The 72,089-nt window shown below is 43.8% G+C and overlaps 1 long non-coding RNA gene across 1 annotated transcript; it reads right to left on the bottom strand.

Moving 5' to 3' along the window:
* Positions 1 to 18,140: 18,140 nt before the first annotated feature.
* On the bottom strand, positions 18,141 to 34,983 carry LOC116442263. The gene is made up of 3 exons (XR_004239464.1): positions 34,971 to 34,983; positions 23,859 to 23,863; positions 18,141 to 18,221 (listed from the first exon to the last, which is right to left on the bottom strand). It is a non-coding gene; the product is annotated as an uncharacterized LOC116442263 (long non-coding RNA).
* Between the last annotated feature and the right edge of the window lie 37,106 nt (positions 34,984 to 72,089).

Consider the following 72,089-nt stretch of genomic DNA (forward strand, 5'->3'; position numbering starts at 1 on the left):
AGGGACTTCAACCCATGTCTTGACTTTTGGGGTAGTTTTTTGAGCATCTCTTTGGTGGGGTAAGCAAACAATCAGGAACCCTGTCCAGTTCAGTCACAGGCCTGTGGGATATGGTGGGGCACATGTGGCAGCATCAGAAAGTTCCATTGCTACCCTCTGGCTGGTGCAAAGCCAAGCATAATAACAGTGCCCAGAGAAGTACAATAACTGTGCTCAAAGTACAACATTCCCTGGAGCAGGTCCTAGAGGAAGGAGCAGCCTGAGAGTTCTGCTTTTCCTCAGATGTGGCACAGGGGGCTCAGCAGGATGACAGCTTCAAGGCTGGTGTAGTTTCTCTGGTGGAGACTCGAGGCCCATGGGGCTTTGCCAGCACTAATGTGAATGTTCATAGCCCTCAGCCACAGGAATTTGAAGGATCCCTGTAAAATACCATGTTGGAAGTAGCACTCACGTCCTTTTGTAGCTTGAGCTCAGAAGCCTGATTCTGTGATCTGTCTGCACCCCTGACTGCTGGATTGCTTTACTGAAGATGTGGATATTCATACAAATCCAGTTGTGCTGAGGAGGTGAGCTGGAGTCAGCCAGTTGTGTAGTGTGTGTGTGTTTAAATATTTCCTCAGAAGTTTGTTTTGGAACGCCAAAAAAGAACAGCTCAATGTTAATAAATAATCCTATCAAATGTTTATGATGCCAAAGCCATAATATAAATCAATATGTTTAGATTTGAGTATGATAAATATACCTTAAAACAAATGAGTTGGAAATAATTTCCTTATTTCCTTACCTGCCAGTTTTTCTGTAGAAAGGCCTTTGTTTCTCCAGCTACTCCTGATAACATCAGAGGCACCTGAAACAGCTGTTGGAGCAGACCTCAGAAGCAATCCAGACCTCATGAATCACATAGACATGTGCGCACAGTGAGAATGGGCCGTGCCAAAATGCTCACTAGTAACAATCATTATTGTTTGTATCTGGTTAAGGAACATGGACATGTGTGGAGTCCACTGGTTGGGTGACAAGCCCAAAATCTTGGCAACCAGCAGTGCATGGGCTTGTTTATTCTGCTTGATCCCCTGCAATGGGATGAGGATAAAATGAGAAAAAAAAAAAAAAGAGAATGGAAAAAGCAAGTGTTTTCCAGTGATTGGTAAAACAATTAAAGGTAAAACAATTAAATCAAAACTAAATGGTGCCTTGCCTCAACATTAGGGGCTAGGCATGGGGCTTGGTGTCTGCTTTGCCACTTTTTGCAGTTTGCTTTTGTTTCTGAATACAGACCCACGGCTACATAGCATCCCCAGCCAAAACTGCCCCAAGGCCACAGTGGCATCTACCAGGGCAGCAGTGGGGATACAGAAGACACCTGAAGACCTCTGTTTCCTAAGGAAACCTTCTATAATTGTATTTTTGGTGTCCACACCCCAATTCTGTCACATAATGCCAATAGCGGGGTTTCTTCCAGTCATTCGTGTCCTCTGGTCATTGATTGCTTGGACTAGAGAGCTGTTCCTTCCTGTCTGAAAGCATTGCTAGACTAGAATGACTCCTGCTTTTCCAGCATGAGAAGCAGATGAAGTTCATGTCCTAAAGCTATGATGGCTTTTCCTTGTTTTAAAAACATCCAAAGGGCAGATATTTTGCTCCCTGTGTATTTTAGCTACTGGCAAATGTCTCTAGCCATGCTTGAGAGTTGATCATATCCCTCTCAAGCTTCCAATTTGGATGAAAAAAGTCTTAGTAACAGTTGCTAGCAAAACATTCTGGAATGGATTTGTTGATAGAAGACAACTGCTGTGCTTTCAGAAGGAAAATTAAACTGAAGAACGAGTATATTTAAGCATAATTGCTTTAAAAACAGAACACATGCTGTATTGTAATCTGTACTTCACTGGAAAATGGAATAATCCAGAAGGCTGAATTCAGTATGGTGCACTGGAAATGTTAATTTGCAACGAGTCCTGCTTGCTGGTTTTTATCAGAATATGTACATAAAATGCCTCAGCACCACTGGAGAACAATCTGCTTGGACTCTTATAGCCCAGTGCAATAAGATTTAGATGCAACTTTCAAGAACATCATTTTGCAGGTCAAGTTAATCTTACCAAAACCTGTTTTTTTTTAAACAGGATCCAATTCCTTTTGGTGTCTGGATAACTTACAAGTGACCTGTGTGCTCCAGACTCACTACTAATGACTTTGCATGGTGTAGCCTGTCCTCATTGGGCTCTCTTAGCCACAACACACTATTCAAGTTGTAATAAATGCTAATAACAAATCTTCCCTGGGGAAGTTTTCATTTTCCGTCTGATACAAGATCATCTTTGAGTCACTACCAATTTTCTTCAATTCTGATAGTCAAAAGAAGAGTTTTCATTTTGGAAAACTGGAGCTTCCCCAGTTTGTACATGAAATACAGGCAGACTCGGACAAATCCATATGCCCAGCAGGTCTGAGCCCTGAAGGTCTCGATAAATGGTTCAGACATCCTTGAGCCTAAATATTATTTCAAACCTCCAAATGCTCACTGATTGCATAACTCAGAAATTATTTACTTTAGCAAACAAATAAATAAACCATGTTAAACAACAGGTTTTTGCTTGCCTTTTCTAGTTACTTTTTTTCCCCTTTCCTCTTACTCCTTTTTCTTCATCATATGGCTCTTGTGGAAAATAAGGCCACCTCACAGGAATGGACATTATAACAACTCTCAGCGCTGTTGTAGGTCAAAATTAGCACTTTCTAAACAGCAAAACCAGATGTAAGGCACGACAGCAACAGCAAACTCCAATGTGGACCCAAGTGCTGGAGACGCCAGCAGGTAAATGGGCCTGTGTTGGTCAGACTTCACCACACTGCAGCCTCACTGTGCTAAAAGTAAGCTTTTGCAGTGAAATGTCGAAAGATACCAAATCATGAGCAACTCCAGCCTTCTCGTAGCTCTGAAGGAAGGAAATAATCCATCTCAAGATGCATTGAGCCTTTTTTGTGTATAATAATCTATGTCAAGTCTCTTTGGAGCTTGTAAACCAGGGAAGAATAATAAACAAGTGGAGGCTGAACGGGATTAGAAGGAACCTGGTGTATATAACAGGAATTCAGCTTTGCTGCCACCAGGGTTTCAGCAGGCCTCTCACGACAACCTTACACTTACAGCTCATTTCTTCTCAGTCCAGTGAGTTTTGAACAATTTTCCAAAATTCTCAAGGATGTAATTTTTGAAAGGTGTTTTAACAGAACACATCATGCTATTTGTTCCCACAAAGAACTGCAAATGTTCAGGGCCAGGTTGGAGGGGGCTCTGAGCAACCTGGTCTGGTTGAAAATGTCCCTGTTCCTTTGCAGGGGGGTCGGACTAGCTGTCGCTTAGAGATCCATTCCAAATCATTCTATGATTCTAACTGCATAATTCTTTTTACCAACCACAGAAATATCCTGAGAAAATCACGATACTCAGGGAAATCAGTGCACCAGCTATCTCAGGCAGGTCTGTCAGTGAAACTGGGACTGCTCCCTGGGGAGTGGGATGCCCAGTCTCTGCTTAGGGACAGTGGGCTGGCATTAGATGAGAGACCACAGTGGCCTGGGACAGTGCTGAGCCATACCCTGGGGACGTTTGATTCACAGCTTTCCCCAGTGTTAGGTTTAGATGGCAGCCATGTCTTCTGTGATGCATCAAAAGAAGCAAGGCCAGCAGGTCAAGGAGAGGATTCTCGCTATTACATTCTCACGAGAATGTGCTTGGAACGCCGAATCCAGCTCTGGGATCCCCTGAATGTGAAGGACATGGATCTGTTGAAGTGAGTCCAGAGGAGGCCATGAAGATGTTCCAGGGGCTGGAGAACCTCTACTCTGGAGACAGGCTGTGAGAGCTTGGGGTGTTCACCTGGAGAAGAGAAGGATCCAGGGAGATCTTAAAGCCCCTGCCAATGCCTAAAGAGGCTCCAGGAGAGCTGGAGAGGGACTTGGGACAAGAACCTGGAGTGACAGGACAAGTGAAATGGCTTCAAATGGACACGGTTAGATATTAGTAAGAAATTCTTCCTAATACGAGGGTGGTGAGGCCCTGGCACAGGTTGCCCAGCGGAGCCCCATCCCTGGAAGTGTTCAAGGCCAGGCTGGACGGGGCTTGGAGCAACCTAGAAAGTGTCCCTGCCCATTGCAGGAGGTTGGAATTAGATGATCTTTAAGGTCTTTTCCAATTCAAACCATTCTGTGATTCTATGATTCCATTCATACTTGGTGGAACTCCACCAACATTTTGTAAGCACTCCGAGGTATTTCATCCACAACCCCAGGGTGTTCACTGTGATGAGATGCTTTGTTCTGATTACCTGCTATGTGACGTTCAATGAGTGAATGCATGAGCTGAAATTCTTAGACATTCATTAGCATGTTAATTAAACCCAGGAAGCTGTATTGGCTGTGTGTATTACATCGCATTAGAGTGATGGGTAAACTGAGGCACAGAATACTGACTGGGCTTGCTGGTGCTACTCAAGAAGCTGGACCTGCACCACGATCTTTTTTGCAGCTGTTCACTGCTGCCTGGCCCTACAAGTTATAGCAGGGAAGATCCTTATTGCCAGCAGCAAATACCCCAAGGGTGATAAGATTATTACTGTCAGACGTCTCTTACACTCCCTGTGTATAGAACCCTTGTCCAGTAAGACCAATGATTATTTTGATAAGCAGCTGGTCTCGGCCAATATTAGTTTGTGGGAAACTTTCTTGGATGCAGCAAGTCTTCTCTACAAGGCTCATTAAATTGCATTTTGCTACATTTACTTCACGTGAGCAGTTTCCCTCATATGGATTGACTGTTTATGCTCATTTCTCAGCTGTGTTTATTGGTTAAGTTTCATAGCCTTAATCACAAATGCATAACATCCCTAACCAATACAGAGCATCCACCATTCCTAATAACATATGGTCTGACCACTCGATAGTTTGGATGCCATGGTTCATTAATTCTCCACAGGAGTAATAAGCATTTGGTATCGTCTTGTATTTTAAGCCAATTTATTGTTCCAAAGGGACAAGAAAAAAGGACCTGTTATAATCTGAGTGTAAACCACCCCTTGCTTAGTTTTTCCAGATCTGTGCTGCTGTGTGACAATGAAATTAGAGCCACAGGACTTTTGTCTTGGTTAAATAAATGTCACTCCCAATTGATTGAAAGCCTCCAGAGGCAGGACTCTGGTTAATCTCTAATGTCATTCTGATGTGGTTCTTTCCCTCATCCTATTTTGGAGAAGCCCCATCCTTAGCGTGAAGACACAACAAAGAAAGAATTGTAAATTTAACTACACATAAATTAATTGCTGCACCACACCAAAAGCTTGGGAAACTATCACTGTGTGAAATAAAAAACTCAGAATGGTTGAAGCTGAACTCATGAGTCTCATCAAAATCCTAGAGATATGGAAGGAAGATTTTTAATGGAGAGGAGCACTGACTACATTAGTGGACAAGGGAAGGACTATAAATGTTACCTTTCTGGACTTCTGAAAAACCTTTGATAGTCTTACACTTGTCTTTTATCTGTTCAGTGAGGTTTGAACTAATTTCCAGAATTCTAAGACATGACTTTTGAAAGAAGTTTTCACACAACTGGATACACATTATGCCCTTTGCTCCCACAAAGAACTGCAGAGCTGGAAACATTCGGGGAATGGCTTTAAACTGCGAGAGGATAGGTTTAGGTTAGAGAAGAAAAATGAGGAAGAAATTCTTCCCTGTGAGGGTGGTGAGGCCCTGGCACAGACTGCCCAGAGAAGCTGTGGCTGCCCCTGGATCCCTGGAAGTGTCCAAGGCCAGGTTGGACGGGGCTTAGAGCAACCTGGGATAGAGGAAGTTGCCCCTGTCCATGGCAGGGTGTGGAATGAAATGGACTGTAAGGTCCCTTCCAACCCAAACCATTGTGTGGTTCTATGATATCAGTATTCTAATCAGGCTTCTGGAAGGAATCTGTTGATTCTGGCAAATTTGAGGAGGCATTTCATGGCACAGCAATTATTACACAGCCAACAAGGTGTAAAAGGGAGGGTTACGTCCTCTTGTGAAACTTTAGTGACTGAGACTGAACAGCCAACCTGTTGCAGTGGGATGGGTGAAAGCCATCAGCTGAGGGCTACTTGGGGCTATTTGGCTGGTTCATTGTAGATTTTGTGCAGTTGCTTCTCATCCTCCAAGAACACCTCACACCATAAATCCAGCGGTGCAGTCTCCTTTGCAAATGCTTTCATGTGGCAAAGTTGATTCCGGCACAGACCAAGAGGATAAGACATTATAAGGGCTGTAGGCCACGCTTTCAGGTCAGCCCACAAGATTTGCAGGACTGCAGCCAACTTATCCTTAAAGAGAATACTATTGTTTGGGTTTCCTAAATTAATTCCTGAAATGTAAGGTACCAATAGAAGTGTGATGATGGAGAATGACGTCTGGTGGTCCCAGGCCACTGCAGTCCTTAATTGACTCCAGTCTGAGTCTTTCTCTGCTGGCTTTTTTTTTGTTAAAATACCCACTTGTGCTGCCCCTGTTGGGAGCAGCAGTGAGATCAAACATTCAGTATTAAAACAAGTTACTTGCAACCACTAGAAGTTTAACCCTGATGAGGGTGAGGTTGCCTAGGAAGGGAGATAATGGGTGGTAACAGGTTCATAATGATGCTTAGAACTCTTCTGTCCCCAGTGTAACTTCAATATTTCTTTCAAGTCCTTCATAGGAATTCTTAGACACAGGCAATGGGCAGAGTTGTTGACCATAGACCTCCCAGTTATAGAGGTATGATGTCTTCCTTTTTTTCCCCCCCTAACTTGTGAGGAAAGAGCTGGTAAAATTGGAGTCTATTTGTTCTTCAGCCTTCTACTGGCATTGCTGACCAGAATGAAAAACATCCAAATGACAGAAAATCAGAACTGAGAGGAACAAAAGACAAGGAGGGTTAATTTTTACTTCAAAAGCTCTTGTCTAGCCCTAATTGACACTTTTGAAAAAGTCATTTCTCTATCTTGACAACAGTTAAAAGCCCTTGTCTGAAAGACAACTTTGTTCACTTAATCTGTCGCAAGTTCTGTTCCATCTGGCCTTAAAAAGAGCTGTTGTCTTCCCTTGAGAGTTGTGAATATGGTGAGATGTTTGTCACTGTCTCTGTGCTGCAGGACTTGAGGGAGTGCCTGAGTCCCCTCTCAGCTCTTTAACTGCACGATATCCCTCACCAGAGCAACATCCCAAATCTCTCATTTCCCCTCTCATGGCAAGTGTGCACTAGAAAAGCAACTTGGGAACGTGGTTGAAGGACATGAGATGTTGCATCCAAGCCTTGAGCCCACTGTGTCCCATTTCTGCTATTAAACGATGAATAAGAATAGACTCATGGAATTATGGAATCATGGAAAGGTTTGGGTTGGAAGGGACCTTAAAGCTCATCTCATTCTAATCCCCTGTCGTGAACAGGGACACCTTCCACTATCCCAGGTTGCTCCAAGCCCTGTCCAACCTGGCCTTGAACACTTCCTAGGGAGGAGCAGCCACAGCTTCTCTGGGCAGTCTGTGCCAGGGCCTCACGACCCTCACAGGGAAGAATTTCTTCCCAATATCCTATCTAATATAAACCCTGGACAGACTGACAGACATGAACCTGCTTGTAGCATGACCTCTCAGCCTTGTCAAAGGGATGCTGGATGTCCTGTCTGTTGGACATGGTGCCTGTGAGGTCCTGGTTCCAGACCATAAAGGGGCACTGTTTGGACACTGTCATTGGCCCCAACCAAGAGCAGGCAAGGTGAGTTCCAGCAGTGCAATGAAGAGATGATTGCACTCCCAGGTGCCTTTCGGATGGCTGCTACCTTCAGGATACCAGCCTGTGCAGGGATATACCCACCCTGAGTTCTAATAAAAATCAAAGCAAATAACTTCTGTGGAAAATCCTACTTGAGGAAAAGGAACTTTTCCTTTTTAGTGCATAATTTCTAGGGGCTGTGCTAGAGATAAAGCAGAGGAGGCAATTTTCAGGGAAAGTGTGCTCAGTGCTCTGAGTTTGGATGCCTGAGAAATGGGTTGGTTTTGGCCTCAATAACTGGAAAAGTCAATATCACCCTTGAAAACCCTAGCAACAGGCCCACCTCCCAAGTTTTCTGAAGTTTTCAAATACGGAATGAGTGGCTGTGGTAAAACACCTGCACGGTGATCTCGAACAGGCTAAGATGGTATTCCACAAAGAAGGAGAGAGAAAAGGGGGCAAACTGTTATTGTTTTGTAACAAAATACTCAGATAAGTAAGAAAAGCTAAGGTTAAATCTCTGAGAAGATACTCTGGTACTTCAAATTCTTACACACATTGGCATGACTCTACAGTACCATGTATCACTCTAGAGCTTGCTCATCTCCGAAATGTGTGTTTCCAGATATTAATGCACTTTGATTAGGCTGCCAGTTCTTTTTTAAGTGCTGCATAGTGAACCATAGTGTGGAAATGGTTACCTTTCTACACTAAAGGTTTTTCATGGTTGTACTAGTTTGAAAACAAACCAGTGGGAGGCACCAAGTCAGAATAACAATTTAATGGAAATTAAAGAAAAGGAAAAAAAGTAAAAGAAAACATTGGTTCAAACTGACAGAGTCAAGATACAACCTGAGTCCCTGTTAGGCAGGGTGGTGGTAGCAGTCTGGTAGAATGGTGGCTGCAGTCCTCTGAAGCAGTGATCCTGTAGTAAAGGGGTCTGCCCTTCCTCAGAAAGTCCAGTGGTGGCTGTGTAGCTCCAGTCCTCTGGAAATCCGGTGGAAAGGGTTGTCACTGGTGTTCAGCATCTCAGATTATATCCACGATGGGATGCTTAGTTCCTCCCTCTGGGTGGAGCATCTCACAATGGGGTAATGAGTCATGAGGCCAAGTGTTGATTAGGCTCATTAACAGAAGATAGTCCGGAGGGAGTTATCTCTGAGTCATGCGGCAGGACAATGATGGGCAATTAACAGAAAGTCTGGGGGGAGGAGGCAAGGAAACACTGCCCCACCTGATTTCAACAGCTCATGAGGATGGTAATGGAATACACTGCAACCCAGGACAATGGTGGCCATATATTTTGAATCCCCATAATATTTGACCCATCTTCTTGGCCAGTGACAAATTGTGGAATGTGTGTTGCTTGTTCACATGGACATTAAAGCCTTTCAAAATATCTCTCTGACTATATTCAACTCTATCTCAAAGATTTCCTGTTGCAGGATTATATGCTTTATTACACGCAGGGTGATTACATGCTTTAAACAGAAGTATTTCTTTGCATCCATTTTGACTTTGTTGCCTGTGAAATGGACCCAGCAAACTCCTCTGGTTCTTGCTTTATGTGGTTGGATGCAGAGAAACTTCTGGATGGTTTTTCCACAAGCCAGTCATTATTTTGTATTCCAGCATTATTTATATATAAATATAAACACAAAAAAGAAACACACAACACAACAACAACAACCCGCTTATATAAACAGGAAAAATCTTAAAGTTTTCCCAGAACCTTTCCAGTCACTTACATGCAAGGAAGAAAGAAAACCCCAGAAAATTACCTCAAAAAGTAGTTATGTGCACCAAGTATACACAGTAAATGGACAAAAATCTGATGGTTTTCCCCTCTTTTTTTTCCCCTTTCAGCTGGAAGTGTATTTGTCTGGGCATCTTACCCTTACACAGAGAGAACTGGCCCACAGGTCTCTCTTGCCCTCTGTGAGTCTCTCCCAAGCCCTGCCACCACCAACAGTGAGGTTGCTGTTGGAGTAACAAGCTTAGGGAGAGCTCCAGTAGCCCAGCTCTGTAACGGTATTTTCATGTCAAGATGGTCAAAGAGGTTAATAAATTGCTCAGCAGTGGAGTCACAAACAGCTGACAGCCTCCACCTCTCAGCCTGCTCTGTAAGCCTGGTTGCTAATTGTGATTAGCAACTGTGTGATGAGTTTTACTTCTATAGGTACTGTAGAAGTCAGTAGGTGGGTGAGAAAGGAAGAGTTGGATGGGTGGGAGATGGGCCAGGAAGTGGATGGGAAAAGACCTGTGTGAAATGAGTCCTGCTTTACTTTTACTAAATCTTTTAGCTTTAGTCCAGACCACAGAGACTCCTTAAAGGAAATGCTGGAAATCTACTGAGGAAATAAAAATGATGAAGCAGGAACATCTGACTTCCTCATCAAGAAACATATAATCACATCCCTCCACGGGGCCACTCTGGAAGATCCATGAAGTTGTGCTGGAGAGGACTGGCCTGTTGTGCCAAACAGAAACAGTAAACACACGATTATAGAATTAGAATGGACTGGGGTTTAGTAAAGGACTACTGTCTCCCAATTCACCTTTCATGAATGAAAGTGTCTATCATCCCAAATCAGGGATTTCAAAAGGCTTAGCAACTGGGAAGTCTTTATCACAGTCTCTTCCAAGCTGGTCCCAAAGGTTTTGTGTTTGAAAATCAGAGCCTTTACAGAAAAAAAGTATTTTTAGCCTCATTCAGTAGCTCAGCTGAACAAGAACTCATCGGTTCTCTGAAGACCTCAGAGCTTCAGGATCAGCCTTGTGTCAACCCTTGGGAGGCAGAAGCCTCCCAAAGGCCCCCATGCTATACTTGCATCAGCATATATGTGTTTAATCAGGCTCTTGACAGGTAAAGACTGTGAAAAGAGGACAGTTTGTTCTCCCAAACTTTTTGCTCTCTAAGCCCCCTGTTTATTTTGGAGGTGAATGAATAACATTGTGCTGGGAAAGGAAATTAAAAAAGCAGGGTTGTAATTTACAGTAGAGAAAAGAACAGATTTAGGGTCCTGTTTTTTTCTTCCTCCTTCTCCCTCCTCCTTTCCCCTTCTATTCACTGCTCTGGTTCCAAACATCCAAACGTGCTACAGCTGAAAAAGAGGACCTCAAGCTTTCCTTACTGCTGGCAACAAGAAGTGAGTTGCAATTGCCAGTCTCTGTATTCTTGCCAAGAGAACAAACTGCTTCAAGGCAAAATAAAAAAAAAAAAAAAAAAAGGAGGTTTATCAAAACCAAATGCCACTGGAAATCCTAACGCTGCGAAGCCTGATTCAAGATGTACATTGAAACCTATCCCCAGCCATCTAAGGAAAAAGAAGAAAATGGGTTCTTTAATAGAATATTTAAAGTATAACAATTGCTTTGGAGTGAGGAATTCTACTCTCTCTGGTTCTTATAAAAGCTCTAAATTTTTTTTCTTCATCTCTAAGTAAACTCCCAGCAGTTTTCTTTGAAAGTGGATCCTAGGCAGGCACCTCTTTTCCAAAGAGCTCAACATTGTTCTAATGAGATGTGATAGGTGGTTTGGAGTAGGAGCTGGTCCAAGGAGCGGAGGTATCGCTTTATTGTGTGTTTGTTTTTCTTTTAAAATTCAGTGATCTGGCTACTCTTCATTTTCACTTTAATGCTTCTTATTATTTTGTTTCTAACCTGTCCCTTGGATCCAAATCAGATCCAGTCTCCTTCCTCCTTCCAAGCCTTCACTGCAGAATGGAAAGGGGGGAAATTCAAGGCTTTTTAGTTTTAGACTAGTCACAGTTTTGGAGACCAGGGGGAATGGGCCATTCAGACCATCTATTTAGATTGCTGGACACCACAGACCATAGAATTTTGTACAGTGATTTGTCCATTTTGTATGGGAACTGGAAAACACTTTCTGGGAAACCACCCAAGCATCCAATCCTGCAGGAGCCATCCCAACCTTGGACATACAGACCTAATGGGTGAGTCTCACCCCTACAAGTTGTGCCGAGTTTTTGCCTAGAACACTTTCGAGTCCCAATTCAAGGTATTCCAGCTTGCCATAGCTTTAGAAGATATTCTGTGAGGTGCTGTGTTTGTCCCGAGTAGTACAGACCATGGTTGGGACTGTGACTCCTAAATTTCATTTGAGAAGACATCTGAGCTGGCCTGTTATCTTAAGAATCCACAAATGTCAGCTGAGAGGCAGGTGGCATTGGCACACAGGGACACAGCAATCATCAGCAGATGCTACCTTTGAGCTGAGACCAGAGTCTGCAGCCAGACCAGCTGACAGAAATATCCCAAACCGTGCAGAGAGGCAGAAACTGCAGAGTCAGGCTCTAGTTTCAGAGGAGAAACGGGGATTCCCAGAGCTTCTCTACATGAAAGCCTTTCCCACCTTATTCCTGCCTGTAGGGAGGAGTGTGTGATTGTAACCCAGCCTCAATAAACAGCACCATTTCCCATCAGGAATCACGGCTGGGAAAAGGCAGCTGAAAGAAGCAAAGCAGCAGAGAGTCATTTCCCAGGCTGGCTGGGAGCTCAGAAGCCATTGCCCATGTCACATGCCAGAGCTCAGGGCAACAGGCTGAACCTGCTGGGTGAATCTCAGAGGGCTTCCTAACACTGGCTACAGGCATGGAGGTCTAACAGAGGACACACGGCTAAAGTCCAGGGTGAGACAGGCCAGCTTCACCATGCAGACACAGTTTAAATGCCTCCCCAGTTTCCCCACAGCCAGAGTAAGCAGCTTCACTATCAGATCCATTTTTTAGATCCTGAATGATTTTTATAATTTTTTTCTGAATCTTTCCTATTTACTCCATGTCTTCCTTGAAGTTCACCAGTTCTGCAAGGCAGCAACAGCCCCTCTGATGCAAGTACAGATGTAAGGCCATCTCCTACATATTATTTTCCTGCTTATTGCTGAGAATTTTCCTGATGGGTGCAGACACATTGTTTTTCTGTGGCACTTCAATCGATCTCCACTATCCACGCTGCACCTTTGATGTGTGGATGTGCTCATTCTTCCATTATCCCATTGAGGTTAACTGAGTACCAAATCACCTGTTGCAAAACCTTTTTGATTGGTGCTGAAGTCTAATTTACTCCAACTCTTCACCACACAAGTGAGTGTCTCCAGAGATTGCTCTGCACATGTGACAGAAGCACAACGAAGCAATCACAGTGCTTTCCTCCACCACCCAACCTCATGGCTCTGATGGAGAGAATGCAGTTGAGCCCCAGAGAGGAGAGTGCCAGAGGAAATAAGAGGTTCTGGATACAATCTTGGGGCCTCGTACGTTGACTTGATTTCCAAGTTTTGCTTCCTCTCTAATTGTTGCCCTGATGTTTGTATATTCACTTATTAAATCTGTGTCACATAATAAAATGTGCTATAAATTAAAGGCAGAGTAGGCGCTTTTTCATCTGCTCTCTGCTCCATGTCAGCATCAGGATGTTGCATTATGGACCCTTTCCTGGTTCACCAAGCCTCTTGCTCCATTATGTCAAAAACAAAAGTGGTGAAACACTCCCTTGTTATTAACTGTTAATGTATGATTTTTTAGAAAAAAATTTTTTTTAACATACAATGCCCTGAAATTGAAATCGGAGCTGCAGCACATTAGCAGCTGTTAACACATCTCCCTGAGCTTGTCCACCAGCCATGGAGCACCAAATCCTTCTGCCCCGCAGCTGAGCCGCCCGGCTCTGTTTCAAATGAAAGCACAGTTCAACTTCAAAGTGGGCATCCAGAGCAAAGCTTCCTTAGCATCAGAGGTGTGGACAGGCCCTCACCAAGAGGCACGTCAGCCTCGACATCCAGATCCCAGTGAGGTTTGCCTAGGAGCTGATCAGGATTTGCATGAAAGTAAGGAATCAAGGGAAGGTCTTGCCAGGATTTATGTGCTGGATTTGATCATTATATGTTGACTTAGCACAGATTTCACCCTTAGGTCGTGACTGGTTTTCCCCAGATTTATGGAGATAGGACCTGAGGGAAGGACATGAAGCTGTGTCAGGGAAGGTTTAGGTTGGAAATTAGGAAAGGATCCTTCACCCAGAGGGTGATTGGGCACTGAACAGGCTCTCCAGGACAGTGGTCACAGCCCCAAACTTGCCAAGGTTCAAAATCTGTTTGGACAATGCTCCCAGGGCACAGGGTGGGATTCTTGGGGCCATCCTGTGCAGGGCCAGGAGCTGGACTCAATGATCCTTGTGAATCCCATCCAAGTCAGGATATTCTGTGATTCTGTGATTCTATGACCAACACAAACATTGCCCATGTCTGTGGGTGCTCCATGGAGGTGGTGTAGAAGGCTGGCTGTCTTGGCACCTTGAGATGCGGGCTGTCTCCTCAGGAGCTTCCATAGTGAAGGCAATTGTTGGTATTTGAATGTTCGTAGAATCTCTACAGTGTTTAAACAGGGTGCCAGCAGCAGAATTTCTTCAGGAGTTGAATAAAGTTTTCATCTACCTTTAAGGAACTCAGCAGACAATGGAAATAAATATTAGGATATTCTTGGTGGCATCTCAATAAAGATTTTTTATATGCTTAGACTACTACATGTCTTGGCTGGATCCAAATTCAGATCTGAGCTCTGATCAGACTGTGGAAGTCCTAAATCCACCCTGCAATAGGTCCCTGCCTGGGTTGTGAAACCCTCGAGCCCTTGGGAAAGTTGACTTTCTTCTCATGTTCAGTTTAAAGCAGAGGTGCATTACAGCTGAGAGGAGCATGGGAAGCTGCTGCTACTGATTTCTTGGCTGCTATCCCTCAGTTGATATCAAGATCCAGTCATGATGGGGAGAGAAAAAGAAATTATCTTCTTTCCACTTTGACCCATTCCCAGAGCCCAGCTTTAGGTGATGGTGACATCAAGACCAAGAAACACAGGGAAGGAAGATGAGGATTTCACTTTTCTTCATCTTTTGCACCTCTGAGCTCTATTCCAGCAGCACAGCTGATGCCAGAAGCCAAGACTGCAGGGAGGTATCACCACAAGGTGTGAATGTGAGCTGGGCAGCTGGGACCTGTGCCTTACTGCACAGGAAAGGTCAGTAAATTCGTTAATAACTTAATAGATTCACAGTGAAATTTGATATATGGAAAAGCTGTGTCCATTCCACATCACCTCTGAAGAGGCAGTGATCCATACTATCCCTGGAGGACAGTGTCATCCTTCTCTGCCTGGCCTTGAACACTTCCAGGGGTGGATCATCCACAGCTTCTCTGGGCAGCCTGTTCCAGCATTTCACTGCCCTCCCAAAAAATAATTTCTCCTTAATATCCAATCTAAACTTGATTCTGATCTGAAAAGCCACCGAGCAACAAAGGAGTCACAGGGGTCACCTGTTCATTCATCTTCAGTCTCCTGTCACATACACACACTGTGCAGAATGATTTTTCTCTCTTCCATCCCTGCAGATGTAGTTTTGGATCTGAGATGCAAGGAGTTGCCTCCTTTCCTGTAGCATTACTTTCGAAAGGGATCCTATAGAATAAATGATACCCTTATTTTCTATGTACCTTACGGCCATAGAATGAGACTTCCAGGGATGTGTCCAACTCATTAAGCTCCAGTGGATTTGATTAGAAACAAGCAAAGGGAAAATTAATAATGATATTGACTGCACAGGGAGTGAGAGGCAGCTGAATCTGTCTTAAATATGCTTGTTCTGCAAGCCTTGGAAGACTGGAAGCCAGTGGCTCTGAATATGAACAGGAGGAGGAATTCAGAAAATGCCATTTCCTATTAGCTTTTCAGTGTAAGAATCACAGCATGGGAGAAAAATATCTGCCTCTAAATCAGCAGAAAGAATTCCATTGGAGCTTAAAATGAATCCGAGCTGTGAATCTAGGATGCTGGATATGGAGGAAGAACAGGTTATATAAGATTTTATATTAAAGCCTGTTAAATGTGTCTTCCAGTGCCCAGACAGTAATCAGGAATGCATGGGTTTAAATTTGTGAAGGAAAATTCAGCAGGTACTGCTATAATCAGGGTCTGGGTTTAAGCATCCCTATATTTATGCACAGCAGATGTGTGGTGTTTCCAGGTAAAGCTTAATAATATTTAAAAGAACAGGAGACAAAGCTGACCAGTGTGAGACTACCGTGAGTTAGAGACACTAGCAAAGATGCAGGGAAGCCAAAGGCCTTTTTTTCTGTTCCTTTTGGTGCATTATTCTTCAACCATAAAAAATAATAGGGAAATTCCTCCTCTTAGGGAATTTTTATGGAGAAATCTGAATGTGGTCTTGAAAGAAACTCCAAGTTTCAAAAAAAATAAAATAAAAAAAAATGGGGAAACCTGAGAAGTTAAGGGCAGTAAATCAACAGGAGTTGATGGTCTTCACCCAAGGGTATAGAAGGAAATGAAGTGTGAAATAGCGGAGATCTGAGTTTATGAAATAAGGTACCATTCCAGAAGCCACTGAAATTGAAGAAAAGACTCTCCATATTTGTCTGAAAACTGAATCAAACCTTCCCAGCTTAATTCAGAAAAACAATGAGTACTCACAGAAAGGTGTCCATCACCCCCTCAGGCCAGGTGTGGGAAGCACAGTGGGGTGAGGAGGACTGTGTTGAGCAGGATCAGCCAGACAAGGAGCAGTCCAGACCATATGGAAAGCTCCCTGTAATTAGAGAGCTCCAGCTCGGCCAGCGCAGTGCAGCTCCGCGGGAGCTGGCCCCGGAATATTGGGAATGACATGTGACACGGCGAGCACCACGCCAAATCCTACCACCCACACGGCTCCGTGGATGCTCTCAGACTCTGGCCCATCCCAGTGGCACCGCCGTGTTCACAAGACCAGGGGCTCTTGCAGCTCGGCTGCACTCTGTGGCTTGAGAGATGGGGTAGATCTGAAAGCTGCTCTTTCTTCCCCAAAATCACCGCTGGCTATCATTTGTCACAGCTAAGGACAACATCTCCTGCTGCTTGGCGATAGGGCCTCTGCACAGGCGATGCCTTATGGACAACTTCAAGTTTCCAAAACAGCGTGAGTGCGGAGCACAGGCCAGGGCTCCCTTTGCAGACACCGGGAAGCAAACACTCCCAGCTGCCAAGGATTTTACTTTATTGTCATTTAAGTTGGCTCCTTCAGCACAAGTCGCTGGCGGTCTCACAGTAGCAGGAGTTGAGTAATAATAGTATTTCCAGTATGCTCACCTCCAAGCAATGCTTTAGACTGCTGGGAGAACAGGATGAGGACAGTTTGTATTGGCTGTTCCTTCTCTCTTTTTCATCAGACTGTGATTCAAACAAGCATCAAACTACAAACTCCATCACTCACCTCCCCCCTGTGGATTTTCCATGTTGGCTCCTCAGCAAGTGGGACTAGACTGCCATTCATCAGCCCTCAGAGGTGCTGAGAGGGTCTTCACATCTTGGAAATTTTGAAACAAAGTCATCCACCAGCTTTTCAACAGTCCCATGACTTTGCTACACAGGGGCTGGGAACTGATGTATTTTTCCCTGAGAAGATTTCTACAGGGAGTTTGCAGAACCTAGACTCACCAGGCTTCTCTCAGCTAAATACAGGACACTCCCTCTGCCTGAAATTTTCCTCATACTCAGAGATACACAAAACAAATCAAGACAAGTGTCTGGAAACAGGATAACGTTACAGAGTTCCAAAATCACCCCCAAAGTCATCAATGTACTGTTTAAAGCTACCTCTAAATGTACGGTTAATATAGCCCCTGACTGCAGAGACCAGTGCTCTTCTCCATTTGCTTATTTGAGAATGCCAGGACATCTTCTCCCATCATGCTCTTCATTAACATTGGCCTCCACATTTCCAAAATACTTCTTTTCCTAATTTGGAGACAAAGTCATGCCATTGTAAAGCAAGAACGTGTTATTACTTTTCTGGGAGCTAGGAGTCTTTACCTGGAATTAAATCAAGTTGTCTTGCATTTAATTTCCTAGACTGTTCTAAAAAGCAAAAGAGAAAATGAGGCATTTCTTATGGTAAATAATGCTTCAGTCAATACCTTACCCTGATTAGGCATCAATCCTCACAACTTGTTGAAGAGAACTTGGAGAGAAGGAAAGGACTTATCATTGCTGCCCCAGTTTTTTCTTTTGTGGCTGGAAATAGTTTTATGAGACAGTGGAATGAAAGATCAGTTACTGCCTTGTTAGTTTGATGATGGTTTTCTACCTCATAACAAAAAAAGGTAATGAAAATTTACACCACTAGACACAGTCTTGAAGTTTCCAGAATTTTTTGGACAAAATTAGTGAGCCTGTTTGATGAGAAAGAAACAGAGACTTCAGGCAGTCCATTGGGAATTAGGATGAAATCTTTACAGTGTTGTTTTGGGCCTGGCTGAGCAGCAGTTTATTTTCCCACAGCAGCCCTCCCAGTGCTATGCTTTGCATTGGGAGCTGGAAAGGTACTGAGAACACACCAGAGTTTTGGCTACTGCTGGGCAGGGCTGGCACAGCATCAGCTCTGTGTCCTCAGCATTCCTCCCACCAAGAGGCTACGAGTGGACAAGATGCTGGGGGAACACAAACAGGCCAACAGACCCAAATTATCCAAAGGGCTATTCCATACCACAGGACATCAGCTCAGATATAAAAGCTTAGAAAAGGAGGAAAGGGGTGAATTTATTTACAATGTTTGCCTTCAGGAGCAACTGCTCCATGTGCTGAAGCCCTGCTTCCCAGGAAGTGTCCGAACATTGCTCACTGATGGGAAGTAGAGAATAAAATTATTGGGTTTTCTCCTTGCTTGTGCATGCTCAAAATTTTGCTTTTGCTTCAGTAAACTGCCTTATCTTGGCCTACAAGTCATTTTCCATCTTATTTTCTCTGCCCCGTCCAGCTGGGGAGGGGAGTGGTGTTGCGGTGGGGATCCTGCAACACGCATATATCAAACCAGGAGTCCCGTGGAAAGGAAATATATATGGACAGACAGATTCTTGCTAGATGTTCCAGAGAGATGTTTATTTCTCCAGCCGCATGGCCGGGGCTCTGCCGAGGAACTGTTCCAGTCACGGGACCAAGGGTCCTTCTGCCCGCGCAGGGAACACAAACCAACCCATGGGAACGAGGCTGAGCAGGGGCAGGGAAGCCCCGTGTCTGTGCCCTCAGGGCCCCTCTCCCAGGGCTACATGGCGGGGGAGGGACCCCAACACCTCACCCGTTTTATTTTAATAAAAGGAGAATGAAAACAACTGGATAAACATAACAAGAACAGTTTCAAAACAAAACAAGCCACCCTCCTGAGTCTTTAAATGTCCAAACAGATTCTCTGGTACATCTTAGGGCTGACAGAAGAGAGACAGAACTCTCTGAGCATGCTTTGTGGGGAAACTGAGGCAGGAGAGGGTTTAATTTCTTCCCTCCCCCTTTTCATCCTCCACTCGGCATTGGAAAGGGATTTTTGGGGAAACAGTTGGCAAAAGCATGGTTTTGTGAGGGAAACCATGGGTGAAAAAACGGATTGGGAATACACTGGGGGTAATAGGACATAGGGTAAAAGGGAAAGGTGGGATTAGGAAAGGGAGACTGTAGGGGGGACTTACAATGGAGATACTGTCTAACATGACTACGATTTTTTGCATATATACTGCCCAGTGACCTGTGATGCTTGTAACCCTTTTCTCCCTAGTACAATATTAAATTCCACCACCTCTCCATCTCCCAAGCTTGGGATGCATTTTTCAGGGTTATTCTTTTTAATAGCAGTTCTATGCACGAATATGTCTTGCTGGTTGTCAAACCTTGTTATAAAACCATAATTTTGCTTAACATTATACCATTTTACTATCCCTAAGATCTTAGCTACTATGATTTTTTCCTTTTTCCGAGTGGCTGCTGTTTTCTGTCTCGCTGCGTCTTTGCCCTCTCTTTTGGTCGCTCCCGTGTTGGAATTGTCGGGGCTGCTCGTGCCTGCGCGCTCTTCCCGGGGTCGCGTTCGGGGCTGCGTGGGCCGGGCCGGGCCGCGCCGCTCAGTTCTCCGTGCGTCGCCTCCTCTGGTCGCAGTTTCGCTGCCGCTGCCGGGCGCTGCACCCACGTCTCGGCCGGGCCCCCAAGCAACGACTCCCCCGTGCCCTGCTCTAGCGCGCCTTCCGGCTGGGCGCGGCTCCGTTCCACCGCCACCGCCGCCAGCCGCCGCCCGCGCGCCGCCCCTCTCGGTCGGGCGTTCACGGGGCTCGCTCCACCACGCGCTGCGCGCGGCCGTGCGGGCACCACTGGGTCCCGCCGCGCCTCGCTCTGCTGCCGACACTGCGGCTCGCTTGGCTCCGCCCGCGCGCGGGAACTGCCTCGCTGCTGCTCGCAGAGGGCTCGGTGCACGTGGCCTGGGCCGCACGGTCCCTGCGCCAGGCTTCCCTTCGCCAAGACACAGCTGACATTGCTCAACAGTCTCGGAAATTAAATAATATTCACGAAAATATTCTTCCATCAGCATGTATTTTGACTCAAAATTTAACTGGGTCCAAACGGCCTTCCAAAACTCCTTGGTAGGAATTAAATCCCAAGAAACATAGAAAAAGTTCTTAAACAACCATGCCAGGAAGTGTTTCAGTTCTTTTTGAGCTTGAATCAAGCTAAAATTTACAAATTGTTGTTCAAGAATCATTTTAAGATAATTGTCCATATGTGGCTCTGAAAGCCGAGAGTCTTCCCACGGTTCTTCCATAGTTTAGATATGGAATAGCAAAGCAAAACCAAGAAGAGGAATCCAAAGTTTCCAGGGTTTACTCACGCAAATCAGTCGCTTAGGGATCGGGGATCGTTCTGCTCACAAATCTCCACCGTTATGTTGCAGTGGGGATACTGCAACATGCATATATCAAACCAGGAGTCCTGTGGAAAGGAAATATATATGGACAGACAGATTCTTGATAGCTGTTTCAGAGAGATGTTTATTTCTCCAGCCACATGGCCGGAGCTCTGCCCAGGAACTGTTTCAGTCACGGGACCCGAGCGTCCCTGCCCGCGCAGGGGAACACAAACCAACCAATGGGGAACAAGGCTGACCAGGGGCAGGGAAACCCCGTGTCTGTCCTCTCAGGGCCCCTCTCCCAGGGCTCCATGGCAGGGGAGGGACCCCAACAGAGTGGTAAGTGCAGTTTGGTAGGCCAATGTCCACCCACCTCAAGTGTGTTTCTGGATCTAGAGAAATTTGCCTCGCCTTGGTTCGTAATGAGAGTGGGGTGCAGCATGCAGTTGGTAGTGTGATGTTTCCCACCTGTAGAGTGAGATACCTGGATCCACCTACAACCACAGTCTTCAGAGCTTCAGACCCACCCATCCCACCTCCCAGAACAAATCCCTGGCCTGCAGGCTCTCATCTGCACCGTGCCCCAGAGATGAGCCAGAGACAGAGCTCTCCCCTACGAGAGACAGCCCAAGACTTCATGCACTGGCTCTTCTGGCACTAAAGAGCAATTCAAATTCATCCAGAGAGCTTTCCAAGAGGGACAGCCCCCACATAGACCCACCAAGATCAAATACTCATAGAAAGCTTTCCAGGTAGGACAGCCCCTGGATAGACCCACCAGGAAGATTTCCCCAAAGCCAAGGTCTTCAGCATTACAGAGTCTGTAGCTGTAGGGCAGGGAGTGATGCCAAAATTTCCAGACAGTCTCTCCTGGAGCCAAGAGCCTGGAAGAGTAGATATAATCTGGGCTCTGCTCCCAGGTCCACAGCAGGGAGCCTGGAAGCTCAGAAAGCCTGGCCAGAGCCAGAGTTCTCCAAGCACGCTGGTTCCTTGCTGCAAGGCTGTGACTCAGAGCCTGAGCAGGGGGACGGTCTCTAAGGGTAGGGAAACATTCCAAATGACAGTTGTCCTCATCTGGATCTAGCTGGACCAGATCATGACTTAGGGAGCTGTGTGCCTGCGGGATGGTGACTGTTGTCGCAGCAGGGCTTCAAGCGGTCTCTTCTCTTAGCACTTGTTGGGACAGGAAAAATCTCTGTCAAAAAATCCCATTTCTGTTCAGAACCATCATGTTTCGGGAGTGCTGCAAGCAAAAATTTATTAGAATTTCAAAATACATTTTGGTTTATGTCCAGCTTAGCCGGAAATCAAATTTAAAAGACAAATAAAGTTGGAATTGAAAAAGAAAAAAATCCCTAAAATTTTGAAACATTACCTTTTGCCAGAACAGTATCTGCTCTAGGCATTGATGGAAGGAATTGACTAATTTGAACAAAAACAGCTTTTTTCCTACATGTTTCTAAATGAACTGATATAGCAATCCAAAGACAGAAATGTGGGCTGGGTTCCTCACCAGTGTGCGAGACCAGTTCCACCGACTTCTGGCAGGATTTCCTCAAAGCAAGTTATTTGAGAATGAGTGCAAAACCCACCAGCTAAATTATTCACAACTACAGTCCCTGCTTTATTAGACTGTTAAAAAAAAAAAAAAGATAAAAAGAATAATTTATTTTGACTAATCACAAATTCAAATCACATCTCTAGAAAATGATATGCAAACAGCTCTAGTCAGCTTAATAAGGTTTGGGAGGGAAGCCAGGCATTGATTTGGCCTCTTGCAGCTCTGATATCATGCTGGCCACAGTGCAATGGTTAGAGGAATCAGAGAAGTAGCAAGCCGGTGTTTTTAGAAATCCCTGCCAGTGGAGGCAGCTGCCTTTTGGACTGACACCTCCTGAAGTCTCACTCACACAGATGAGTGTGTATTCACTTGATAAGTGGATGTGTTTGCACTCTCCCCACTTGCTGCATTGGCTCTGATATGCTGTTGTGTGGACACAGTGCTCAGCAAGCTGCAAAAAGTGCCTTTCAGATAAGGTAAGTCCTTCCTGCTAAGCTCTGTATGGATCTGGAGACTCTGCCCTTCACTCAGCAAGGAGGGATTAATGGAAATGACTAATGCAAGGTGGAAAGGACAGGCTTCCCTTCGTGTTTTTCTGTTTAGAAGTTTTTCCTTTCCACTCTTTGGCAGGTCTCCACCACACTGAAAATTGTATATTTAATGGAAATGCAGGCTCCACCAACAGAAAAGAAAGGAGATCTTGTGGGACAAACACAATTCTAGGAGGCAGGAGATGTTAGTTCAGGTTCTGGCTCTCCTACAACCTGCCTGTAGGATCCCTAACAATTCATCCCATACCTCTGTGCTTCTGTTCTCCTGGTAAATGAGAAAAACAAATTGCAGACTTCCTTCCTCTCTTCAATTTGTTTAGCCTGCAAGACTCCTTGGAGCAGCCCGTATCTCCTATTACACATTGATGCAGGGCCTTCCCCAACAGGTTGCAGACTCAGGGAAGATTCCTAAGTGCTACCGTAATAATGAGTCATTTATCCCCAAACTCCCTTAACAGGTTATTGTAGATAATAAATAAGGGAAAGACTGACCTTTACTGAAAGCTGAAAACTTTTTGAAGGTTTAAAAATCAGAGCATGCCGGGACAGGAATGTCAATTCAGCTCCCTACAGAAAGAAAGACAATTATCTCCACTTCAGAGATCGAAAACTGGACAGCAAGAACAAATGATAGTTTCCCAGTTCCCAATCCCCTGTGGAGTTTCTGGGAATTAACCATAAATCTCTGTTACAGAGCTCTTACTAACTGGTTTTCTTCTTTGTATTTCAAAACAAAAAAAAGCCAAACATTTCCCCCAGGTTCTCAGCAAATTCAGAATGAGAGGGTGAAGTGTTTTTTCCAGTCCTTCAATTATTTTTTTATAGAGAAATATTTAAAAATTTAAAATCCAGTCAATCATGGGTCGTTTTTCGTTAAGAAAATGCTAATATGTCAACCACAGGGCTACTTTCCTATTACTCAATGAGATTGTGATTAACAGAAATGCAGTTTGAAGTCTCTTACCTCACAGTCCAGGCTGGGCAGAGAATGGGTTGAAACAGCCCTGCCAAGAAGGACTTGGAGGTGTTGGTGGATGAGAAGCTCAACATGAGCTGGGAATGTACACTGGCAACCCAAAAAGTCCATGCTCTCCTGGGCTGTGTCAAAAGCAGTGTGGGCAGCACTGCTCCTCTACTTTTCTCTGGTGAGATTCCACCTGGGGTGCTGCATCCAGCTCCGGGGCCCCCAAAGTATGCAGGACATACAGAGGAGGCCATGAAAATGCTCTGAGGGCTGGAGTACTGCTGCTCTGGAGACAGACTGAGATGTGGGATTATTCAGGTGGAGAAGAAGGGGCTCAGGGGAGATCTTAGAGCCCCTTCCAGTGCCTAAAGGGGCTGGAGAGGGACTTTTTGCAAAGGCATGGGGAAAAAGGGGGAATGGATTTCAGCTGACAGAGGGCAGGGTTAGATGGGCTATTAGGGAGGAATTCTTCCCTGTGAAGGTGGGGAGATCCTGGCACAGGGTGTCCAGAGAAGCGGATGCCTCATCCCTGGAATTGTTCAAGGCCAGTTTGGACGGGGCTTGGAGCAACCTGGTCTAGTGGAAGGTGTCTGAAGTGAAAGGGTTGGTCTTTAAAGTCCCTTCCAACCCAAACCATTCTGTGATTCTGTGATCCTGATTCTATATTTGTGAATTTCTATGCATGTCTATACATATACTGATTAACTTATATACTCTGAATTGCAAATATTTATCAAGCACACCAAATATTGTAAATGAGAGCAGCTATAGAATTCTTTCCAAATACATGAATAGCCCTTGCAGAATAATATATATCAATCTTGCCTGTGTGCTCAGGCTTCTCCTGTATATGAATTTCCTGAATAGGGCATCATCTCTCTAGGAGTCACAAGGCATCTTTTACGCCAGGTTCCACCATTATAATGTGGTCAGGCACTATGAATTTTTTAGGTACCATTCATGGGGCATTTTATATGCATATTTCATGAGAAGAGGAGGTGGGAATAACGTTTTTGGCAGACACTTGCCAGGATATGGATTGGATTCAGGAGAAGATGACTTTTCATACAAGTAGTCAACTCCACTCAATTTAAACCATAGCTCTTGGGAAGCATTTAAAAGACAGAGCTTTAATGTAAGCAGTACAGAGCAAACTGTCCAGAGTGTGTGTGTGTATAAAAATATATATCTATATTTACATATAGCCAGATGCTCAAGGTCAAAGGCACAGAGGTAGTCCCTTGGGGACTGGAACTATGAAGCAGTTTGCTGAGACAACTGGCGGTTTAGAGCTCTGTGCCCCTGAGAGGCTGCTCCAAACTAGAATTTGTCCTTGGGGTGAACTACAGGCTCTAAGATACTACCACAGCACCCGTGGCAAGGCGCATCTGAGGAGCTCAGGCAGCAGATGTGGAGAAAATAATGGCGCAAGTTGCTTGGGGATTAAAGGGTAAAGTCGGCTATCCCTGTACAGCTGCTCAGGACCTTTCACACCACAACACCTCCTTCCCAAGGAGCTACAAAGCCCTGATCCTTACAAATGGTGCACACACAGCTACACACTCAGTGTAAGTGCAGTAATCCATCTGTGTCTCGAGGCAGCACCTCGTGAGCAAAACTGGGGGGAGAAAAGCCCCTCATGAAAAAGGTGCAATGCTCAGTGAGAGCACTCAGGAGTATCTGGTGCATGGGATCAGATTGGGCTTGGGGATGGCATCGAGAGCTGGGGGGCTCAGCCTGGAGAAAAAGAGGCTGAGGGGAGACTTCATTGCTCTCTACAACCCCCTGAAAGGAAGGTGTACTGAAGTGGGGGTCAGTCTCTTCTCCCCAGTAGCTGCACCAGGGGAGGCTTAGATTAAGTATCAAGGAAAATTTCATCATACAAAGGGTTGTAAAGCATTGGAAAGGGCTTCCCAGGGCAGTGGTGGAGTCACCATGCCTGGAAGTGTATGATCCAAGATTGGCTTGGTTGGTCAGAATATGGTGCTGATAACACCAATGTATGGGTGTAATTCCCCCATGGGAATGTATTCACCTAAGAGTTGGACTTGATGATCCTTGTGGGTCCCTTCCAACTCCGACTATTCTGTGATCCTGTGAAAAAATGTGTAGATGTGGCACTTTAGGATGTGGTTTAATGGTGAACATAATGGTGGGGCTGGTTTGACAGTGGACCTTGATGGTGTTGGAGGTAATTTCCAGCCTTGAGGGTTCTATGATTGTGTGGAAGCTGAAATCAGTCTTGTCTTTTTAAGGTAGTCAGTGGAAACCAGAGGGATGGAGAGGCACACACATAACATCACCAAAATGGAGGGAATGACTCCTCAGGATAGTGCAAGGGTACGGGAATTCTCATAATCCAATCCTCCCAACCTCCATGTCTGTTGCAGTGGGGATCCTGCAACACGCATATATCAAACCAGGAGTCCCGTGGAAAGGAAATATATATGGACAGACAGATTCTTGCTAGATGTTTCAGAGATGTTTATTTCTCCAGCCGCATGGCCGGAGCTCTGCTGAGGAACTATTCCAGTCACGGGACCAAGGGTCCTTCTGCCCGCGCAGGGAACACAAACCAACCAATGGGAACGAGGCTGAGCAGGGGCAGGGAAGCCCCGTGTCTGTGCCCTCAGGGCCCCTCTCCCAGGGCTCCATGGCAGGGGAGGGACCCCAACACCTCACCCGTTTTATTTTAATAAAAGGAGAATGAAAACAACTGGATAAACATAACAAGAACAGTTTCAAAACAAAACAAGCCACCCTCCTGAGTCTTTAAATGTCCAATCAGATTCTGTGGAACATCTTAGGGCTGACAGAAGGGAGACAGGACTCTCTGAGCATGCTTTGTGGGGAAACTGAGGCAGGAGAGGGTTTAATTTCTTCCCTCCCCCTTTTCATCCTCCACTCGGCATTGGAAAGGGATTTTTGGGGAAACAGTTGGCAAAAGCATGGTTTTGTGAGGGAAACCATGGGTGAAAAAACGGATTGGGAATACACTGGGGGTAATAGGACATAGGGTAAAAGGGAAAGGTGGGATTAGGAAAGGGAGACTGTAGGGGGGACTTACAATGGAGATACTGTCTAACATGACTACGATTTTTTGCATATATACTGCCTTTTACAGGAACACCATCAGGCCCAGTGACCTGCGATGCTTGTAACCCTTTTCTACCTTGTATAATTTTGAATTGCACCACCTCTCCATCTCCCAAGCTTGGGATGTATTTTTCAGGGTTATTCTTTTTAATAGCAGTTCTATGCACGAATATGTCTTGCTGGTTGTCACACCTTGTTATAAAACCATAATTTTGCTTAACATTATACCATTTTACTATCCCTAAGATCTTAGTTACTATGATCTTTTCCTTTTTCCGAGTGGCTGCTGTTTTCTGTCTCGCTGCGTCTTTGCTCTCTCCTTCAGTCGCTCCCGTGTTGGAATTGTCGGGGCTGCTCGTGCCTGCGCGCTCTTCCCGGGGTCGCGTTCGGGGCTGCGCGGGCCGGGCCAGGCCGCGCCGCTCAGTTCTCCGTGCGTCGCCTCCTCTGGTCGCAGCTTCGCTGCCGCTGCCGGGCGCTGCACCCACGTCTCGGCCGGGCCCCCGAGCGATGACCCCCCCGTGCCCTGCTCCAGCGCACGTCTCGGCTGGGCGCGGCTCCGTTCCACCGCCACCGCCGCCAGCCGCCGCCCGCGCGCCGCCCCTCTCGGCCGGGCGTTCCCGGGGCTTGCTCCACCACACGCTGCACGCGGCCGTGCGGGCACCGCCGGGTCCCGCCGCGCCTCGCTCCGCCACCGACACTGCGGCTCGCGTGGCTCCGCCCGCGCGCGGGAACTGCCTCGCTGCTGCTCGGAGAGCGCTCGGTGCACGTGGCCTGGGCCGCACGGTCCCTGCGCCAGGCTTCCCTTCGCCAGGACACAGCTGACATTGCTCAACAGTCTCGGAAATTAAATAATATTCACGAAAATATTCTTCCATCGGCATATATTTTGACTCCAGTATTAACTGTGTCCAAACGGTTTTCCAAAAGCCCTTGGTAAGAATTAAATCCCAAGAAACATAGAAAAAGTTCTTAAACAACCATGCCAGGAAGTGTTTCAGTTCTTTTTGAGCTTGAATCAAGCTAAAATTTACAAATTGTTGTTCAAGAATCATTTTAAGTTTAAGATAAATGTCCATATGCGGCTCTGAGAGCCAAGAGTCTTCCCACGGTTCTTCCATAGTTTAGATATGGAATAGCAAAGCAAAACCAAGAAGAGGAATCCAAAGTTTCCAGGGTTTACTCACACAAATCAGTCGCTTAGGGATCGGGGATCGTTCTGCTCACAAATCTCCACCATTTGTTGCAGTGGGGATCCTGCAACACGCATATATCAAACCAGGAGTCCCGTGGAAAGGAAATATATATGGACAGACAGATTCTTGCTAGATGTTTCAGAGATGTTTATTTCTCCAGCCGCATGGCCGGGGCTCTGCCGAGGAACTGTTCCAGTCACGGGACCAAGGGTCCTTCTGCCCGTGCAGGGAACACAAACCAACCAATGGGAACGAGGCTGAGCAGGGGCAGGGAAACCCCGTGTCTGTGCCCTCAGGGCCCCTCTCCCAGGGCTCCATGGCAGGGGAGGGACCCCAACACATGTCCAGACTGCTTCCCATCTGCCCCAGGCCCTTGGCTTTTGGCCTGGCCCTGAGCAGACTCAGCTTTTCCTTTCAGAACATTTACTATGCAGTCAAAAGAAGGAAAGAAATGAAACAGCTTGGCAGTCTGAGTACATTATTAACAGGTTTTGGAAATAAGTAAATCTGAATATAGTTCCAAAACCTGTATTTGCCCTGCCTAACTTCAGGCACACAGTGGAGCCACAAAAATTAGTAGCATAATAACCTTCAGCTCCTCTCTAATAGAAGAGACAAGCACTAACAGAGGTGATGTGGCTCTTAACTGGCCTGGAGGTTTCTGCTCTCTTATTTTCTTCTACAGTGGAGCATTTTGAATGATCTTTCTGTGATCATTCCTGATTTCAGCCTTCTTGAACTTCCCCAGTCCTGCCAGAAAGCACATCTTGGGTGCTCTGGGCTATTTCTTTAGAGATTTGTCTCTCTTAAACACTTGGATTTATTTTCAGCTCTTCTCCAATCATCACTTTTACTTCATTAATGCTCTAGATCCAACCCAACCCTTTCCTAACTCTTTTTGACCAAATCCAGTTTAACCTCTGTTATCAAATCCAACTGTATTTCTGTGTGGGACAGTAATGGTTTGGCAAATCTACTTTGTCTGGGTGGCTTCCCTGAAAGAACTGGGAATTAAAATTCTCCATTACTATAAGGTCAGATACACTGCAGGTCAGCCACATATCCTTGCTTTGTGGGACATTTTTTTTTTTTTTTTTTTTTTTTTTTTCACAAATTCACTCTCGAAAGATGGCGAAAGCAAGTTCATGGGAAGATAATAGATAAGTGTATTATTAAAATGAGCTTGTTGGTGAGAGCTCCCACCAGCCCCCTCCAGGAACAGTCAGAAACCAGAAAGCATCTGCCTCGGGACCAGTCAGTCATGTTTCCATCTGATCCTGGCGCCTGTCCTGCTGAGAAGGGGGGCTTGTCTTCACTAGTTTCATGATGTCACCATTAGAGGAGTGGGAAGCACTTTCCATGAATAATAATATGCCATGAAGGGCAATCAGTGCTTAAGAACAATGTCCTTGATCGCTGTCCAGCCTAGCAGCCCAAAGAGCTCTCTCCTCGTTGTGTAGGAAAACGAGTTATTGATTTGCACATTGTTGCAGAGGGCAGTTCTTAATCATGATTAGGCCGTTGTGAAAAGTCAAAGCATTCAAATAATGCAAGGGCTTTCACCATGGCAATCTGGCATCCATATGTTCAATGGCAACTCAAACAGACTGCTTTAATTTTTCTGTAGAGTTTTTTTTTCTTTCCTCTGAAGACTCAATATCATTTACCCCTTTAAATATGTCAGTTCTGTGATTTTGGATATGCAGGCCCATATTGTCTTTCAGAAGGCTAAGTTAAAACATAGGACCCTATTTTGATGCACTGTACAATAAGAAATCATCTCTTTAAGAAAAATAAGGCATGACAGTCACCATTGTGCTGTGAGATATTCCATATTTCAATCTCAATATGGTTGCTTCAGAACCTGACCAAGTTGTTTAAGTAAATTCTGAATAAAAGTAAGAGGATCCAAAAATACTTTTAGCTGATTGCTAATCTAGGGCACTGAATACATCCTTCAGATATTTCCAGGCATCACTCATATTTCTAGCTGAAAGATTTAGTGTTCATGTTCATCTTGGGTTTGGTTAAGAAAATTTGAAAAAAAAAGTCTAACTAAAATCTCCTCCTGAAAAGAGTCTAAAAGCAGTTGAATTTTGGCAGTGAGGATCAGTCCCTCTCACCAAGGAAAAGGACCTAATGAGTGAAAGAGGGGGTTCAGATGCAAACGGGCTTCTCTAGGCCTGAAGTGTATTTACTCTAAAAATTAGATGCATTTTTCAAATTTTCAGATAACCAATGTCTGAAACCATCTTACAGTGAGAATGGTAGCAAAATACTTTGGTGGTTTTAGGGTGGAGGACAATAATTTTATGAAAGGGTTAAGACTCTTCCTGACAGAAGGAGCAGGATTCCTGAACCCTGCACCCCAAGTGGTGGCTGCCTCCGTGTGCAGGCCATGGGAATGAAGGGGCTCCTCCAGCTGGTCCTTGCAGCCTAAAGAAATGTCTAAACCAGGCCTCAGAAACCACTTCCTGAGCACACCAGTTTCTTTCCACTGTCTATAAAGTGATCCCAGTGTGTCCAGGTTAGATCCAACGCCAAAGGAGTTGGATGATCTGAATCCCATCAATGGGGCAATATTTAATTGCTCTCTGTTGGACATATCAACTTTTTATCCAAATCTAAAATTTGAAAAAAACTCCAGGATTTTTTTCAGTGATCCGGAGTACAAAGTAGAACAGAAGATGACATTGTGTATTACAGGTATTGCAGGGGAAAATGTGTCTTAACTTGTCTGAAAATCACTGGAATACATCAAATTCATCAGTTCTGCTTTGGGCCTTTCTGCCCTGCTTTCCTTCAGCTCCCAAATACCTCCCTAGGTGTCCTGCAGAGCACGTACCCCAGGTCCCTTGCTTGCAGAGCTGGCCAGCTTTTCCTCAGCAGCACATCACTCAGCAAATCCAGTAGGAAACAGGAAAACAAATGTCTTTTTTTTTTGTATATACTGTTGAATCCCATCCCAATGAGGATCTTCTATTGCCTCTATGAGTTGTATGAGCAAGGCTGAAATCAGGTCACTGAAAGGATAAGAAAATAGAGATTATTAACTTATGCCAGCCTAAAAGCCCCTGAAATTTTATTATTTTAAAATGTTAAAATGTGAGGAGATCAGGGACACGTTTTCAATGCCAGAGAATGTTTAGTGATCTAAAGTCTTAATTAGAAACAGGAGGGGAGTTTAAAATCATCTCAGATTCCATTTGAATGGGCAAAATATTAAAAATTTGCCACGTTCACCATCAGTTCCTTAGAAAGTAAAAGTGGGAAATTTCAGCAGTGTGAAAGCCTGGCACTGCTGAAGGATTGAAGAGCCCTGAACTAAACTTAAAACTCATTTCCTCGAGTAGGACTCATGACAGTGAACGTTTAGAGAGTGATGCTACGTGACTTGTCCCCGGTACATCTCCAACTCTTCACGGTGATGAACTTCACAGAATAAAACCCTGTCCCTGGCACAAAAAGGAGATAGCACTTAACATAACCACATGAATTCCTGTATTTATGGTGGTGCCAGCCTGACTTGGATGATGTCTTCATGGCTCTCCAGCAGCTGTCAGACCATGTATTTCACCACAAGAGCCCTCACAGCAGTGTATTGGCATGACAGAGTTTTCCAGGACAGATTGGAAGCATTACCTCTTTCATAAGGCCTCAGCCTTGCACACACTGGAAAGGCAAAGCTGAAAATGCCTCATTCTCCTGAAATCCCTAAGCATATAACATTATATGCTACTCTAGCATGGATAACCAAATTGCCTTCCTGATTGCTTCATGTGAAGCACAAGCAACCCATGGAAATAGAAAAGCCTCCTCCTGTGTTTTCATAATGAATTACATTTGTTAAGCCTGCTTTAGCAAATTAATTGATTTGATATGACTTAGAAGGACAAAATTTTCCACTTTCTTTTGGTATTTTACCGCCATGCTGCCACATCTAAAAGATTCACAGAGGGCAGAGGAGCTAAAATGAAGGACAGCGGAACTGGCTGGTCCTCTGTCTTCCCATTCCCTGCAAAAACAAGAACCATTCTGCATGGCAGAGTGCCCTGTCTTACCCCCAGCCCAAAATTCTATGAATAAGGACCACAGTTCTCTGTTCACTCAGGAATGCCAGATATGAAACCACAATCAAGCTTCGATCTCTTCAGCACAGCATGCTCCACATGCCAATCTACATGTTTGTTGAAAAAAAAAAGATTCTGCTGGAATAAGTTTCTATTATAAGCTCTCACTGTGTACATTTTTTGGAGTTAGTATATAATTCCTGCAGCAGAAACCAATATCTTTTCTGTTTTACAACTGCACATAAATACAACTGCCTTCCATCTAAAAAAAATAAATATTCACAATGTCTGTTCAGTTTGCCTTCTCGCAGCATCTCTCTCCCTCTGCCCAAATATAATCACACTTTCTAACCCCAATCACTCATGGGGGGGGAGAGCCAAACAAATCTCACATTCATAAACTCAGATGACAGCCACCCTGAGCCATAGGAATAGCGCGGAATTTATTGGAGCCGTTAGCCCAGTACAAAGCAACTGGAGTAAACAGGGACTTCCAAAGGAGGCAAAGTTATTTGGAGCAGCTCCAGCATGCAAATGGTAGAGACATTGATAGCTGAGGCAATTATTATTTCCTTTCCCCACACCCTTTTCCTTTTAGCAGCTTGGCCAAATGAGTTTTTCTGCAGATGCTGGAGGCATTGGAATCTGATGAAAATTATGGCATTTTCTATGGTTGCCCTCGAATTGTCAATACAAGAAAGAAAAAAAAATTCCAGCTTGCCCATCACCTTGAATTCACAGTGGGAATAATTTATACCCCAATAATAGGTTCACTGGATCTTGGCTTCTCCTTGGAATTGATGAAGCAGGTTGTCTGACAAACTTATTTGTCCACATGAAGCAAATAGGAAAAGGGCCATTTTGTCTGGAATTAATTTTTTTAAAATAACTGAGCATCCATAAATAACAGCTGAACTCAGATGTGTCCAGGATTAAAGCACAGACTTGAAAAATAGGATAGTTATTACTATTGGTAACCTTGTTATTGATATTAGCAGCCTCACACCCACATCAGAAAGCTGTTACAATGAGAGTTGTGCAAAAACTGAACAGGTAAAGAGTCCTTGCCCCAAGTGACACAATCTTATGCAAGAGACAAACAGGGACAGTTCAGGGACACAGAGAGCAGTTGGTAGCCTTAATGAGGTGAAATGAGGGAGACTCCAGAGTCACCTTTCTTTTCTGCCTGGTTTCTTCCCCCCTAACAGACCTCTGGGTCAGGGTGTCTCCCTTTCCAAGCATTCACACAGTTCCAAGCATCACCTCTGCTCTGATGGCAAGTTTGGGGAGGTTTTCAGCAAGTTTCTAAGTGAAAGGTATGCAAGTGGATAAGACAGACAGCCTGGCCTTATTTGTGCTCTTTATTCTTGTGTTGAATTCATATGAGCGTGGGATTGTGCCATGTGTTTCCAGTCAGTCCTCAGACACAGGATTCTATATGGGCGGGGAAGATACGCTGAGTGGAGTGAGAGGTTTCAGCAGCAAAGGGTGCTGCAGCAGATCCTTCTGGCTTCACTGCTGAAATTGTTGGGTGTCTTTTGTGCTGGGAAGAGGAGGAAAGCTGGCCTGGACAAGCTGAAAAATTCTTTGGTTTGATGTTTTGGACACAAATCTGAGTGTGAACCAGTGGTCTGAGGACTGAACCGTGACCTGCCTGATGCAGTTTCTAGCTGTTGTTGATGTCTTTTAGGAATTTGGGAGTACATATGCACATTCCCATGGTGTTTTGCCCTACCTGGTACTTCTGCTTGTCACCACACTCTGCAGTCTTGCTGCAACCCAGACATCCCTAACTCAGGATCTGTTGCACAGCTGGAATCTTTCAAAGACTTTTGGGCCAGACACAATTATACAATTTCTTCATGGATCAAAGAGCTAATATGCATTTATTATTCCCTTTGTAATGCATTATTAATTGACAGCCTAAAAATTATCCCACAGAGAACAGCAAAATAATCTCATTCCTAAAACCATCATAAAAGGTATATGACAGCACACCTATAACAAATTTACTTAATGCAACGTGAACTCACAGGGTAACTTAATGGACATTGTGGACATAATTAGTAACTCCACAGCATGCTGCAGTTCCAGCCCCCTGGTTTTGCATCAAAGATTTATAAAGACCAGACTGTTACATTTTTCCAGGATAAAGGCCAGTGTTGTGCAATCCAGTACCTATAGGGGTGATGCAGTTGATGGAGGCAGAAAATTTCTACATCAAAAGGGTTGTCAGCACCTGAACAATTGTCATGCACTCAGCTTCTTTTATACTCTTTCCAGGTCCAAATTTTATATTGTTTATCTGTTGGCAGGAGGAATTTCAACTACAAAATCAAACGGATCTCTTCTGAAGAGGTCAGCTAGGAATCCAGTTCAACTCACCATCACTCACACTCACTGGTTTTATTGCATTTTAAAACCGGACTTAAACATATTCCAAGATTTTTGACTTCAGATTTTGGGGAGTTTTTCAACATAGAAAACCTCTGTCTGTAATTCTGAAAGCTATATCAGCTAGATAAAAGCCAGAAATATGACATGTAGTGTCATCTGGAGATGTTGGTATGTTGGAAGTCTTCTGGAACCATCCTAGTGGGCTGCAGTAACAGTTGATAGCAAAAACCACAGAAAATCTCCACCTAACAAGGAGAAAGACTTACAGTGGCTGATGAGTAGCTTCAGATGAGATTATGCCTTTGCAGGACCTATTTTATCTCCCAGGGCTGCAATGGGAACTTGGCTCACATGCCAACATTTCCACTGTGGAGCTAAACAGATGAAATGAATTCCAGGATGAGGGTCAGGCTGCCTCATTTTTTGTCATGAGCCCCTGAGGGACCTCTGAAGGCTGGAAGTTACCAGCCATGACAATGTGGACTCCTGTGAAACCGGGACATTCTCGGATCCATGAGCCTGGACATCTTCAGCACACTCAGCAGACCTGTATGCTCCCTGGCACATCCAAGCCTGCCCCTTTCACATCACTGGGTACCTGTTCCATATATCTCCTGTACACAGTCCCAGTCTACACTCTCAACAGTTTATGCCTCAGGCTCAAGCCATTCCTAATTCCTTTCAGGGCTCTTGGTCCCAGTTTCCTGGAAGTCATAGAATGAAATTCTTGGGTTGGAAGGGACCTTAAAGATCATCTTGTTCCAACACCCTACCATGGGCAGGGACACCTTCCACTAGACCAGGTTTGCTCAGAGCCCTGTCCAACCTGGCCTTGAACACTTCCAGGGATCCAGGGGCAGCCACAGCTTCTCTGGGCACTCTGTGCCAGGGCCTCACCACCCTCAAGTATTCACAGTTATGTTCCTGGGATGCCCTAAATCTTCTTAATCAGTAAGGTTCTGAATTTCTCTTCTCAGCTCCTCTACCTATGTATCTGGTTTGGGGTTTTTTCACCTAAAACATTCATTCCTCCCCTGTCTTCATGTCAAATCCCCACTGTATCTCAAACTCAGTGTTTTACATATCTAAAATTCTTGTACTAATCTGTTCTTCATCTCTTCATTTGGTCCTAGATTATGTTCTCATTTCAGTTTTACATGATAGCCTCCTTGCTAAGTTTGAATTCCACATGATCAAAACATTTTCCCTCTTTGCTTCCACTTCTTCTTTATTTACTTTCAGAAATACAAGAAATATTTTTGACAATGCTTAAAACAAAGATTTCAGAATTTCAAGAGGTGAAGCATGAAAGAAGCACCATAAAGCAAGGCCATGGAAGTCAGTCAGTTTAGGAGTTGTGGTATTTATCCTGACTAATGCACTCCTAAGGATTGTAACACACATACAAAAAGCCTGGCTTTGCTCAGCAAGCTTAGAAAAGGTAGCTGAAAACAACCTGACTGGCTCTTGTCCTGCAGGTGTTCAGGCACTGTTTTAAAGCCACCTTTTACACACTTGCAAGAGGAACTGTTTTAATCAGACCAATAATGCAAGAAATAAACACGTCCTTTAACCACTAAAAGGCGTCTGTGCAGTTTGTTAAAGTCACCAGCACCTTGAAACCATTTGAAACTCAGCCTTCATCACGTTTCCCCTTCAGCAAAGTAGTTGCTGAGTTAATGGGCAAGATTGAATCCAGTCTGGGCTAGTGGGGTGGGAAATACGAGGAGCTACTCCTCAGTCGACAGGAGGCAGGTCTTCCAACTGTGTCTCAGGTAAGACTTCCACTGAAAATTCCAGTCTCCATATTTGTAATCCCCATGTGCTGTGACTCCATTTACAAGTTTTAAATTCTTCAAACATATAAAAAAAAAATTGTCTTCACAAACATCAATGTTTTTATTATAATTTTGTACTATTTTTATTGTCTTGCTTCTGTCAGTTATGTCCCTATACCTTAGAAGTCATTAAAATCTGCAAAATATATGAATTTATCCTCACTTCAAAGGAAAGCTCTTGCAAGCAGGAGTAGAAAAGATGAACTACACTTGTTTCTAGACAAATCTTTGCAGTGGACTCTTAAGAAACTTTGTTCTTTTGACAACAGGCTCTGTCATTCCATCTTCCTTTCTCATTTCCAGGAGCCCATGACTCCTACTGATAAATTCCTCACAACCACAAATGTTTGGGCTCAGTGCAGGAATAACCAAGCAGTCCTGAAGATCATTTATGTTGAGCTATTCTTCAGGATTTCCGCAGGAAAGAGACAATGTGGAACAAGTATGTTCCCATTTCTTAGCTTCCGTATATATTTAGAGTCAAACTCTCATGGAACAATAAATTCCTTATCCAAACATTCCCTTAGATTGATTCCAACTAAATGTCATCCCTACTTTCTACTTTCCAGTCATTTTTCCCATTTAAATGTTATCCATGACCTTGCTGAGGTGATCCCTGTCCTGTCTCCAAAGCCATTAATGACAATGATCATCGTTATCAGTCCCACTATTGATCCCAGAAGAAAATGACAGCATTTCCAGATGCCAGCAACTGGTCACCAGTTGCACATCCTGCTGATGACCATTGTTCCACAAGCTCAGTGGTCCAGTTTTTCCACCAACTTTGCCATCCATCCATCCATCCATCTGGTTCACATCTCTCTGAATTCACAACCATCTCACCACAGCATCACTGCTTCCTTTTGTTGCCCATTTTTTTATTGCTTTAAGAGAACTGGAAAACTGAGCTCTGAAGTAAAACAAACCAAAGCAGCAACAGTTGGTTCAGCTCACATCCAGACTTCTGAAGCATCAGAAGCTATCAGATTCCTTGCCTGTTGTAAAGATGCTTGGCAACCTGGGAAGTCACGAGCTGCCTTTAGATGACTTGGGGTGTCTTTACCTCTGGAGTTTTCTGTTGTGATTCCAGATGTGCATCTGATAAACATTAGCTCATATTTTCATACCTGTCAGTCTCAAGGCATGGCACTGAGTCGTGTCAGAAGTAAGCTGTTCTGCACTTTTTTCAGTCCAAGTCAGAATTCTGGGGAGCACTGAAGGAAGAAGTCATCCCAGGAGCCCTTTGGCCAGACAAGATGATGCTCCAGGTCCAAAATGCAGCTTGGGACAATATCCTTTGCTTAGTTAAATACAAAGTTCAGGTCTGTGACATTTTCCTATCATTTTGAAAAAGCAAAAGCCTGGATCCACTTTTCCCCCTGCTGAACTAACAGCACGGGGGGTACATCTCTGTAACCTAAACACTGCCAGGGGACACTGAGATTAACTGGCACACTCTGGTCATACCCCTATTGCTAAATTCCCTTAACTATAAAACAAGGTCGTTGCCTCATCTTGCCTATAGGAAATGGATCACAGACACAAATGTCATGAGTCAAGAGAAGTAAAACAGCATAAATCTTTCTTCTTCACATGGTACATCTGTCTGCACATTTTATACAGGTATAAAACAACCAAAATCAAGAGTCAAGGCTTTGGATGCACCCAGCATTGCTGATGATGCAGCTGACTTCAGCAGGGGCCATTAACTTAATGCTGAGCACTTTTGCCTCAAATAAAACAGCTCAATACAACTATTTTGGGAGAAAATGCAGGCATAGGACTCAGGCACTTTGGAAACCTATTCTAGGCTTCATCTCTTCCTGTGACAAGGAACAAATCAGAACATTATTTGATGATACTACTTTTCCACTTAGCAAGCACTATTAGTATAATAATCTACTAAAAATATAAAGAACAGGAAAGGCAGAAAGCATTGGCAATGCAATCTGCTGTTGCTATTATTATTTTATTATATAGGTATTAATTTTGGATTTGATCCCCAGGAAATGAAATTTAGAAGCACAGATACTAATGGCAAGACAGTTTATCCAGTTCATTCTGGAAAGTTCAAGAGCAGCAAAGTGTGAGACAACAGCTATTAGGCATTATCTCCAATAACTCCTGAAACATAGGTGAACTTATGGACAATTAGATCAAATTCAGTGCCTGTCTTTGAAAACAGGGGGGAAAAGAGGCCTTTGACACTTGAGTTGGCTCAACATAAATTCCTAGGACAACTCTTAAAATCTTAAATATTTTTTCTTCATTAAAATGGAGCCTAAGAATTGTTGTATCTCAATTTGTAAATTCACATAAAATTACAAAGCGTATCTGAGAAGAATTTGCAAGAACAAATCAAGACAAATTAAATATCTGTATGCAATATCCAGTTTAATAAATTTTTGACATTGTTTTATCTGAGTTTCTCATGTATAATCTAAAGCAACATATGAACAGGACTACAGTAAAGTGGTTCTGCTGCTGTTCATAATCACAAAGCAGTTAGTAATTGTCACAGTGAAAGTGGAAAAATAGATCCAGTAGTTTTCTTCAAGTATCTGATCTGGCTCTGTACAATGTATTCATTAATGACTTGAATCCTGTACCAGGCTTGTAATTTCCAGAAAGGTTATAGTTAATCCTGGTTTGAATTTGGGAGTGGACAGATGAACAGTTTGCTAATCTTTGCTACTCATCCCTTTACTGTAATACAACCCGGATGATTATGGCAAGGAATAAAATTTTAATTTTTTTTATTTTAAATAGAGTATGCAATGCTACCCAAATACAGGGTTTGGGGCTTATTCTGCAAAGTATTTGCTCTGTCCATTCATTATATTCTGAATAAACACAACTGGTTTTCTACGCTGCAATACTTTTCCCCTGAGATTTCCAGGGCAGTCTTCAGAGCCAACCAGTTTTGCAAACCCCTCACAGATTTTTAAAGCTGAAGGGAATCATTTTCATTATGCAGCCTTATCTCCAGCCTAATACACGAAGTAGACGAATACACAAGAAACAGGTTCAAGACATCTGAATTTTTTTTTAAAGAGCAGTAATTATCTGTAACTCATGTATTTATCTTCCTCTCAGGCCACCACCCTGGAATCTTCTTCTGCCATTTCCAATTTACTGAACTGGGCATGGATTTAAGCCATTGCTGACCCTGGAAGAAAACCACAGCTAAGCCACAGACTGGTTTAGATTTAGGCCAGGGAGTTCAGGCTCCAACTTGAAATGTGGAGGTCAAACTTCAGTAACCAGAAATAATCTTCAGAGCTTTAAAATGGCTGGGATCCAAGGATCCAGCTTTCTCCTTGATTTGATAAATGCTGCGCTGAAGTAAATCCTGGAGGATTTGTGTGCTTTTTGCATATCTGGAGGTATTCAACATCTTAGTCAGATTCTAGCAAAAACAAGCCCTCCCTGGCACTGAAGCTGCCAAGCTGGACATCTTTGGAGAGGTGGAGATGGGATTTAGTGCCATGTAACTGTGATGGGCAGACGCAGGAGGTACCAGAGCCCTGTCCCTCTGTCTATTTGCCACAAGAAGTTGTAAGACACCGATCATGCTCTCACATTTTCCACATGCAGGGAAGTGGAGAGGTCTGATGGCTTTCAGCTCTCACTCCCTTTTACATCCTTGTGATCACAACAGAGAAGATAAAGAAGCAGCAAGAGTATTTTATGTTTAGGGCAGGTTTTAAGTATGAAGGTGGGCAGCAGTATTTTTGGGACATCTGTGAAAAAGGGGAAAAATAACCCTTCTGTGTGAATCCTGGTGACGGGCAGCCTACAGCAAGAGAAATCCCCATTCCCCTCCATTCCTCATCATCCCTCCTGCCTTCCCACAAATTTCTCCCTGGTTAAAGTGCTCACTGCAGGCAAGCAGGGTCTCAAATTTATGTCTCATCTGAGCTGTAGCTCTTCCGAGCACGATAATGCTCAGTTAACACAATACCCTAACACTAGATCAGGTATCATCTGAGGGGGAAAATGTGCCACCTCTGGAGGCACAAATACAACTTCCTCAGCACCTGGGTGTTCTTGGAGAGCTCTTACTTACTAATTTGTTTTTTAATATATATAGCTATTCAATAATGGCGGAAGGGGCCGCTGGGTCTGGGAAGAAAATAAGAAACCTTAGCTGAGCATGGCTTTGGAATGGATATCCAGAGTAACATGTCACAAGAGGCTCAGAAAACTCAAACCCTGCTGGGATTTGTTTTCTTCACTGAGTAAATTATGTGACATGGAGGGAGAGTCCTGCAAGAAACCTAAGTCGGGGATTCCAACTTCAAGTCAAGGGGACAGCATGGAAAAACAAACCTAGGTATGAGAAACCTCCTCTGTTTTCAGCTACAGGTTTGAAGATACCTTGGCTCTCCCCAGCCTCTGACACGAATTGCTTTGGTTTTCTGGCTTCCTGCAGAGTTTGATATGAGAGACAGAGCCTCTACCCCAAAGGAGAAGCTCTGCTCCCTGTTATTCTTGCCTCTCTCAAATCCTTTTGCTGTGTGTCCACACACACTGCAGAACAGCAAATCCACTGCAGTAAACCCAAAGCACCTTCTGGGAAGATACCGATTTTTCCCATAATCTGTTTCCTCTCCAGACTCAAACAAGGAAGTGAAAAACCAAGGAAAATATAAAAATCAGTCAGCCTTGCTGTGGATACACACTTGGGACTCCCCAAGCCTTAAGTGGGATGTGTGTTTGTGCATATCTGAAGCCATAATAAGATCCTTTGGTTGTTGTGAGATGAGCTTGCACTGCAGAGCTTTAATCCAGAGTCAGTTCTGGATGCAAACCATCAAATTATCCAAATAATACAAAAATTTTTGCTTTGGCTAATTACACAGCTAGAAACCTGTGAGAAGGTTTCCATAGTCTGGAGGTGTTTGAGGCAAGGAGCTGCTTACCAGTACTGGTGATGTGGGAGAAGGAAGGGAGAGCCTTGTTCTTGATTGCCTCTGGACCTCCCATTTTACCCATGACTGGAGGGAGAAATGCTGTGCTGCCAAAAATGTTCTTCACATTCAATTCCATCTTAAAATGGGATACAGCAGCCCCCTCTAAAACACAGAGAAAAACTCATCTAAATGCTTTCAGCCCCCTCAAGGTTCAGTTCAAGGCTTTGACAAAGACTTTGGGTCACTTCTGATTTCATCCAACTCTATTTGACCAGCCCTAATTGCACCAGCACATCTGGAAATGCTACACTAAGGCCCTGCCAGCACTTTCATTATAAACCCTCCTGTTCTCATGGGTTTGTAACTTTTTCTGAAGAAGAAAAAAATAAGGGAACAGTAGAAGGGATGAAACTTGATATAAAAACTTCTTAGCTTGGGAACAATTTTTGTATGTGTGTTGCAATATTTCAAGAAAATCAAATCAACCCATTTTGAAAATGACAAAAGAATTCATAGGAAGGGGTGGGAAGGTAGAAGAGCATTTTCTTGAGGTTTTTTTTTTCTTTGCCTGAAGCACATAGGAAAAAATATTGCAGCTATAAACCATTTCTCAACTCTGACCTGTGGCTTGGCTGGGATTAAATGCTTTGGATGACTCTTTCAAAGGACAGAAAAGAAAAAGAATGTTTGCTCACAGCACCTGCTTAGAAATGACTCTGAGGGACAAAAAACATCAGTATATCCCATTATTTGGTGCAAGGTGATATGAATGGTTGGAAACTCTGGGAGCATCTGGGATCTCTACTGCTTAAAAAAGGAGTGGGCTTGTTTAGTAGCACTATTTCTCAGAGGAATCACTGTGGCAAGATTCCTCCAGACATGGAGAGAAGCACTGAGCTCTCTTTCCAGACAATCCTTCCTGAGGTTTACTCCAAAGCCCCTGGCTGAGGGAAGGTCCCACTCACCAAAGCCTGCTTGTGGTGAACACTGAATATATCCACAGGGTGACACTAATCCTGAGGTGAAGATAAATACAAACACCTATGAATAGGCCACATCATCACATTGTAGGTAATGGAGATGTATTTCACAGCATGAAATGGATTGGCTAAACAAGAAAAACACAGAGGGGCTGGGTCCTGCAGGACATTAGGAAGGCACTGATGAGATACTTCAGAGAATCATAAAATGGTTTGGGTTGGAAGGGACCTTAAATTTATTTCCAACCCCCTGCCACGGGCAGGACACCTCAAGTGGCACCAAGCAGCTGAATCACATAATACTTCATATATTTACTGCAAGCTGAAGCACTTACTGGACTTCAGTGTTTCCACAATGACTTTGTGCCCTCTAACTGCAGTGGGAGCTCAAGCACCTCCACCTCTCTACCTAGAATTATCCAGAGCCTCCATCCAGCACTCTGCATCAGGAACCACATAGTCAAGGAACAATTCTCATTCCTTGGTCTTGAGAAGCAGGAGAAAGGAGCACAGTATTTTTCCTGTGCCCACTACACTGACACAGCACAGTTATTACTGCAGCTGACCCTTGATCCATATATCAGGTTCAGCTCCATCTAAAACACATGAAGGTATATCTGAATTCTTGCATTGTTCCAAGTTACGGGGCAGATTGTAACCCAGGTTGGCTGAAGATAAGTGGCATAAGAAGTTATTTGCAAGTGACCCTCTCTCTCTATTGATTATTGACAGCCCTCCTGCCTGGGAGACAAAGGTCCAGCTGAATACATTCTCTGTTCCATCTCTTCATGGTTGTCCAGACACACAGTGGCTGTAACAGAACCTTGAATGTGTGGAGCACCAAATTTGGGTGTCTTAGCCTGGAGCTTATTAAAGTTAGTGATTTTGTGGAGATGACTTCCAATCCTCATCCACAGCATCCATCAGCTCCCTCAGCATAGCATCAGCCTCTATGTTACATTATATCACATTTGCAACAAACACAGCCAGCTGTGGCAGGTCAGCCGTCACATGGCAGCTTGCAAAAGGGCAATCATTTGCTTGTGTCCCTGAGTCACAACCCTTAAACAGATCAGATGCAAATATGCAATTTGTATTCCCACCAAATCAAAGGCACTTAAATTCTAATGTAGGTTGATAAGAACTTGATGGAAGAAGGAAGTTTTTATTACAGTTTTTTAAGCCTGTCTCTTGTCTAGATGGAGCTGAAAGCACTGTGGAAGCATACTGGGAATTGTATTCATTACACAAACCAGCCTGGCTAAAATCAGAACCCTATTGTCATGTGTTCACCTGGGTGAGCCAAGTTGGAAACTGTGGGTTTGGTGACAACCGTTGCACAGGTACAAAACTATTTACTTCTGGAATAATAGTCACAGTTCAAGTCACCTGTGATCAGAAAAGATGAACTGGAAATCACGTGGTACAGAGAAGAGCACTGGGAACATCTAAGGAATGTGGAACTTCATACACCGGAGGAGAGGCTTGTTTTAAGTATCAGAACGGAAGCTGAAAGTTGATATGACTATTTAAATTACAGGACAATTTTGGCATGAGGACAAATGGGTACTAACTGTCCATGAATAAATTTCAGATGGACATTATGAAGAGTTTCAAACTGTCAGAAGAGTGAGGGCTTGAAGCAGCCTTCCCATAGGAGTAGTTATGGTAAGAAACCTAACCCCATTTATGAAGGAACACACCAAATTTATGAAGAGATTGCATTACATGGGAGGCTGAGGTAGCATGTGGCTGAATTGGTTGATCCACAAGGCTCCGATCAGGCTACCTCCGAGAAAATTTTAGAATTCAATTTTCAAATGTCCTTTATACTTTCTGTATGTAATACTGAATGTAGAAATACTTTCACTCTGCAGCTAAGCCCTCTATTGTGCTATTTCCACCTTGAACAAATAAAGGAAGTAATTGGAAAACCACAGGAAAAGCTGATTCTGTGGCATTACAGACATGAAAATAGAAAGATAAGGTAAAAGAAATCAGTCCATGTGCATTCATGGGGTGATTAACACCCTCTGTAAGATTGTGGTATTAGACCCTCAGGAACACCTATTTTTATTTTATCTACCTAGACCTGACCAGTGTGTGCCAGATTCACATGTTATACACGGGGAATGAGCACAAGAATTAATGCGCAATTCAAAGCATGCCAGCGGCAGGCAAAGCAGCACAGAGGAAAAATACTTGGTAAATAATCAAATAAGCTAGTTCCAGAAATGAAGGTATTATATCTGTATTAGCCCAGGGCTGAGCCCAGGACAGTTGTCTAGAATTAGTCATTCTGGAATGGGACCCAGTTCACTTAGATCCCAATTTTGTGACAGACAACAAATCAGTCCATATATTTTCCTGAATTGCTCATTATACAGTCCGTAAGTTCATTAAATGCACCTTTATTAAATCAGAATTTTTCTGGACTGTTATATGTACCAATCAAATTCTGTTCTGATCCACATTCTAAGCTTTCCCAAGCCTACACGATTTTCTTTGTCTTCACCAAAGTTTTCTCAAGAGGGCTTTAGAGCCAGAGGTAACAGAGATGGGGCAGTGTCTTCCTTCTAAGAACTTAAAAGCTGCAGTTCTAAAATAAGTTCTCTCTCTGTGGTTCTTATACACACCTCTTGAAGGCAGGTACTGGAATTTTTCAGCAGGAAACACACAGACTGAGCAGACTGAGTTTTGGGTTCCCCACCTCCCAGGTCCTACAGGATCCTGAATCTATGTAAATCCTTTTGTCTCTACATATCTCAGCAGCTTTCTCCACAACTGAGCATCATCTGTGGCTTAAACAGCCCCTGAAAAAAAAGTTTTCAGGTTACTTAGAGACTTCAGCTCAAAGCAACAGACTGTCCTGGGCCTGCACAACAAGAAAATTGACACCTTTAGAAATAAAACAGAGAGGATGGTAAGCTAAATCAAAAGCATGAATGTACAAACTAGAATGTAAAAGACCATTCAGATTGGATTTGGCCTCTGGCCATTGCTTCCCAGTTTTACTCTGACAGCTTTGCTGCCTGAGCATTACTCAGGAACAAGATCCAGGAAGCAGCACAGTCAAACTGGGTTGTTCCATAAAAGACTTTTCTTTTTTAATCTGTCTCTTTTGCCACTTTGGTCTACTCTAGATCATGATGTAAGGTTTCTATTTATTTAACGAACATGCTCATCAGCATTTATCATACACAGCTACATCCACTGGCCAGCAAAGTGCTAAGGACCTTCATAAAACTGTGAAGAACTTACAACTCACCATGTCACTTCTCATCTGCCTCCAAAAATTCCATCCATTTTGTCAGACATGACTTTCTGTTCCAGAAACTCTCCCCATTCCTTTATATCAGCTCATATTTTTCCAGATGTTTTGTGATCTCATCCTCTGCTAATGTCTCCAAGACCTTGCCTACTGTCAAAATCAAACTTTATTGCAAGCCTGCAACTCCCTGATTTCACCTTAGTCCTCTTCGTATGGAATGGGTTTACATTTGCATAGTTCTTGTCCCTTAGTACTCTTTCTGGTTACAATGAGCTCCTAAGTTTTCTTTAGCTGACCATTATCCTCTTCCATCATCTCTTTCATGAGTTTCAGGTGTGACCAGCTGAGTCCTACAGCTGTCTTCTCTTCCTGGTGAATTTTTTAACCTTCTTTTTTTAAAGAATGATCTTCAAATTGCTTTGGCTTTCAGAATCTTTTGTTTTAATTTCTGGCACTGTATTTTGTTTCTTCCTGGAGACCTACTTATCACTGATGGTAGAGACCTAAGGCTGAAGTAATGATGATACATTAACTAAGACAATCCACAGACTGACCATTGTTTATAGAGCTTTTTATGTCCAGACAAGACTGGTAGTGATAAAAGATAATTAATATCAGGTGTCTTCTTGCTACTTCATGTGCCAGTGAAAAACTGCTCTGTTTACTGAAATTTTTATCTGGAATATAAGACCTGGCAAATTTTGCTCAGAAGTTCTGTGGTTGTGTGCTGGAAGAACGTGTTCATGTGGATGAGATGGTCACAACTAAGGGATCAGTAGTTGCAAATCAGTTAATTTGTCCACCATTAATGTCTACAAGGAAATGGAGTAACAGATTTGCATTGAGACATTCCTCTCTTCTAATCATGGAGATGAGAAGATTTGGGCCAGTCCTGGGGCTAGATGAGTGATTTGAGTCCAAGCATCTTGCAGTCCTCTAGGATCCCCAATAGATGTCACTCACTTTGGAAACATGTTGCAGAATATGATAATAATTAAACCCATGGGGATACAAAATGGCTTCAAAAATGCTTAAAATTTAACAAATTTTATGGCCCATTTGTAATTCATCCTGTCAAATTTTGTGGACAAGATGTATTTCCATTTTAAGATTATGTGCAGTATTAAAAAACACAGTTACAGTTACATAAAACTTATACTATTTTTTTAATAGAGGAAAAAAAAATCTCATTTTAAAGCCAAAAGCTGACAGTCTAGTTGTTGAGTGGGCTTATAATTCTTCAAACCAGGCAAGGACCCCTTTTCATCAGGCCAAAGAGAGGCTTTGCAGTGAAAATGGTTTGACTGGGTGCAGGGATCCTTGCCTAAAGAGTGACCAGCTGGATGGAGGATCTGTACAAAGCTCTTGTTTTCTCTGTCCCTCTTCCTTAACTAACTGTGGGTTTAGCTCTTCATGGGCTCAGTTTAGCGTATTTCCTGTGGTTCCAAAGATGAGTAAATTAAAGGTAGGGAGATTGCCTTACAATGAGAGAGCATAAATATTTTTTATATTCAAGCACTCCATGTATTTAACAGAACCTGAATTCCCCCCCTCCAAGATTTTAGTCACACATAGGTGGTTACCACTCTTTTGTCATTGCTTTGTTCTCTCAGGAGAAGAGAGAACAATTTTGGGCCATTGGGGTCACATGGAGTCTGATGATGCAAATTCAAGTCTACCTAGTAGAGTTGGACAATTCACAGGGGCTGAAATCCTGAACCAGAGGATTTAGGGATCACAACTCTCAGAGATGTAGGGCTATGTTTGATTCATTGCTGCTCTGCTTTGTAGGAAATTTCCACAAGGACTTGCACAAGGATTTTTTGTTTCTTTGTTTATACTCCTCCTCTCCACCCAAACAGTCCGAGGTTCCTAATATAACTTTGATGTTCCTAATATAACTTTGAGGTTCCTAATATAGCTTTGACTCAGCTTCCTATTCCACCTGAAAAGTGGGAATAATGGCACTGTCCTCCTTAATTGGTTTGATTTAAAACAAATGCACTAAGGACTTCAGGCTGCCACTTAAGATAATGGAGGTTGGTGGCAATTTGGTACCAATAGTCATAAAAAAACAGTAGATGGGACCCCACAAGCTTTGAGATTTTAGTAAATTATTTGAACAGTTTAGATTATTCTACCACTCAGATCAGTGACAGAGTTTCCTTGGTCAGCAGTAGGATAAGAATTGTGTAACAGATGAGTGTCCTTGAATGAGAGCTCCATACATCTCCATGCATTAGCCATTTGTAGCACGTGAGTTATACACAGAGTTGAAACTGGTGATGACTTCCCTTCTCGCTGAGTTTGTGCGAACATTTCCTGAGGCTTTCAGTTTTACCACAATAGAAGGCTTTTAAAGCTTGAATGGGGATAACTTGAATTATTAGCATCAGTCCCCCAGCCCAACCACAAGCATGTCTGAGCAGCTCTTGCTGATAACACACTGCAACAACTACATTTTCCTCACACAAACCCATAAAATAAGCTGATACTCATGATCACCACCAAGTAGGAAATCACTGGTTTGATGGGACTGCTGCCCCCAAATAACCTTTCAGTGTCTTCCCTCCATTTTTAGCCTGACCATTTCAACACACAGTGCAAGCAATTTCTCAGTGAAACCACAGGTTAACAGCTGTTAACCACTTTGTTAACAGGTGCTGATGGCACCTGAGGTCGGTGGAGTCAGTGTCTCTCTGCAGTGACTAACAGCAGCAAGTTTGGTGCTCTGTTACTGCACTTCATGTGGGAGGGTTTCTTCACACTCGTGGCATGCAAGAATGGCTCTGGAAGCCAACCCACTGGTTTTACCCTGGCTTTCAGCACTGCACAGCCAAAGAGACCCCACAAGTACAGGAGAGCAGATCATAAAACAGAGACTTCATTTCCTTCCACACATGAGCAGAGCAATGCTCCATCCCAGCTGAAGGTTAGCAGGATGTTTATAACTCAGTGAAATTTATACTTCCTTGACCGATACTAACTCTCCTCCAGTTTCTTTCAGTGGCCAGCCATGGCATTCTCCTCCCATACGTACACAGGCCATCAGGAAATGCTGACTAGTCCTTGAGGAACCTCACTGCTACACCCCCTCCTGGCCCAGCAGTTCCTTTTTTGGTATTCAGTTATCTCCCCATTACTTTTCCTGTCCAAATTCCTCCACCTGAGCTTGCATCTTCTCACATGGCTTGACATGAAAGCTGTCAATGAAGACTTGGCAGATTTCTCAGTTTAGGCTTGAGCCAAGCACAGAAATCTGCTCAAGGAGCCAGCCCAGGTTTGCTGAAGGCTACCATACATTTATATGAACCTCTGGGTCCACACAGCTAAGGACACCAAGAGACAGGTTGTAGCCACAAAAGTCACCCATGATTTGTCATTCCTTTCCTGCAGAGGTTTCCACATACAATTCCAGATTTCACAGAATCATTAAGGTTGGAAAATACCTCTAAAATTTTGGAGTTCAACCATTCACCACCATATCCACCACTAAACCATGTCCCCAAGCACCACATCCACATGCCTTTTGAACACCTCCATTGATGGTGATTCTACCAGTTCCCTGGACAGCATATTCCAAAGACTGACCAGTCTTTCAATGAAGAATTTTTTCCTAATATCTAATCTAAACTTCTCCTGGTGCAGCTGGGAAATCTGTCTTTCATTTTCACTGAGAAGTCTAAGAGAGGGTTTTCATATTTGAATATTTTTTTCTTTTCTCTTTTCTCATTCTTCTCCAACAAAAGAAAATAATGTATTTTTCAGTCAATCAATTTCTTCTTAAAAAACTTTTCCTTTTTTTTCCCCAAGTAGACCCTCTAATAATCATCATTACAATGAGCATTTTCTTCTGTCTTAAAAAAATGATGGATAATGTTGCATTTACAAAAATTTCTGCAGTACTGCTACAAAAACAGGGGGACTAACAGGAACAACTGAATAGGTTTAAGTCTCAGCAAGACACAGCATCCATAATGCAAAAAACCAAGGGAAAAAGTACATGCCACTGTAAGGTTTAACTTCAAGAATGAAGCCACTTGAAAATGAGAAGGTCAGAAGTTCTTTTAAGAAATAGAAAGGCACAGCTAAAAGGCTCAAATGACAGCACTTTCTATGGAGACTGTTAAAAATGAGGTACTATAATGATTTACAATACTGATCAACTAAAATTCTTCCTAAAATTTTCTCTGATTTTATCTCATTTTAAAAGATAAGAAGTTTTTTTTTTATAAAAGGTGGGAAAAAGAGAAGAGGATACTATATTAGGTTAAATATGAAACATTAATAAAGCAGGACAAGAAATAATTTGAGGAAACCCCTGCCAAAACCATTAAAAAACACCTAAAGAAAAATGTTCTAAATAATTTTATTTGAACCTGTCAGAGAGCTCAAAGAAATAACAATTGATTCAAAGAAAAGACACTTGTCAGACAAGATAAGACACAGCAGAAAACTCGACATTTCTTTGTCAAGAAGCAGTGAAAGGTTCTTGCAACAAAACATTCCTCTGTGTTGGGTTAAGCTCAAAAACTGTGTCAAGATGTAGGGTTATTAGCAGAAATTTTAGAACAAGCCAATAAAATGTAACAGTAAGAAATGGCCAAGATCAGATGTCATTCACTCATGAGTTCTGAAGAGATTCACTCCCAAAACAGCAAACTTATGAATTGTGATATGGGATCCAACACTTATATAGGACCCTGTGCTAGAGGAGAAGACTAGAGCAGCCATAAAATTATCTTCAAAAGCTACAAACATCATCTTGGGAATGTCAGATTATATTCTAACTTCTCTTTAATACACGTTGGTAGACATTGTGTTAAATTTCCCTGGAAACATTCAAGGTCAGATTGGACAGGGCTCTGAAGAACCTGACCTTGTGGAAGGTGTCCCTGTTCATCACAGGAGATTTGGACTGGATGACCTTTAAAAGTCCCTTCCAACCCAAACCATTTTGTGATTCTGTGAAATAGCAGAATTTGTAGACAGTAGATCTGACAAATGAACACAGCATCCCATTTCTCAAAAGTCAGGAATCATAAATTTATTAGAAATCTCTGAAGGAATAAAAGGGGCTGTAGAGTTTGGGAAGCCAGTTGGACCACTCGGACTTTTTGAAAGCTGTCAACAAAATCCCACAGCAAAGTATTTTAAAGAAATTAACCATTCATGGTGTAATAAGAAATATCTTGACACAGATTAATGGCTGAAAAGTTGTAAATAAGTTGTTTGGTTTTTGTTTTGGTTTTTTTTTTAATGGGAAAGGAATTTTTTCATGTGGCTGAAAAGAGAAGCCATCTGAATCTTGTTGCTGGTTTTGCCACTCCCTCAGCACCAGATTTTGCTTAAATTTCTTTGTGCCTTAGTTTCAGGGTACAAAACGGAGAGAACATTTCATCCCTTTTCCTTGGAGCTCCTTATCTCATTTCTCTGTGCAAAGCTGTTGGAAACCTGAATATTAAAAGTGCAAAGAATTAGAACTCATTAATATTAGCTAGTACTGCCTGCGTGCCATGTAACAATCTGACTTTGGAAAGTCAAGTCTGCACAAAAAAGAGAAACCCTTCTTTGTACTTGGTGTGGATGGATTATGATCATTCTAGGACTCTAGTTATGTTTGTTGGCATAAACTTAGAGAAGTTTCAAACAGCCAAAGTAAAAATAAATCTTATTATTGTACATTTATACTAAGCAGGGTTCACAGTTTCCTCTTTATTTTTTTTAGATTGCTATTTTGATTTTTTCCCCTGAAAAACAAATACTGGAATATAATGTTATTTTAACTTCGAAATTTATGGTCTTCCTGACAACAGGTAGTCACAGTTGCATTCTTGCAAAAGAAAACAAAATTAAAAATATAGACACAGGAAATAAAATTAATTTTAAAATATATGAAAACATTTATTCTGTGCATCAGCCCAAGTGAACAGACAAGTCTCTGACTGATACCCACCACAGACTGCAGTTTCTTGAACTGATTGATTAATAGGACAGAAATGAGGAGGTGTGAATTTATTTTGGACTTCAACGGGGTTGAACAAGGTTTGGCACAGTTCAACTGGGCTTAATCTGCATTTTAAAGTCTACGAACAGTGACCACCTACTGGCACCCTTCAATGTGTTAGGTCCCATAGAAAGGAAACATTTTGCACCAGACTTCATTTCAGCTAATGTTCCTGGATTTATAAAGGTACTAAAAAGGCAACAGCAATCTGATTTCAAACTAACAAAATACCCCTTCTCCCTTAGCAGGATCGAAACTCAACAGAAGACTCAGGGAAGAAGGAGGAGGGTAGGTGGGATTAGAGAAACAATTTCTCATTGTTTGGAGATAGATTGTTCTTTTGAGGGCAACATTACCCTGAAAAAAAATTAAATTCCTTTCGGGTGTTTTCACCATTAAGCATCACGATTTTCATTTAACTGCATGAAAGGTAGTAAAGAAGTAATAAATAACAGTTCAAATGGGAAAAGGCTGCAGAGGCAAAAAAAAAAAATGCTGAAATGCTGAGAACTTTATCTGAGCTAAAAAAAAATGGAAGCAGAAAGATTTCACTGTATTTTGCAGCAAGGATAATTAAAAACAAAGGTTTTTAAATTTAAAGCTCGTCATTTAAGACAGAGCAAACATTCCCCACCATCCTCTTTTTCTGGCAAAGCCAAGAAACACCCTCTGAAGTAAAATAACCATAACAAGAAAAGGCATCTTCTTGAAGAAACTTTGACTCATAGTTTACTGCTTTATAAGCAGTTCAATAGAAAGATGTTCCACGTCGAGGCAACAAGTCAAGAATTCACATTTTTAATGCTAGTTTAGTCTCCTATGTGATTATTTTTACAACATCTGCAATTAAAGACAGATTTTTCAGCTCCCTGATTGTGGCTGGATAGAAAAGGGTTTGCACACACACAAACACGGAGGGAAGGAAAACACCACCTCTCTCTGTAATGGTCTTCATTAAAAACAGCTTTGCCCAGCTTCTGTTTTATTTCATTTTGATGATTTAAATTTTCCCTGTCTGGTAAGTGGTGTTTTCTTTTTCTTCCTTACACTTCACTGGTCCAAAGGAAAAATCTGATAGTCCAAACCCTGGCATTTTCAGTACTTTGTTCAGAAAGGGGTTATCGTGCTTGCAGGGGAACGATGGGGCTGGGGTGGGAGGGAAAAAGGGAAAACTTAAAAACCTGCAGAGTCACTGCTCAAACCCCAGGTTACTGACACTCACACAGTTTTTGGGGGAGTTTCACGCAGCTCCTAGTAGCACCAGAGACTCAGAGTGGTAAAACTGGTCACCCCTTTGCACCCTATTGCACCTGTTGGAGAGTTAATGCCTCAAGGCATAAGTTCACCTTCGAGGGTCCCTTAGCTGCCCACAAGCCTTTTTCTACACTAATTTGCAAACTTTGTCCATGTGTTTTTCTTAGTTCTCCAGCATGATTTTAAAATAAAAATATGTCACTGACCATGAAATTACCTACTGTGCCTTTCAATGCTTCGGCACTTGAGTTGTCAGGATTTGAATCTGTCTTTGCAAACAAAAATTGCTTTGTAGAAGAAAAATAGCAGAAAAAATTTCCAGGAATCATTTTATCAATTCATTATAGCATTTTTATAGATATTGACTTGGTTCCAGGTAAAATATGGCCTTACAAGAAATTATCATTACTATTAAACTATACTCCAGGTCAAAATTTCTGTGAATCCATTTCTTTCAAAGGAGGCTCTGGAGATAAATTTGTTTCTCTATGATCTAAAGCAGAGAGACACATAAAAGTTATATAGTCTTGAAGATTCCTTCTTTCATTTCCCTTTCTGAACAAATCTGATTCCATTCAAGGGATGTGTTTATCCCAGTGTTGGACTGGTGTGGATGGGAGCCCAGCTTCGATTCTGTTGGAAACATCCATGGCATTTCAGGATGGTTCAAGGTGGGAAAATGTATGGGGAGTGGCGGGGGGAAGGAGGGGGCACATTTGGAGTTCCCATCCTGTTTGCTTGCTAGGATGGGTATAACCCAGAGGTTGTGCAATGTGTCAGGTGGCAATGAGGATTTTGGAGCTGTGCTGGGTGAAGAGGAGTGGGCACAGGCAGAAAACCTCCAGTTTCAGGCCCCAACACCCCTGAATGCCAACAAAGAGGAGCTTATCAGGGCATTGTATTTTTATCAGCTGGATCAGCCTTTAACTTGCGGGGGTGGCCAAGACCTCAGCGTTCAACAGTTTAATTTGGGTTATTTTTAAAAAATAAACCCAAAGCACCTATTTCCCCCTTGATCCTTTAATGCCATAGTCTTGGAGCCATAGGCAGCACGAAGCAGGAATGCCATGCTGCCCAGACCTCCTTTCTTGGGATGGGTTTGGATTTACAACTTGCTAACCCACATCCCAGTGGGGAGGTGGGAGGCTCTGTGTCCACGTTTGTGTGTGTGTGTACACATGCACGTACACGGGAAGCTCTGGAGCTCCTAGGGCTCTCCAGGACCCTTTGGAGGGGAAATCCAGACCTGGAGACAAAAAAAGAAAGTAGCATTCATGCCCAAGCACATAGTGGGGTAAACATATTTTGTAAATGGAAGTTTGTTACTCACATTGTATGACGGGAGCTGCTGTTTACCCACCACCGGTCAGATGCTGGTGTTGCCAGAGGCTGAACGATTCAGCGGTGATCGCTTATAAATAGTGCTGACCAGAAACAGAAACAGTGCTGAGTTTTCATTAAAAAAAAAAAGGCTTGACTATTTTTTCATTTTATTTTAGGGGTAGAGTTAAAACTACATGCTTTTATTGATATTTGCTCTTTTTGCCTCTTGACACTCTTGTATTCCTCTTATAATTTTGTTACGTGGTTTAATTTATTTTTTTTAATTTTATTTTTAAATTGTCTTATTTTATTTTTAATATTTTATTTTGTATTCTATTTTACCTTGCTTTGGCACTGAAAAAAAGCAGCAAGTGCAGGAGAAGTTAGAAGAAAAGAGAAATAGTGAAATGTAGGAAAATCCTAGCATCTGGGCATATATTGAAAACTCGGGTTCCCATTTTTTAATTAAAACAGGTTTCAAATTAAAACTCTCATTTTGTCAGAGACAGGTTTGTTTGTTTTTTTTTTTATTAAGGAAAAAAAAGCCTTTAGAATTCCTGATAGTGATAATTTCTGGGTGTTTAGGGCCCACTGGTAGATACAAAATCTAACTAAACCTAAAATTTAATAGAAAAGGGTAAGATAAACCTTCAGTGCATGAACCTTTTCTGAGAGCCTCCCTTAAACTCCCCGCTCTGCAGTTCAGCCCTGGATGCCATAAGAGAAAGAAAGAGGGTAAAGTTGTGCGGAATCTGGATTTTGCTCTTCAGCCAGTGAGAGCATCCATGATGGAGCAGCTGTCCCTGGTGATACTGGTTTGCATCCTCCTGCCAAACACAGCCAAATCTCTCTGTCATGTTGTTCCACACTGAAATTAAATACTGCAAATTCCAGGTCAGGCACTCGTTCTTTTTGAAAGCTAAAGTGATCGTTTCCCTGTGCCCAGTTTTGATTTCCTGAGCATAAAAGTGATGTGTGTTCTCCAAAGCGCTGGCCCACACAGGCTGGGCATGTACCCACAGGTTTTGAAGGTTTTCTTTATGAATCTCATGGAGAAGTGTGGCTTCAGAAACCAGACAAAAGTCTACCCTAAGTCAGTGGGAGCTTTTCTTGTGCAAGGACTCGGGACCACAGAGCATAAAAGCCAGGGGATCTCTCTTTTTGCTTCTTACAGGATGATAATCCATGGAACTTTATGAAAGTTACAAGTTTTGCTTGCAAGACAGTGGGCAGATGACGAGTTCTTGGGAAAGGAAGAAAAAAATTTAGTGCAGGGGATGGGAAATAGAAAGAAGAAAATCAAAGATGATATACTTCTTTCTGAGAATGAGCAGTGGAGGTGTGGGCACTCCAGCTCCAGCTCCGTCCCAGCACATCCTCAGCCCATCGGTCCCTTTCCTCCCAAGGCACAGGACTGCTTTTTCTAATTTGGCAGAAACTACAAGGAGGGAAAGCTGGTTTGTTTTTTGTTTCCTGTAAACGAGCAGAGTTTTTTCCTGTTCCACAAGGTGGCAACATCGCTTCAGAGCTTGCAGCACCCTGCAGGGCGCAGAGACAGTGAGAAACTTCCTAACTTTTCAGCTATTTCAAACGTTCTTTTGGATGATTTAAAATTAAGGGGGTAAAAAAAGCCACTGTTCTAATTTTCACCATCTTTATGTTTTCTAAACATGTGATATAAAATTATATCTACCATCTTTTGTGCCTTTTACTGTGTGGACTACCTGTATGATCCCATTTGCTGCAGCTCTTTCTGTACAGCTCAGCACAGGGAAAGGCTGGTTGAACCCTCTTTCACTGAGTGGAGGCTCAAATCTTAAATCAGAGTGGACAGAATAAGAAATGGAATAAAGCCAAGCTTTTGTCTTCAAGGTTGATAAGGAACTAAATTTTATTTAGCATTTTTAGGCACAATTTACCTTTAAGTAGCTTCTTATAAGCCAAACTCTGTGTCTCACAGACTATCCTTTCATATCTCTCCTTCTTATGTTCCTAACTCCTATTTCTTTTCCTAAACAATTAGTTCTGCTGTCTTAAACACCACCTCTGCTTTTCACTAATGGCTGCATGGCTATTTCCTCTGCAGAAGTTGAAAGGGAATCAAAGAATCCTCTCTTCCTAAAATTTAACTTGCTCCCTCTGCTTGGTCTGCACAGCAATAAGGACATAAAAGTATGATAGATAAGAAAAATAAAACAAAAGACAGTGGATGTTGTGAAGTTCAAGGCCCTTTATGTCCCACTCTGGATAATGCAGGCTCTTGTATAAAGGGTGTGAATAATTTGCCATGTATACCTAATATCCTCTTAGCCCCCTAGATCAGAATGAAAATTATTTGTGGCCATTTTGGGTATCATCAGTCAGTGAAAAGTAGGAGAATCAACCCAAGGGTCCTACCAGGATGAAAACAGTGTGCCCAGGTGGCCAAGGAGGCCAGTGGTACCTGGCCTGTACCAGCAATAATGCGGCCAAGAGGACCAGAGCAGCGACCGTCCCTCTGTGCTAGGCACTGCTGAGGCCACACCTCGAGTGCTGTGTTCAGTTCTGGGCCTCTCAGTCCAGGAAGGACATTGAGGGGCTGGAGCGTGTCCAGAGAAGGGAACGGAGCTGGGGAGGGGTCTGGAGCACAAGTCTGGTGAGGAGCAGCTGAGGGAGGTGGGGGTTTTCCAACCTTAGCGATTCTGTGATTCTGTGATCCTGTGACTTCATCAGCTTGTATCTACCTCAGCTGTGGATCAATGCTCCTGTAACATTCCAGCCACACTCCCTGCCTACTACACCAGCAGCCTTTGTCTTTTACAAGCTCTTCAATCTCTTCTAGTGTGTCTGCACCAGAGCAGCCCAAGAGATGTCCCAAGACCATGTTATCCAGCTCTGGATACTCCACTGTCACAGGGCATCTTCATGGCCACCTGTAGAGACAAATGAATGTGTTTTGCCACCTCTGTGCACACTGTATTCCTCCCAGCTGCTCTTGCAGTGATGGTATCAGGCACACTTAGGAACAGTTGTTCCCCAAAATTACACAATGTCTTCTGTCACAAAGGTAAATGGGATCAATGGGCAAGCAAAACTCAAGTTGCCTTCATGCTGCTCATGAGGGTTTGGAACAAGATGAACTTTAAGGTCCCTTCCAGCCCAAACCATTCTGTGTTTCTGTGGAGCGTGGTACTGGCTCTACAGAGCAATGTGGCAAATGTATGCATAATGTATTCAGAGATGAGGTTTATTGTGTATACAGGCACCAAGTCTGGGAACAACACTTCCAAACACACCACCAGGCTTATTCCAAAGTGGTGTTGGCAGTATCAGACCTGGTGTTGGTGAAATGTTTCAACTTCTCTGTAGATCATCGCTGCTGATACACCCCTAGATGAGAGCTGAGCACAGACTGTGCCTTTCATTAACCCCTCTGCAGTCACCAAGTCTCCTGTTGCTCAGAAGTGGACCAGGAGTGGAGGCTTTCCTTTGGCTGTGCCTGTCTCTTCCCAAGACAAGTTTTTCCATCACCCCATGGACAGCAACCATATGTTAGTTTTCAGTCGGGCTGCTGGGCCCAGCGATGCTTTAATAATAGACACTCATTTGATTTGTGCATAAATGAATAACTGGAGAGGGCAACTCAGCTCTTATTTTTTACAGCCCAAGGAAACCTTGGACACTGCTCTTGGTTAACAGCACAGATTGGGGCTGGGAGTGCCGATACAAAGCTGCTCCCCTGTTAACAGCTGCACAGGCTTTAACTTTTCCTTTCTTCCTCCTCTCCTCCCCCCTATTTTTTCCATTGTAACTCGGAGTGCCTTTTTGCAAGATATCCCTGAAATTGCTATTACTACATCGCAATATTAGATCAATGCAGTGGTAACACACTCCAGATTGTTACGGCATTCGCATCTTGATGCCTTCCATACTGTCTTGTGGAATCTAACCTAATACCACGATTAAAATGCCTTTTCCATTTTTCTAAGACACTCTGCCTGCTGCCATTACATAAATGTCTGCCTATCTCGGCTTTTGTACTGGCACCCAGCACCGCGGTATTTGAGACCTTAATGAAAAGGACCTTCCCTCATTAAAGGGAGATGGAGGTTCTTGCCAAAGCCTGGGATTAAATTAGAGTCTGATTGGTTTCTCTTCTCACTGACATTATTATGAATCAGGAAAAACTCTCCGTTCAAGTTGTCTTAGAGCAGGGCAAAAGCAGTGTGAGTTCAGAATCAAACCCATTCAGTTTAACTCCAGCCTCCCTCCATCTTCTCTGGCAGCCTGTTCCCATTCTGCAGCTTGCCTGCTGAAAAGAGCAACCCTTGGTGTAATATGGTTCCTTCTCATGGGCAAGCAACAAGTTTCAGAGATAGGAACACTTTAGAAGTTATTCTCAGGTGGGATGGGAGAGAGAAAAATTAGCAAAAGGATGAAAAATAGGACACAGCTGAGTTCCCACAGACTTAGTGTCACAGTCTTTGAAGATGTCAGAAAGCACCTTGGCTGTTGCCAAAAAGAAGAGTGGGGCTTCAGATATTGTGTGACCCTGGGCTGACTGGAGGAGGAGAAGCAGCAGCTCATCTCTGGTGAGGCACTGGGACACGCTCACCAGAGAACTTGCGCATGCTCCATCCCTGGAAGGGTTCAAGACCAGGTTGGATGGGGCTTGGAGCAACCTGGTTTAGTGGAAGGTGTCTCTGCCCACTGCAGGGGGTTAGAAGAAGGTGATTGTGAAGGTCCTGTCCTACCTAAACCATTCCATGAGTTTATGATCCCATGCCGAGAGCTGCAGCCCCAGTCTTGCATCCCTCTTCACATCCCTGGGAGGACTCAGGAAAGCAAAGCAGACGCACAGGGCGAGGCACCACTCATACCACCAGATTTTCCAAGCCTTCTCTCCAAAGGACTGTACTCACAATCAGCTGGGAATTCTCACTCTTTTCCCACCATGAAAGCAGATGAGAGAAGTGGCAGAGGAATCTTCATTTTTCAATGTCTCCAGGGATAGGAATAAACTTGCCATGAGATTAAATGTCCATCAGGAGCTGTGCTTCTGTAGTCCAGGCATGGCATCCACAGGTTAGTAAGAGCAGTTTGACACTATCTTGTTCAAGAGGCTCCCACCACACTGAGAGCCAAGGAAGGAAGAAAAAGCCCTTAATGAAAACCCAACAGGTCTTAAATTAATTTCCCAAAAATGTGAAACTACTGGCTTCAGTGGGATCCCACAACACAGTTGGCATTCAACTGGGAAATCTTTGTTGGTGGTGTAATCCCAAGGTTTCCTGCATCACCAGTGAAGAAAAATAAATACTTTCAAGGGGCTGTTTGGGTCTTGGGTGGGAAAAAAAGGCTGTTCCAGAGGGATTGTATGAAGCTGGGCCAAGGAGAACAAGTCATTTGGAGAATCTAATGGAATTTAAAAGACCTGTCTATTAAAATGTTTGTGTTTGTCCACAGATTTTCAAAAATCCCTTCCATGAGGGTCATTCTATCATTCCACACAACATCACAACAGCCATTCTGTGCCATTTTCACTTTAAAGCTGAAAAATATACCTGATTTTAAAGACTGACTCTAGAATGTCTTCTGTCTGCTCTTCTGATGTTATTAAATGAGGTCAGGTTTCTTATTTTTTTTAACAAGGACAGATTTCTGGGAGAATTTTCAGTTTGAGGGTTATTTTTACACCTGCTGCCTATGGCAGCAGTGCTGGCTCATGGAATCTTGAATTATTGATTAAACTGCAGTGTGGTTTTCCAAGTGGTGGCTCATGCTAGGTTATTTGGGAGTATTCTCCAAGTGTAACAAAGTGGAGTTGGGCACTCCCCTACTTTATGTGTCTGTGAACCCTGGAGTGGCACAAAATCTGTTTAATTTGGTTTATGGCAAACTGAAGCACTGCACTTACTTATGCACTGATGTCTGGGCACGGGTGATGGGCTCTGTCCCATGCATCAGCAGTGATGTAGATGTTACCAATCTTCCTTGTAGAACCACAGGAAAAGCCATGAGATACAGTGTGAAAAAGAGGAGATGTGAAAAAAAAACCCACTGCAATGATTAGAATTATTTATTACTGTTATCTTGAAAGGGAAATTAATTCAGCTGTGTAAAATGAACAGATTTCATGAAATAGGTCTTCAAAATCCACATGCAAGCACTGCTATGTCTTTCGTGATAAAGAAAATGGTTTTGTTAGGAGACAACAGTGTTCTCATTGTCACAGTAATATTAATATCAGTGCTAGAAATAATAATACAGATTATAATAAGGATAATGACAATTATAATAGTAGTAATAATAATATTATTTCAATTGCACCTTAAATTGAGAAAACCCATAACAAACAATCAGCCAAATTGTCAGAAAATTGTTCTCACTGATAACCTGCATGGAAAGCTGCTGGCTAAGTCTTAGTGGAATTAAATCCTAGTCCTACCTTGAGTCAGGTAGTTCCTACCTATGGAATGCCAACATCTTGTCCTCAGTAATTAAAAATGTAGAAGAGAGAAGCTATTCTTGGCATCACCCACACACTGTGTGGAAGCACTTGGACACACTAGAAAGTGAAGGGCAGAGCAAGGCTGACGTGTTGCAAATTCATCAGGCAGGGGAGGAAACTGAGGCAGAGCTGAGTTATGCATTGCAATCACACTGTAAATCCACAGTACTCAGACCCGCACATTCTCCAGCACCAGCCCTTACAGCACAAGCATCACTCCTCACGCACAGCAGCATTTCCAAGTAAAAGCAAGAGATCAAAAGCAAAAGACAGCCTTTCAGATATTCCATTTCATCTGTAAAGGCAAGCGTAGGAAGATTGAAATGATTATGCTTTTCTTCTTGCCCATTCGATTAACATATGTTTGTCTGTGTTTCAGTATTTTACCACATATTTGCATGAAATCCCTGTGCCTGGGCTTTTTTTTCCCTTGGCCTCTAACAGGCTTTCACTCATGCTAGACCACTCCAAGAAACTTGCCCACAGCACACCATCCTCATCCGTACAACCCCAAACCAGTTCCTGCACCTCAGTCGGGCAGCATCGAGTGCTTCTTGGTTGTCTCCAAGAGGAGCAGATGCTTCTACTTTAAACAACCCACAGATAATCCCCAATCTCCTCAATGAGCTCAGGAGTGCTCAGAAGCATGTGCCACTCAGATCAAAAGTGAGCCCAGTTGCAGCCATGCCACTGTCTCTTTTCCCGCTTGGGAAGGTGCGGTGAGTCACAGCAGAAGATGCTTGGTTCTTCTGGCCAGCTCTCAGGATTGCGGTTTCCAGCGATAAATTCAGCCCGCGGGCAATTTACTGAGGAATTACATCGCGTCCTTCCACCAGCATTCAAGCCCCAGGAACTGATGAGGTTCAGTGCAGAGCATTCAGATTTGGTTTCTTTTTAATAACACTTACTGAGCATGAACAGCATTAATAATCCCCAGCAGTCATTAAATCTTTTCATCTTCAAAGTGCTCTACATATGCTAATTAATGCTCAAAACCATCCTGTGATGGTATTATTAGACCCATGTGGCAGCAAGGGAAATGGAAGCAATGAGGTTAAGTAATTTGCCTGAGGTCAGAGGGAGCTGATGATGAAGCCATAGGCAGAACGCCTCATCCTCCGCTCCACTGTGCATCTTCCTCCCACAGCCCTGACTCTGGTTTGTGCTATGTGAGCATCAGACAGGTACCAGGAAAAGAGTGAGAAATGAAATTTTGCCTTGCATCCCCACAGGCTCTGGCTATGCCACCAAGCCTACATGTGTGCCAGCCTACATGCCACATTACCATGGCATGAAATGAATCAGCATAGGCCAATTTTCAAGATAAAGTTACTGCTTCAGCTTCCTAAGCCAACACAGGCCTAAGCCTTCCCTTCATGTCCTCTAGACCTAGTGATCTCGAAGTCAGGCATCCCACATCTCATCCCACCAGCTAATGGACATTTTGGCTACATAATTTCTAATAACTAAACCTACCATTGAAACCAGCTGGGACAGTGGGGATGTACCTTTGCTTCAAGTCTCAACTCCTAAATCGTAGAATCATAGAATCTCAGAACGATTCAGGTTGGAAGGGATCTTGAGATCATCTTGTTCCGTTCCCTGCCATGGGAAGGAACACTCTCCACTAGACCAGGTTGCTCCAAACCCCATCCAACCATTGAACCCTTCCATGGGATGGGGAAGCCACAGCTTCTTTGGGCAACTTGTTGCAGTGACTCACCACCCTCACAGTAAAGAATTTCTTCCTAACATCTAATCTAGGTCTCATCTTTTTGTTTAAAACTGCTCCCCCTTCTCCTATCACTACCTGCCCATGTAAAAAAATCTCTTTCACTCTTTTTTATAAGCTCCCTTTAAGTACTGAAAGGACACAAGTTATCCCTGGAGCCTTCTGCAGTCCGAATAAATGTAATGACCCTGTCCAAAATGCCCATGGGGAGTAGTCCCTGGCCTGGGTTAACTCCCTAACCATGTCTGAAAATTGCTGATAGTACTTTTTTTCTAGGCCAAAAAGTTTGCCAGAGACAATTTCAACACTTTAATGGCCTGGCCAACCAAGCCTAGTGCTTAGGCCAAGGCTTGATAGCATTCAATTTTCTAGTCCACCTGCAGTCCATGTGGCCAAAGTACAGCTAGAGTCGGCAATATGGATACCTCATCCTCAAGGATTTTCCAAGACAAGCTTCACCATCTCTCAGCTGTCACCATATAGAAGAAAACAAGATTGAGAGTCATGATTTAAACAGGATCATGCATTATGTTGGTGCCACAAACATAAATGCCACTTTGACCTGCTGGCCCAAAATTCAAGACCCGATTATTTGGTCAACTTTGCCTTTTCAAAGCACGGGTACCTGACCATTAACCTGAGCACACTGGCTTGTTTTACATCCAGACCCTTTATGATGGGTCCAGCTGCCAAAGATTTGCTTTTAGCCCACATGATTAGAAGCTGATGAACTTCTCCCTCTATTCTCTACTCATTGAAATAAACACAGAGCTGTGTTTTATTTTTAAAATAAACAAAGGCAGGCTGGACTGAAACCATGGTAGGAATGCCTCTAATTCTGTTCTTGGCTGAACTGCCACTCGTAGAAGGTTGTTTTACGCTTATAGGGAGAAATGACTTACTACTATCAGAATAATAAACTCCTTCCTTTTATGCTTCAAATCAAACTGCAATCTGGCCTGTGCAGAACACATTTCCCACTCCTCCTCCTTATTCTCTTCTTCCTCTACCATGGGCTTCAAACACAGAATCCAGATGCAAGCTATTTTTCCCCCAGCCGAAGGATCTGACTTTTTGGCAAGCTGTGCAAACCGTTGTGTGGGTGGTTTAAAACTTCCCTCTGGGCCTGTCATGTGGTTAGGGCTGTCTGGGTTGCTCTGAACTTCTGGACACCATTTTCCTTTGACTCACCTTTTATTCCAGCAGAAGCTGGGACCAAGTGTGCACAGTAAATGGGACTGCAAAGAACTGCTCCGTGCAGCCAGGACTTGGACACTTTTTTCACGCATGTGAGGTTCTTTGGCTGGGTTCACTAGACGGTGCTGTCAGGAGGAAATCCCTTGCAACAGCTGTCTCCCTGACTTCGCTTTGAGCCACTTCCTACTCAGTTTCTGAGTGTCTCTTCCATAAAAATTCATGCTCTGTCATGTGCTACTAGTTAAGTCAGCAGCAGAGTCCTTTCCTGAGTCTACCAGGAAGGTCTAATCCTAGCCATCAGAGCTGCAGCTCTGCCTTTCCTCTGCACCAGCCTGCCTCTCTTGAGATGGTGTTCAAGCAGGGGTTTGCTTCTGCATCTTGAAACAGATGGAAAGATGGCCTCAGTGACTCCATAGCACCATGAGTCAAACAACCATGCCAGAATTTAGCCCTTTTCCTCTTCTTTAATTTAAATGATAATAGTGTTCTCCGTCTTCCTGTTTAAGAGAAGATACAGCTCTGGTAAAGCAGTCCCAAATACCCAGGTCTGCAAGCAGTGTGCTCCAAATTGAGCAAGCCACCCCCTTCCATCTCATCTAGACTCCATTTGATATCAGCAAGACAGAATTCTGGGTAGGTCTCCAACACTGTGTGGGTCCCCAACCTTTCATTTCATCACAGACTTCTGAGTGTATGGATTCCTTACCTGCTGTCTTCCCAGCTTTACAAAGACAGGCTCTACACAACAATCTCACAGTCAGGGTCATCTCCACTTTAACTGCTTCTGAAAGAAGAAGGGATTATTCCTCTGTGAGCAACCTTTGGTATTTCCCAGAGAAAAGCCACTGGATAACCCAGAACTGCAGTGATAGGATGACTGGCATTGCTCAGAGAGGGTGTCCTGCATCCTATGACAGGGGTGGGAGTGTGATCAGTATATAATTGGTATATATTGGCAGCGCTGAGTTAACAGTTGGACTTGGTGATCCTGGAGGTCTTTCCAGCCATACTGATTCTAGAATTCTATGATTGTATATATATAATGGATCACTAACTCACCAGTGTGAGTATTACAGGCAGATGAAAGTAGGTGTGGGTTGTGTTTCATGAAATACCTCTTCCCTACGATGAGCTGCCTCTAGACCCTCACAGAACTCTCCAGAAGTAAGCATAGGCTCTTTTGAGGGCACTTCAAACCCTCAAATGTCCAAAATTATTAGAGCTGGTCCTTGTAATGCTTCCAGTGGGGAAAAAAATAGATTTAAAACCTTAAAACCAATTCCACAAGTCCTCTGTACCACTGAGGAAGGTACCCAAGTCTCTACCTGAGCTTGCAGCAGCATTTTTTGATAAGCTGCCCAACCCACACACTGAATACAGCCTTGCCTGGCAGGATCACAAAAGACCTTGACAGTCACCATAAACACGACAACAGTAAAATATTTAAAACCCTGAAATGTATTTGTCCTTTCATATGGAGAAAGATAATTTTCTAAGAGAGGCTGACAATGTGTGCTACAGAAATGAAAAAATCAAATTTACCAGATCACACAATCATTATAACATAAAGAAGCATTGTAAACACTGGCAAACAGGTCATGACAAGTTATTCTTGCAACAGGCACGAGCAGGAAAAGTTGTTATGCTTTGGAGTAGCTCAGAAGTCATGGAAGTCAATTCAGGACATGAAATACAGAAGCAAGCAGCTTCGACTCAAATTATATTCGAGCGAAGAAGATAACTAACCACAAATCTTTGCTCAGTGCTGCTTAACTGATGCCAATCTCATTTTTTAAAGCTCTTAAAATGTTTTGATTAACTTCCCTCAGTCTTCAGAAAACACACTGGTATCTACTGTGCCTGCCCTTGAGCTTTGGGCTCCCAGGAAGACAGTTCTTCCCAGGTATTTCTACACAGTTCAGAAGCAAGGTGAGATTCCAAGAGGATTTTTATTTCACTACAGAGGTTCCCATGGTTTAGAGAACCTTCAAACACACACCTGTACACTTGAATTCAAATGCTTGGTATCTAGTGCTTGTCTCCACTGATTGGTATAATCACAGAATCATTTAGCTTGGGAAAGACCTCCAAGATCATTGACTCCAGCCTTTGACTAAGCAGTGCTGTGTCAACTAGAGCAGAGCACAAAATGCCATGTCCAGTCATTTCTTGAGTATTTCTAGGGATGGTGACTCCACCACCTTCCTGGGCATCCCATTCGAATGGACTAATAGTTAACAACTCTTTCCATGAAGAAATTCTTTCTTATGCCCAGCCTGACCCTCCCCTGGTGCAGCTTGATGTTATGTTTTCTTGTTCTGTCCCTTGTTCTCTGGGAGCAGAACCTGACCCCACATGGGTACATGCTCCTGTCAGGGAGTTATGGAGAGCCAGAAGGTTCCCTCCTTTTCTCCAGGCTGAGCCCTCCCAGCTCCCTCAGCTACTCCTCATCAGACTTGTGCTCCAGACCCTTCCCCAGCTCCATTCCCTTCTCTGGACACTCTCCAGCACCTCACTGTCTGTCCTGTCATGAGGGGCCCAAAACTGAACACAGAATTCGAGGTGTGGCCTCAGCAGTGTCCAGCACAGGGGGACAGTCATTGCCCTGGTCCTGCTGCCACACTATTCCTGGTACAGCCCAGGTGCCACTGGTCACCTTGGCCACCTGGGCACACCTGGCTCATGTTCAGTCACTGTCACCAGCACCCCCAGGTCCTTTTCCACTGTGCACTTTCCAGACACTCCTGTCCCAGCCTGTAGCACTGGAGGTGGCTTTTGTGGCCAGAGTGCAGGACACAGCACTTGGCCTTGTTGGACTTCCTACAGTTGGTCTCAGTCCATCTCTCCAGCCTGGCCAGATCAATATATCAGTAATATAGGTTATACAATCACAGAAACACAGAATGCATCAGGTTGGAAGGGACCACAGGGGGTCACCCAGTCCAACCTCCCTACTCAAGCAGGGTCATCCTAGAGCATATGTTTTATAATGATACTGCTTATATTATATTATATTATATTATATTATATTTATAAAAAAATAAGTTGCTCAACAGGAAGCTTGAGTTTGGCTAAGCACAGATCCATTCCCTTCACATCGACATGACTTGATAGATCATTGTCTTGGTCTTGAAAGACAGATGTCTGCTAAGGAAAACAGGAGCCTCCCTTGGAATGGAAAATAAAACCCTCTTCTCTCTGAATTATTATAATTTTGAGATTAAGAGGCTTTCAGCCGAAGATATGAGAAATAGGAGTAACAGTTCTTTACTAATATATATAACAAGGCAATAATACAGAAACACTGGCTTAACCTGACAGAGTCAGAGTACGACCTGACACCCTGTCGGACAGGGTGGTGGTTGCAGTCCCATTAAATAGTGGCTGTAGCCCTCTTGAAGTGATAGATGTGGTTCTGTTGAAGTGGTGATTCTGTAGAAGGGTCTGGTCCTCCTCTGAAAGTCCAGTGGTGGTTATGTAGCTCTTGTCCTCTGGGAATCCACTAGGAAAAGCTGGCTGTGGTGTTCCAAACCTCAGATAATATCCAGGTAGGAATGCTTGGTTCCTCCCCCTGGGCAGAGCATCTCACAATGGGATGATATAATTTTATGAGTCATGCACTGAGGCTTGGTGGCCCATTAACAGAAGATATCTCTCTGGAGGGAGTTACCAGGGATGTGTCCCGGAAGAGATAAAGAACACTGCCTCATCTGGTTTCATACTTTTGGTTACATCTTACATTGTAACCTAAGACAACTGTGAACGCTTATTTCAATGCCTTGTTTTGGCTTCAGAAACTTAACTGGTGGCATTCAGATTTGAAATCTGGCCACAGCTCCCTCAGTACTTCCATTTCATCACCTATAAAATGGAGGATACCATTTCCCTACAGGTGTTTTATAAGGCTTAACTCATTCATGCGTGCAAAGTGTTGAGATACTTGAATGAGCAGCACCGTACCAGAGCAATGTCGTATTTTGTGAACACAAACTCCAAAACTTTTCACACCCTCTTAGGCCTTCCAATACTTCCTACTTCCCACCAGGCTGGAACAACTCCTCTCAGGACACTTATGTGCCCTATCCTGGCTGTGGAAACAGCAGGTGGTGAAAGGAAAAAAATGAATAGAGGTGGGAAGAAAAGTTATCCAAATATAGTGGAACCTCAGAAGAAGCTTCAGCCAGGGGTGGAGTGAGATTGAAGAGGCATTTTCTTTTTTCTTTTTTTTTTTCTTTTGCTTCCTTAGAAAGCTGGTTATCAATTCCCATCTGCAGCAGTGGTATCTCATTCCCCATGACCACATCATTTTACACAGGAAGAATCAGATGACTGTCACCACATCTCTGAGAGTTGGGGAAGAGGGGCTGCAGAGCTGCTGAGATGAATTTGTGCTTCTTCTCCTTCCTGGAGGCTCCTGGGGAGGGAAAGGGGAGGTAATGGCTGAGGTCCTCCTGCCGAAAGTCTCTCTGGCTGTTTTAAACCTCTGTTAGCTGGTGGAGGGTTAAAACAGCCAAAAGACTGATGGGGAATTTGAAAGGCACAAATGTGGTTTCAATCTGGTTCATCCTTTCTTCTCATCTTGCACCAAGTGCTTCTGGGGCACAACAGCAGCATTCTTCCAACTCCTCCCCATGCCCAAAAATCTTCTGCTCCTTCTCCTCACTCAAACAATGTAGGAGCAAGTCCGGAGCAGGAGACAGTGAATGAATATAAGTACTTTCCCTCACCCCCCTTCCCAGCCCTGACATAATAACAAACAGCTCTCCAAAAAGCACTTAAATTTATGAACAGTTTATAAATTCACAGACGTTGATTTATAGACGTTGGCTTGACCCAATATTAGACACTTTGGTTTCTTTTCTGTTTTCAAAGTGCTGCTGTTATGGCTTGGGTTCTGAGCGCTGTCACACACCAGAAACAGCCTCCAGGTCCTCCCTGCGGGCTCTGCTTCCCTGCAAGGATGGGCCAGAGCTGGGGCTGGGCTCCCACTCTGCCAGGAGTGGCTCTTCCTCTGCTCAGCAGGACAGCTCACAGCTGGTTAGCAGCAGTGATGACAGGCTTTCTAGGCAGCTTCATTTCGGCTTCCCTGTCTGCAGGAATGGTGGCTGCAACATGGGGCGTGAGGAGGATCCCATGCCTCTGTGTGTGGTATTCCCTGCCAACAAGCCCCCTGTAGGAGCATGGAATTATCCAGGGAAAAAAGCCCCAAACACACACTCTCCCCTGGCCCCAAAAGAAAGCCCCAAAAAACCCCCTCCATACCCTGCCTGGAGCCACTGTTAATTGGCTAAAAGAAATAAATGTGAGCAAATTTTTACTCCATGAATATTAAAATTCCACCCTGAAAAATCACAGGGCTGGTGTGTCCAGATTTCTCCTCCTATGGCCACCCAGCATGAACAGAAAACCCCGTGTGCAGACCATGCCACCAGGTGAGATGAGGGTGAGGGATAACCGCCTTTGACCCTGTGGAATTTCACAGTCATGTCTGGCTTGGAAACCCAAAATTTGTGGTAACATACGGAACTGTGGGCTTTGATGGGAGCCATGAGGGCCTGGCTGGGGAATTGCCACATGTTGAAAGGCAGCAGCTACCAATTCCTCCCCACTCCCTCTACACACACACACATGCACGCACACATAAATAAAAGATAAGCTATCAGTCCCTGCCATTTCCTACTTTCTGCCTCTGGGAAAGTCACTCGGGTTCCTCCAGCTGTGACAAAAAGAAGTGATGGTTCAGCCTGTATTCTGATCTCAGAGCTACTGATAGTGGAGAGAGTTGCCTTCATTGGAGAAAAAGAGGGAGATTTTAGGCTGTAGCAAGGTGGGAATTGGTCTCTTCTTCCAGATGACAAGTGGTAGGACAAGAGGAAACAGCCTCAAGTTGTGTCAGGAGAGGTTTAGGTTAGATATAGAAAAAAATTTCTTCACTGAAAGAGTGGTTAGGCATTGGAACATTGCCCAGGGAAGTGATGGAATCACCATCCCTGGAAGTGTTCAATAAACGTGTGGATGTGTGTTGGGGTCTCTCCCCTGCCGTGTAGCCCTGGGAGAGGGGCCCTGAGGGCACAGACACGGGGCTTCCCTGCCCCTGCTCAGCCTCGTTCCCATGGGTTGGTTTGTGTTCCCTGCGCGGGCAGAAGGACCCTTGGTCCGGTGACTGGAACAGTTCCTCAGCAGAGCCCCGGCCATGCGGCTGGAGAAATAAACATCTCTGAAACAGCTATCAAGAATCTGTCTGTCCATATATATTTCCTTTCCACGGGACTCCTGGTTTGATATATGCGTGTTGCAGGATCCCCACTGCAACAAATGGTGGAGATTTGTGAGCAGAACGATCCCCGATCCCTAAGCGACTGATTTGTGTGAGTAAATCCTGGAACCTTTGGATTCCTCTTCTTGGTTTTGCTTTGCTATTCCGTATCTAAACTATGGAGGAACCGTGGGAAGACTCTTGGCTCTCAGAGCCGCATATGGACATTTATCTTAAACTTAAAACGATTCTTGAACAACGATTTGTAAATTTTAGCTTGATTCAAGCTCAGAAAGAACTGAAACACTTCCTGGCATGGTTGTTTAAGAACTTTTTCTATGTTTCTTGGGATTTAATTCTTACCAAGGGCTTTTGGAAAACCGTTTGGACACAGTTAATATTTGAGTCAAAATATATGCCGATGGAAGAATATTTTCGTGAATATTATTTAGTTACCGAGACTGCTGAGCAATGTCAGCTGTGTCCTGGCGAAGGGAAGCCTGGCGCAGGGACCGTGCGGCCCAGGCCACGTGCACCGAGCGCTCTCCGAGCAGCAGCGAGGCAGTTCCCGCGCACGGGCGGAGCCACGCGAGCCGCAGTGTCGGTGGCGGAGCGAGGCGCGGCGGGACCCGGCGGTGCCCGCACGGCCGCGTGCAGCGTGTGGTGGAGCGAGCCCCGGGAACGCCCGACTGAGAGGGGTGGCGCGCGGGCGGCGGCGGGCGGCAATGGCGGTGGAACGGAGCCGCGCCCAGCCGAGACGTGCGCTGGAGCAGGGCGCGGGGGGGTCGTCGCTCGGGGGCCCGGCCGAGACGTGGGTGCAGCGCCCGGCAGCGGCAGCGAAGCTGCGACCAGAGGAGGCGACGCACGGAGAACTGAGCGGCGCGGCCCGGCCCGGCCCGCGCAGCCCCAAACGCGACCCCGGGAAGAGCGCGCAGGCACGAGCAGCCCCGACAATTCCAACACGGGAGCGACCGAAGGAGAGAGCAAAGACGCAGCGAGACAGAAAACAGCAGCCACTCGGAAAAAGATCATAGTAACTAAGACCTTAGGGATAGTAAAATGGTATAATGTTAAGCAAAATTATGGTTTTATAACAAGGTGTGACAACCAGCAAGACATATTCGTGCATAGAACTGCTATTAAAAAGAATAACCCTGAAAAATGCATCCCAAGCTTGGGAGATGGAGAGGTGGTGCAATTCAAAATTATACGAGGTAGAAAAGGGTTACAAGCATCGCAGGTCACTGGGCCTGATGGTGTTCCTGTAAAAGGCAGTATATATGCAAAAAATCGTAGTCATGTTAGACAGTATCTCCATTGTAAGTCCCCCCTACAGTCTCCCTTTCCTAATCCCACCTTTCCCTTTTACCCTATGTCCTATTACCCCCAGTGTATTCCCAATCCGTTTTTTCATCCATGGTTTCCCTCACAAAACCATGCTTTTGCCAATTGTTTCCCCAAAAATCCCTTTCCAATGCCGAGTGGGAGATGAAAAGGGGGAGGGAAGAAGTTAAACCCTCTCCTGCCTCAGTTTCCCCACAAAGCATGCTCAGAGAATTCTGTCTCCCTTCTGTCAGCCCTAAGATGTTCCACAGAATCTGTTTGGACATTTAAAGACTCAGGAGGGTGGCTTGTTTTGTTCTGAAACTGTTCTTGTTATGTTTATCCAGTTGTTTTCATTCTCCTTTTATTAAAATAAAACGGGTGAGGTGTTGGGGTCCCTCCCCCTGCCGTGTAGCCCTGGGAGAGGGGCCCTGAGGGCACAGGCACGGGGTTTCCCTGCCCCTGCTCAGCCTCGTTCCCATTGGTTGGTTTGTGTTCCCTGCGCGGGCAGAAGGACCCTTGGTCCGGTGACTGGGACAGTTCCTCAGCAGAGCCCCGGCCATGTGGCTGGAGAAATAAACATCTCTGAAACAGCTATCAAGAATCTGTCTGTCCATATATATTTCCTTTCCACGGGACTCCTGGTTTGATATATGCGTGTTGCAGGATCCCCACTGCAACAGATGTGGTGCTTAGGGACACGGTTTAGTGGTGGACTTGTCAATGCCGGGTTGTTTGCCATTTTGCCTCACTGCTTACAGTACGTCAAATTGCTTACCTTGGTTCACTCCCTGACAGGCACTTTGCCACCAGGAGGAAAATCTGGTGGGCTCATCTGGAGATGTAGTGCTGTGACATCTCAAACCTTTGAGTATGGAGTCCATGTTACATTCTTTTTTTCCCTCATACAGATCTTTTATGAAAGGCTTGACTAATAATAACTGTTATAAGTGTTTAAAAGCCTAGGGTTTGCCATCAAAATAGAATTTTACCATAAAAGTAAAATAAAAAGTAAAACTAAGGAACCAGTCTAAATTTTTCTTTGAGAAATCCATGCACTTTTTAAAAATTGAAAGAAAGCCATAACTCTTTCTTGTTTTGCTTTTAATGAAATAAGACCAATTGTCACCAGGTCTTCTATATCTTAGGGACCTTTTGTTCTTGAGA

The sequence above is a fragment of the Corvus moneduloides genome, chromosome 3, assembly GCF_009650955.1.
Source record: "Corvus moneduloides isolate bCorMon1 chromosome 3, bCorMon1.pri, whole genome shotgun sequence".
Lineage (NCBI taxonomy): Eukaryota > Metazoa > Chordata > Aves > Passeriformes > Corvidae > Corvus > Corvus moneduloides.